Raw genomic sequence first — 50470 nt, 5'->3', positions numbered from 1 at the left:
CGTTAAGCCATTTGTCGTGACTGGTCCGAGGTTGGTAGTTAGTTTGTTTGGCCAAGGACGCCGGCGCTGGCGCTCTGCAGCGAGGCACATTCTTGGCCCTGTGCTCGTGGTGGGGAGGGGAAGGGGCAGGGAGCGGGGTGGGCAGGGAAGGTTTGTTGGCGGCTCTCACAGCTGAGGGACTGCCCACAGCACCGAGCAGGACACGTCTCCTGCCCAGCAGGTACCGGTGCCCGGCAGAGTCGCGCACAGATCCATCTGAAACATGGACCACCATGAGCGCAGCCTTTGAGAGGCAAGGGAGAAGCCTCCTGGGCTGCAGCTTGACCTCCAGGAGGTGGTGGGCAGCTGTGCTAAGCTGATCCCGGTGACATTTGCTCGGAGAGGAGATGTGAGGGCCTCCCGAGAATGGGCGCATCAGCGTTGAGCCAGGCGGATGGTGAGGAGATGCTGAGCATGTATTTTCTCTTCGTTTTCTAAGGAGCAATTTAGAAAGGAGCAAAGATGCTGAAACGTGGCAGGAAGGAGGTTTGCTGCTGCAAACCGGCACCATTAGTATTAAGTGTCTTACTGTGCCACAGTCGAAGACACTCAACATCTGTCAGGGCTCATGAAAACCATAAGTACGTCTAGCTCTTAATTCCCAAATGCTACCTGCTAAGCAGCCTGCCTTCTCTCCCCCTCCAAAAATAACCACTGAAATATTGGTGATAAGCCTGAGACCCAGCCAAGCAGAAAGACGGCAGGACTTCAGGGGACTTTGTCAAGTCTAAATAATTTATTTTCACTTTCTGCACAAAGAACCAGCATACAGCGCTGTATTCCTGAAGTCCCGCTCTCTCCTTTATTTCAAGTTCCAATTAGCTCTTACTCTGAACAGTTAAATAGGGTGTCAGATGGGTCTTGATGGGATGCTTGCTTAGTGATGAACATCAAAGAAATGATCTTTGCCTGGTTTGGGTTTTTTTTCAGCGAGAACCCAAAATATAAAGAAGTTTTAATAACCACATTTGCTTTTCTCCTAAATTTTGGGTTTTTTGAGGGAAGCAACTAGATTGGTCTGATTAGCCTGTTTAATTTTCTGCTTCTGTAGCCTACACTATTTGTCTCCTAATTAGCACTCAGTGCCAAAATGCAAGTAAGTCTGGGGTTCAGTGAGTGCAGCTTGGGTTTAATTTGTGGGAGAGCAAATAACACTACACAGCCAAGCCTCGGACACGTGCTGCAATGCTTTCCTGGCTGGGTTTCATCACCTTTGTGCCTCCTCCTACTGCTGTGTTTTTTAAGTTAAAAAATGTACAGTTTGGGGCTGAAATACTTGACATTGTCTCTTTAAAAACTGAGTGCTTCAAGTGGTAAAAGGAAAAACTCGCTTTCATGTTTTGGGACATAGAAGCTACTGTACCCGTAGGAGCCTCCGGCCTGCTAATTAGTGTCAGATGAAGATGCCTAAGATTAAGGTATAAGCAACATTATAGTGGATAAATGTGGGCTAATCTGCCACCGAGGGGATGTTTCTTTCCAACTCCAGAAAATTATTTCTTTTATGTATTTTTTTTTTTTAAAACCTGGCTTTTTTTTTTTTAATTTTTACTTGAGTTTAGTTGCACAATAAAGCTAAACCTGGCTGTGAACCTCAGCTTAAGCTGTTGGGGTTTCCTGAGATGGGAGGAGACAAAGAGTAAAACTGCAAGATGGAAGAAGTGTGCAATCCCAAGGAGCTTCCCGCGCTTCAGGAGTGGTTGTTAAAGCCGGGTAATCCCCTGGTTTGTCCCCAGCGTGGAGGAGGGACAGAGTAGGGATGAAGCCGCAGGGACTGCTAAAGCCAACTGTTGTATTGAGGGGCCTGGGCCACGGTACTGATTGCTGTTAGCAAACCTTCTTTTTAAATAAAAATAGAAGAAATGAAATAAATGTGCAGGGGTTTTATTTTTTATTTATTTTCATTGACTGGAAGGGTGAGAAGTGGGGCAAGACCGTAAAATGCCATGCCAATTAAATGGGGAGACCCTATAACCTTCTTTGCCAGTGAATGAGAGGGGAGGGCTGGGCTTATTTGCCCATCGGGGGTGGATGTCGGTGCTCTGCCGGGGGGACATCCAAAGCCACCAGGATGTCCTCGCTGTGTCTACAGAGATTACCGAGTTGAATCCACCAGCAGCACAACGGGGGTGTGCTGGTGAGGCTAAAAGGGGATGGGAGAAGGGATCTCTGGTGCCCTTGAAGCAGCTTCTGGGTCAAAGCACAGGCAAGTTATAGACAAAATTATTCAGGGGGGATGAAATTGCTAGTGATGTTTCTATTCCCAGAATGGGTCCTTGCTCACCCCAATTTTAAAAATACATTAAAGCAAGAGTAAGACCCTGCAGCTATTGAAATCAATGGCTGAGCTCCCATTTCACCTCGCTGCCATGCAGGTTGGTCCCTGCTGAGTTCTTATGCACAAAAAAGCATCTAGAAATTTCCCCTTGCTTTAGTGGGCTGTGAGCGGCTCCTCAGGTTGCAAATGCGCTTTATCATCTCTCTTCCCAGCAAATAGCTGGGACCTGGCTCCACCAAGCCCCAGCCCCTGCAACTCAGCAAGCGGTAAAGTCCATGTGCTGTTTAGGAGCAGTGGGAGCAGAGTTTCAGGTTCACCTTCTGCTCTGCACAGGGAGCAGCAGTGCTTGCAGTAGGTGGATGCTATTTGGGCTATTTTGGGGCAGCCGCCAGCCGTCGAGCAGCTGCAGGGCTGCAGCAAGGCAGCTGCCAGATGCTATGGGGACCCGACGGCTGCACCAGGCTGCTGCTTGATGAATTTCTTCATGCCCAATTAAGGTTCTCCTGTCGTCAAGAGTGAAACAAACAAAAAAAAGAGTATTGATGCTATTCAGGCAGGGATGCAGGCGCATGTGTTGCACCGTGAATGTACTTAACTGCCCTGAATGACAGCAGCAGCTCCCTTTGGTCTTTACTCCTCTGTCCCACTACTCCCTCCAGCAGCGAGGCCAGCCCAAACTGGTGATGCTGGTGGCTCTGGGATGGGGAGCTCCCTCTCATGGGTTAGGCACGTTTGTGCCAAAAGGCCTTTGGATGGTAACAAGTGACCTGAATTTGTAAAGCAGAAGTGAACTTGAGTCTCCACCCAGCTAAGCCCACAGTCTGGGGCTGTGTTTCTCAGCATGTCTTTTGGGGGCAATAGTTTAATGGGTGCTTCTGGCCAAACCCAACGTCCTTTTTCCTCGCCGTGTGGCTCTGCTGCATTTTACCCTTAAAACAGCTTGGGGATAAGGGACTGGTCTTGCCTGCTCAGCCAAGCCACGGCCAGCAACACAGCTGCCTGAACTGCTTTTCTTTTTAATAGTGGTTTGCTTGGTTACATCCCAGCCTTCAGATCTGCCACATGCTTCTTTGTGTCTCTGGGCTAGCAGCCAGCCCAGCCATGAAACCTCACCGCACCCTCCAATGCTGCCGAGCATCGCAGCAAGCGCACGCTCACTCCTGTTCTCCTCTCCCCTTGATTACTCCAGCGATTTTGGTCCCTGGTGAACAAAGCTCAAGGGTTGAACCTGTCATTACAGACCTGTCCAGGCTGAACAAGGATCTTCAGACAAGAAGTTTAATTTGGCTCCTGCCACGCTCGTTGCTCTGTGCGTGTGCTGCAGAGCCATGCAGAGGAGGAATGCACTAGCACAGCACTTTTGTTCTTCCTATAAAAGTATATATACATACATATGGATGTGGCTGTTGCTCTCCTGGGAGAGATCTTGCCCATATCTTACACTGGCACGGAGTGTGGCTCCTCTGGTCAAGCTGCAGAGCCTGCAGGCTCTGCGCTGCCACGCTCTTCTATAATTAACGCCTCCGCTGCCTTATTTAAAGCTGACTTGGGTGAGTTGCAGTGGCTCCTCTGAACTGCAGCGTGGGACCCCGGCTGCCTCCCGCACTCCGCAGCCGCTCACCCAGGCAGGGCTGGCAGAGGCATGACATCCCTATCAGCCATGACAACCCTAACAGCCCCGAACGAGAGGGATGGAAGAGGGACAATCACCTTCCCCTGAATGCTTCATCAGCCAGATCTTGGGGCAGCGTCAATAACCAATCCTCTGCTTCTGTCGCAGCCCAGATAATTAATGAACAAAGTGCAAATAGTCCTTGTGAATCAAATTACAATTTTTTTTTAATTCTTTTCAAGCTGCCTGAGGGGTTTTTTAGTGCTAAGAAACAAGTGAATTTTTTTTTTATATATACCAGTCTGCAAACCAGAAAGACACAATGTTTTGTTTTGGAGGTGTGATGAAAATTGTTTTCATTTTTACATTCTATTTTGGATACTGCTTGGGAATAACACTGAACATTGTGGACTTCAGTCAGTCTCGCTTCAATGACATAACTGGTTTCAGTCGATCTCAATACGAATTCATTTTTAATTTTGTGCAAAATATTCTCAAAAAGGTTGCACCATCTACAGATCTTTGATATATAGATGTTATTTTTTGACTACCAGTCCTTCTAAAAATTTAAATGATGCAATTTCATGCTAGAGAGGCTTGAAACTATGGAAATTAAAGCTTAAAGCTTTGAGAGACCCACAGGGGACAGCAGGGAAGTGGTTTGCTCCAGAGTGCCCCTCAATGTCAGGATGTAAAACCAGCCACATAACCGTGGTCTCCAGTGTAATGCTTTGTTAAACCACACATTTTTTTAGCTCTTTCAGTGTTTTGATTGCTTTCCTTTATGAATTTATTTTATTTACACATATTTTCATCTCTAAATGTTAATCTGTTGCCCTTGGCACCAGACAGCAGAATTTCACTTTGGGGTCCCCCTTTTGACCACATCAAATGCTTTCTAGGTTTCCTTTTCTTCACCTCTACTTAATTTTATTTTTCCCTATGAAAACAACTGAGTACCCACGAGCTGGCCAGTCTCCTCTGCGACTCCAGTACTGTCATGGGATGGCTTGTGTGCTAGCTTCACGTTGGGTCATCTCCTCACTGTGCATACTACAGCACTCCCAGCTTAAGCCCCAGGTTGGAGGGGCCACCACCAGTGGTGGATGGACTACATCTCTTATTTCTCCTCACCCCAGATGGCTGCATGTCATCCACGTATGCAAAGAAAGATCTTGGACAGAGGTCTGAATGATAACCAAAAAAATCATCACCCTCTCATGAGGATGGACTTCTCTCCCAGTATTAGCAACATCAAGGCATCCGGCAATAAGCTCCTTTTCCAGCTGGGGATAACTCCTCTTCAGCTCTATCAAACCTAGCCCCATGCACGAGCAAAGCTGTCACATGCCAATTACATTCACAATCCAGCTGAAGGCAGATGCATTTAGCTGCTTAACATCATCTCCAAGCAAATCTGCAAGCATCACAATCAGCACCCACCAACCCTTCCCACGAGGATGCTCTCACGACCTTGTGCATGAGCTGAGAATGAACACAAAGTAACAGCATAGATGGAAGTACCTCTGTCTTGGTTAGCGTAGGAATCCCCAGCACCCAGCAAGCAGCAGCTATCTCCAACCCCCTGAAAAAGACACAGGGCAGGAGGGTATTCACCCCGGCCCTGCGTACCCCAGGGATGGCTGGGGAGATGTCATCTCAAAGGAGATGCCAACCTCCTTTAAGATTGCACAGTGCAGGCACTGAATTTACTGCTCACGCGCTCAAAACAGGACCGAGCTGTATCTGTTGCATTGTATCGATGAGAAAAACACAGAGTTTGAGCAAGGATTAGGCACCAGGACAAATAGTGTCCCTGAACGCCAAAAAGCAGCTGGGGGTGTTGTGCCCCCACAAAGTGCCTGGCCAGAACAAGCCTGCCAGCGCTGCTGAAGGAGTGCAGCCAGCAAGAAAAGTTAAGTCCCTCTATGTTGAAATGGTGGCAGGCCATCTGATACTAATCCTGTGCCTCCAGCAAACAAAACCTCCCAGGCGTTGTGAAATATCCACAGCTATTTGCTGGTTTTGTTGCCTGGAGAAATTCCTCCAGCGAGGGCCAATGTAACACTCCATGTTCTTGCACGACCCAGGCAGCAAAGGTTAAAGCACATTATAGGAATGTAATGGGTTTTTTAACTAGCACTCTGGAAAACCTGACAGGCCGCTTTCTAGAAAATGTTGCAATTTAGGCTTCAGCAGGAACCACAGAGCAAGGAAAATATTATGCTTGGACCATCAGTCTCGTAGTGTCTTGCTGTACAGCTTCCAGATGAACTTGCTTAACTCGGTTTGTGTCTGAAAATGACTTTGGATTTGAGATTGCTAGAAAAGAGGAGAAGAGGCATGCTCTATTCCTGGACTGCATATTAGTGTTCCATATGGGTGCAGAGCCAAAGCATATGGACCTCCATCTGTTAGGCAGGCCTGGCCCGGCCCCATGGATGGTTTATAATGCGGGTAGATTCATCCAGATTTGGGATTCCTCCAAAGCAAGAGGCGAGCCAATGACTCAAATATTGTGTAAAGCCATTGAAACTAATGGCACTAAACAACAGTCATTTGTCTCCTGTTTGATTTTACTTGCCGTAAAATAATGAATTAGTTACGGGGGTGGGTGAATGTTGTGTTATGGATGGAAGCTTTGAAGGAAACATGGTTAAAAGAAAACAAAACAAAAATCATCCTAGTTATTCTGTATCAGCTTACTGCAATGTATTATTCCCCAGAAAGTAAGCTGTGTCCTTCAACTTCAATAACATGGCATTTACGCTCCATCTGTGATCAGATTTAAAGAGGTTTGCAAGCATAATTCACAAACTTTCAATGACAAATTCAAGAAAGCTGGAGAAAGGACTCTTGAAGTTCTTCCATAACTAAGACAACTCTATGAAAAATAAACTTTGCTCCTACAAGGTCTATATTAACCACGAGCCCTGGACTCAGATGTCTTCTTTTCTTTAAAACAAATGATGAGGTCTAAAAGACTCCATGTCTTAGCATGCAATGCTGTTCTTTGCATCGAGAAGCCAGCATGTGGTGGGACACATCCTGATCTCGCTGAAGTCAAGAGGCAGCTTCCACCAAGACCAGCGGCACCACGATTTCATCCACCGCTTCAGAAGGTCACATCTGTATTTCAAAGGATGGACTTCGGCAGCTCAATTTCAGGCACCATGCTGGAAAAATTTCTGCTGAATTTTTCTGCAGAATTGTGTGGGACACATGATTAAAGCCGTGGGATGACCACCGAGGAGATGGGCTATTGTGCTAGTCCCTGGGAGAGTTCATAGCAGAAAAAACCCTCTCTCCACTGAAAGAATTAATTACCATGCATGTTAGCTCTGTGGTCTGGGGAAATTACCGTGGCGTGATTTCCTTCAGCACTTTTATTCCTGGCTGGAGACCAAGGGAGTTGTTGAGGTGGCTGACTTAAGACACCATAACAAATGCCTAGAAATGACTGGGCAGGCGTTATGATTTGTAACCTGTGTGTCTCACCTGCCTTGAGTACGGGCTTCACGACATCTTTTCTTGGGATTTAATGGAAGGGGCTGATTTACAAGCATGCCAGCCTGCTCCCGGGCTTTCCAGGAGAGACCAGGAGGGCACAAATTTCTTGGCTGAAAACAGTCTGAGAAGCCATGCAGCTCTGAACATCCTGTGGTTTATTTTTGGAAGAAGTCATTTTGGTAATTGCATGTGTTAAATGAAATGCAATTAGGGATGGAGAGAAGGAGTTACATGTGTGTTGGAATAGGAGCCAGTTCCTAGCCAAAGGATCTGTTAAAAATGTGCATCCCTAAGTGTGCTGCAGGGCAAAGCGGGCAGAAAGGAGGTGCTGCAGGGGTGCACGGTTATTTATGAGTGTTTAATGTGAAAAGGGGTATGGAAACACTTGCATCTGTGATGTGTCTTTTATGGTCTTCCCAAGGTTTTAATTAAAAATGCAGTAAAAGCACAACTATAGGAAACCAGGAAGTTTGAAAAATCATCTGCTATAAATTGTTTTGTTGAGGGGGAGAGAAAATCAAAGAACAATTGTTTGTATAAAAGCGTTCAGGACACTGAGTTCACATGGAAAAATAAACCTTTGGGAAAGGTTTTCCTGTTAGGAAGCACGTGCTGCGCAAGACAATAAAGCGCAGGGGAGCTTCTGTGCCGCCACGGGGATCTGCCACGCGGCTGTTTCCCCATCAGACACACTGGCTGCCAGAAACGCAGTACACGCCAGAGGGTGGGGAGCAGGACCATGCGCCAGGAGGTGGGATGTGGAGGATGTTGGGATTTGGGCTGGGACGATCTTTGGATGGCTCAGAGGGGTTTCAGCTGTAATTGCTGAGACGATACAGCGCGGTGCATTTTGTTCTTGGTGACAGACGCCCTAAAGTCATTTTGTGCAGCACCTGTTGCCTCTGGCAGAGGCCATGGGAGTGAAACACCGGCACATGATGGAAGGGAGTTAATGAGGCCTGGAGAGGCTGCTGCAGGGCGTGCAGGCATCGTCTCAGGCTGTTTTAAAGGGGTTATAGGAGTTTGGGGTAGTTCATGGCCTTGGAACAGGTCAGGGGTTTGCTGCTTACTGCTGAGGGTGCCCAGTCCATCTGGAGATAAATGCAGCGGGCACCCCTGTGAGCTGGACCCCTTCCTCATGCCCCCGTGCATGCACAGCTCTCAGTGGAGAAGGGAGCCCCAGGCGCACCCCCGGTGCACACTGAGCCTGCTGACCACCCCAGCGCTCCCTGGCTCTTTCTCCATCACTCCCATGACCTTGGTGCCTTTCAATCTTAGTTTTTACTGTGCGTGCTACTTAGCTTTTTGCAAGAAAAGAACTGCCTATGCCCCAAGCGGTCCCTGTTGCTCTTGCAGAAGCATCCCAGATGCATTTTCTCTCTGCCTTCCAGGTGAATTCAGTGAAAGCCCACAACAGATGTGGCTCCAAGCAGCCCCCGAGGACCAAGGTTCACTGAGCTTGTAGTTTAAACGGAGATTAGCTTCTAAAATTTAACGAGGATCTCTGTGAAAACAAAGTCCCAAGGATAAAACAACAACGGAAAAAAGCAGCCCATTGAATACCCATCCAATTAGGGCTTCCAACTGATCCTCATTAAACAGCCGCTCCTGACATTTGACAGCGCAGTTTAGATTAGAGCAGTGAAAAATCCCCTTGAAAAGGCAGATTGACATTTTGCAGAGGAGTGTTTTCATAGTAATACTAATGGCTTTAAACCCCCAGCTTTTACCCTAACACGGGGGAAAAAAAAAAAAGCCTTGGGCTTGGGAAAGGGGTAAGAAACAGCCACGCTGGCTGGCAGGGAAACTCCTGGTGACCAAACTCCTCGCCACAGTGAACGCAGGCAACCCCTGGCCTTGGCTTTCCACGTGTAGGGTCCTCAAAAGGGAGCATTTAATAATATACAGAAGCTGGATTTTTTTGGCTGAGCTGAGTATGAAATCACCATGGCAACCTTTCGTCTGAGGTGATCAGAGTCAGGTAGCAACAGCAGAGATGAGTTAAAGGTCATCCCTGCAGAGGAAGATGGGCACTGATGAAGCACTTTAACAAGTCCCAGGGGAGGTGGCATTTAAAAGCCACCCGAAGGGCTCAGCCAGATCTGCAAAGGGAGAGAAATCCGAGCACAGCAGTCATTCGGGATGCTCCTGGCCCAGCAGCCAGCAGCGTTTACCACCCAGTCAGCAGTGCCCAGAGGTGACTCCCATCCGGGCACAAGGAGCCATGAGATGTGGGTCCAGCCCCAGGCCCCCAGGACCTGGAGAAGAGCTTGCTCACTGGCTGGGCAGGAGCTGGGGAAAACCTTTGCAGGCAAATGTTCCTGCTCCAGAGTGAAAGCAATAGCTAGGTGTAAAAAATGACACCTCGTGCTCCAGTAGGGAGATACAGGGCGGAAATAATTTTAGAATCATCTAAGACTAATTGCAAACTGATTTTCACCAGGACTTACACTTCCAAAATGACTGAGGTTCTTCGAGAAACATCCACTCCCGCCTCCGACGAAGGGCTCAATGCAATTTCTGATGATGAGCCAATGCTCACTCCGCAGATAAGGAAAACAGAGGCTTGGAGGGTTTCACTGTCATCTCCATAGCTAAAGCCAGGCACTTCAAAATATAGCTTGGTGTTCAGCGAAGGCAGGCACCCTGTATTTCTCCAAACCATTTAGCTAAGTGCTCACTCATGGTGTTTTGGGCATTACAGGGTCACGGTGGCTTGGTCTAAGTGACCCACGGCAGATCAGGCAGCAAGTTAGTGGCAGGGCCAGAGACAAAACCCCAGGTTTCCTGGCTCCTGGACCTCTCTGAGCTTCTCCTTCTATCACACCAAAATATCCTGTCCAGGTGGCAGCTGCTGGACAGAGGGTTGTGGCAGAGACAGCCCAGCCTCTGCCAGACCTGGGTGTGCAGCAGATTTGGGGACACTCACCTCCACCCCGTCTGGGTCATCGCGACCCAGGGTAGAGGTGGGAGGACAGAGCAAACACCCATGAAAGGCTCCTGCCATTCCAGAATGCTTCCCTCTCCTGGGAAGGAAGTACAAGCTCTGGACCTGATAACTCCAGAGTTCAATCTTCCTCCCAAATCACAACATTTTTTCAGAATAATACCTGTAGGACTCTTTCTGTATGCCATCTATTTTTAATTTTGTTATGCTTCTCTGGTTCTCAGGGTCTTTTCTCAAGCTTTTTTCCTGTAACCATGAGGGCTAGAAACTTGCAGCTTTTGTTGTATTAATGAAAGCTGAGCATCTCAAATAATCTCAAGTTCAAGAGCTGTGACTTCAAAAACCCCAGGTATCATATGACCAGTGAAAAAAGTTGTGTAAGCTCACAGCGCTCCTCTTCCCCATCCCTGCAGAGCTCAGCTTTTACCCAGAGCTGACATCACACTCTCAGCCATAACTTACTTTCATCTCCACCATGGCTGCAGCTCCTGGGTCAAGACCTTCACTGTTAGAAATCAGGTAGGAAAATCTCCTTGGGGTAGGCTCGACTGGGAGAGAAACCAGACGTTCAGGAGATCTTAAGAGCTTGGTCTCGCTGTTGTACTGCTGGGAGCAGAGACCTTGAGAGCCAGAGCCCCCGCCAGCAGTTTTAAGCAAGCCCCAAACAGAAATTCCTACCACCTCCAGCCCTGCTGCCCCTTTGCGTGCTGTGCACATTCCAAAGCCTGCCTGCTCACATTGCACAGGTGGATTTGTCCAGCCCAATGTGTATTTACTTCCAACAAAAATGTCTCCCTAGCTCTGTTTTGGAGGCAGGAGATCAAGAAAAGGTGGGTCTGAAATGAAGCCCAAAAAAAGGGCACTGGGGAGACTGTGGTCTGCAAAACACATGGAGGTTGCAACCTTCCCAGACCCCAGCAGTCTGCTGGTTCTTGCTGAGATTTCTGCTTCTCTAACCAAAGCCACGTGCTTGCTGCTGGCCTCAGACCTCCCGGCTGCAAACCCATCTGAACACAGTGTTATACAACTGCTTTGTGCCTGTTCCTCTTTTCAGAAATCGGGGCAAAATAAACCATTCTGCTCTGCTTGTGAGAAGGGTCAGCCTGCACCTTCCTCTCCCATTAGAAGCTGGAGTTGCCATTTAACTTGTCATCAGAGCTGCTCTAATTTGAACTAATGACTGGGAAACTCATTGCTGATTACAGGGCACTGCCAAGCTTCTAGATGCCAGTGTGCACTCACAACAAAAAACCAATCTCCCGCCCCAACCTGGTAGGATAATATTTCATACATTGCCAAAATGGACTTCAGCCGTTTATTTTGACAGCTGTAGTTTTAATTATTTATGATAAGATTTTACAATGTGCTGGTAAATGGGCTGCAAGGCATTTCATAAAATAAGAATGAAGTCTTGCAGTGGGCTTGTCTCAGGGCTGTAATAAACCCGGAGGGAGAAATGGGGAAAGGCTGTACCAAAGGACCCGCACTACCAATCTTCTACGGACCTCAAGGAAAAGCTGTTTCCTTTGGACACTTCAATAGTTATCATAAAGCTGAGCATGTGGACCGTTCAAAACTTTGAGGCAGGGCACAAATTTGCTCTTTTTTTAAGAGCACAGACTTGTTGCAGGAAGGAGGGGACCTGTCAGCAGGAAAATCAGTGTGCTCCATCCCTCTGCAGCTTTAATCCCACCCTACCCACCGGGCAGGAGAAGAGCATTCCCACCCTGCAGAGAACTCCAGAGTCTCAGCATTTGCTTTCTTGGGGAATGAAGGCAAAACCCACAATTTGCACAGAAGAGAAAGCTACACAAATGCACACACACACACGGGGATTTAGAAAGACTAAAAAGCTTTAGCTTTCAGCATGTCTGACATCCACCCGTGTTGCTGAAATGCCCCACTGGCATCACAGTTTGGATGTAACGTGCCCTGGTGCTCCTCCGCTAGCCGCAGCGCTTCACTGTGGGGCTGCGGGGTCCACGAGATGCCTCGTGGGTTAGATAAAAGTGCCTGAAATTTGCAGGTTGGATCATCTTGACGTGATTTGGTTTTTCTCAGTCATGAACATCTGTAAAAATCGTGTTGTTCGTATGGAAAACTTCAAGCACACAGAATTGAAAATTTCATCAGAAGTATATTTAATGGGAATTTTTCTCCTGGTGGTACTAGGCAGGCCTTAAAATGTGTGAACTTGAGGACATAATTTAGTATCTCTGCTGTAGCTCTTCATTTTCTAAAGGAGGAGAGAAACAGTAGCCCACCTTGTTAAAGCTCTTGGAGATAGATTGCTGGAGAACATTAAATAAAAGCTCACTGTTACCTTTACATGAGGAAGTATTCAAGGTCTTGCCATTCTCTTGCGGGGTTGAATTTGCACCATAACTGGTGCTTGATTAATCTGTGCCCATCGCAAAGGTTGTCCCAGAGATACTGCAATCACTACTTTAGTACTAGTCTGAGGGGACCCATCACTTCAGAGATGATTTTAAAGAGGAACATGAAATGAGCTAAGACTTAACACCTGCACATCAAGAGAAGATAGATGTGAAAAATAAATCGGTATCTCAGGCAGGGGGTCAGGCTAATCACCTGCAGGTTCTGTTTGCTTGGAAGTGTTTCTAACACAGCAACCAGACTAGATCTTGCCCATGTTAAAAATAAAAGCAAGTTAGCATGTCTGAATCTTTGAGACAGGATTCAGGAGAGAACCCTGCTCTGGCAAGTGCCTTCTTCCATGATTTTCCTCTCATGAGATATTCCTCTGCAGCGAGACACGGCTGTACCATACCCACGCTGAAGGACAACAGCTACGCTCCAACCCTGAGCTGACCAGACTTCAACAACTGGCTAAGCCATCCCTGAACAGTGTGTGCCCATCTCTGGTGGCCTCCATCTTCTGTGGTCATTTGCAGCAGTTTAAAAGTCCCACCAGGTCATTTCCGTGGTCGTACTGAATTGATATAAATGAATATGCAGAATATGCAGGGCAGAGGAGACAGACTGGCACTCGGCAGAGCATTTTGCAAGAGGATTAGCAGCTGTGGCGGGATGATTATTATCATTATCGATGTCAGAAGGGAGGCAAGCGGAGAGTTCAGTATTTAGTATTTTGACAAAAGCCACAGGGTCCAGAGTTGCAGTCAAATTCTGCAAAATGTTCTGCACTGAGGCTTGAAGAAAACAAGGTAAAATGTTTATTATACTAATAATTCTTCAGTTAATGTCAAGACAGGTGAACAGGGTATAGAATCATAGAATCATAGAATCGTCTAGGTTGGAAAAGACCTTTAAGATCATCCAGTCCAACCATTAACCTACACTACCAAGCCCGCCTAAACCAATCAAGGGCAGACTAGACTAAACCATATCGCGAAGTGCCACATCTACCCGTTTTTTGAACACTTCCAGGGATGGGGACTCCACCACCTCTCTGGGCAGCCTGTTCCAATGCTTGACCACCCTTTCCATAAAGAAATTTTTCCTAATTTCCAGCCTAAACCTCCCCTGGCACAGCTTGAGCCCATTTCTAAAACTTGATCCCCTGCTAAGGCTTTGGCAATTGCAAATGCTAAAAAAACAAATGAGACTATACAGGTTGCACAGAGGTAGCAGCACACAGGCTGCTGGGGATTCAAAAAGGGCTGCTAATTCCCCAAACCTGCCAAGAAACTGTTTGTGCCCTGGCTCTTGACCTCCACGCAGCCTGAAATCCAGCATGCTCCATCTCTCCGACACCAAACACCCTCCCAGAAGGATGCGTTTGGACCAGGCATGGCAGCTCTGGCTCTCGTGCGACACGTGAGCGTGCTGCACTGACTACCTGAGCGTGCCTCTGCAGAAGACTGTGATCCTCCTCTGAGCCTCATATTGCTTCAAAGGGTGTTTTTTTCTGAAGCTCCAGCTCCTGAATCTGAGCCTGTGCTCAGTTTTCATTGTCAAAACCCTAACTAGAAGACCTTGCAGGTGGCAGGGTGTGCAGAGAAGTATGCAAACAAGTGTCTACTGAGACACTCAAATTAATTAGGAGACAACCCTATATAAAACACAATAAAGTACCAATGAATAAACAAATAAGCTTAATCTTGGATCTTTTCAAATCCTTTCAAGCCAGTGTTTTGGCTTTTGGGTGCTTGAGAGCCTGAGGAGGGGCAGGAGCGGCAGTAGTGCAGAACATGGGTCCGGAGGCAGTAGGTGGAAGGGAAACTTAGAGCTGTGATTCAGAAAGGGGAGCAGGACTCATTGTTTCATGCTCCCTAGAGAGAGATCCTGGTTCACTTTGCTCTGCTTAAAAATGGCCTGCTTGACCGAGGGCAAGCCATTTCACTTTTTCCATAGTAGTGAGCCTTGATTGTTGATGAAAGGGCGAGATATACGTCTCCCACCAGCACCCCAGCATCCGTGATTCCTTACAGCGGTTCCAGGGTGCTCACAGCCCTTTCAGTACAAGCACAATATTGTCTTACAAACTGTATTTCCAAGCCATTCAAGTGTATCTCAATTTTCCTAATATAGGCCATGTGCTCCCCTATTCTGGACTTTTGAGGCTGTTTTCCCCCATCTCAGGGACAGCAGCAGGACGGTCGCTGAGCTCGACGACTGTTACTTTACTCTGCAATTTCAAACCTGGGAAATGTAGGTCACTGATCTTCAGCATGACCTACATTCACAGCTCTGAATAAGCCCCTTTTGCCAGTGTTGATGTTTTCTAGCTTCAGGTTGAATCTGGAATACATACGCGAATGCCCTGTTTCGCCTGGCTGTCCAAGGAGGGAAGTTACGACTGTGTGCAAGCAGAGGCTGCCTCGACCAGCCATGTCCTGCACACAGGGCTGCAGCGATGCCCTGCCCAAGCCAACAGCAAACTCAGGTCTCAGCGTAAAGGTATCGACTCACACAAGACTGTGGTTTTGCCTTATGGGAGAAGGGTGGATAACAAAAGGAATTTTGTCATCCCTGTTGTCATTCTAATGTGTTGAATGGCACTGGCAGGAGCGAACAAAGGCGCACACGCTGCATGGCAGCCCCTGGCAGAGGCATGGGCAGGCTGCAGCTGCGGCAGCTCCAGCAGCAATGTCCTGGCTTGGCTGCCATCAGCGGCACTCCTGCTGTTGGCTTCACTGCAGGCAGGTTTTTCACTTCAGGTTTCTTCTTCCTTCACATGGGGAAGGAAAAAAAACCTGGCAGGTGCTTTTTGTGACGCTTCTTTATGCTTCATCCATCTTTTATGAAAGTGCCAATTTCACTGATCCTTTCAGACCTCATCTTCACTCCATCCATCATGTCACTTCAACACCTAGAATATCTTTAGTCTTGAGAAAACATGAGTAATACTGACTGGATTTTGTGCAGAGGGAAAAAGGAAAAGCCCTCACATGCCTGCTACTTTCCCTGCATTTGGGAGGACATTTAAAATTGTGCTAGACTGTTATTAATAACTCCTTCCACAAGCTAAACATGAAAAAAAGACAAAATAATTTGAAGGAAGAGGAATGGGTGAGAAAAGGGAGAAAACAGAAAAAGGAGTATCCTTGTACACTCTGGGGACAAAGCATGGAAAAAAAAATCACTCCTGGTGCCCACATACCCTGGGGAAAGGATGTAATAGCTAACAGCAGCCACCCAGGTCACCTAGCTGTGCTTGGTGGCCTTTGAGTGACACAGTAACATCTGAAAGGACAACGATGTTCACCCAGCACATGTCTCCAAATCCAGGATAGCCTGGCATCAGGGACACAGTGTGGCTTGAAGAGCTGGGGGAACACAAATAGCCCAACCTCTCTCCTGAACTATTTATTTCAAGACTCAGGTGCATTGGACAAATCACCATCAATGATTCTCTTCTCTTCTTCCCACCAACAGCTTTCTGAGGCTGCCCAGAGAGAGATGTATTTGTCGCTGATTTCATCTTGTTATCAGCTGACGGGAAACAGGTCAGGCACCTCAGTTTGATTTAGGACCAGCACACTTAGTGCAGCACTGATGCCAGCACCAAGGGTCCGGCTCTGACCAGCGCAGCCTCCCAAAGCCTTCCCAGAAACAACACACCACTTCTGCCCTTCCCCAGATCTTTCATCATGTCTTGTTTATGTTTGGGTCCTATATATCATGTACGAATGTAGGTCATTGCAAAGACCGTGTCTCCGCAAACTGTGAAATCTCAGCTTAGCCTCTTGTCTTACGTGCAAGAGGATTTTCTCACTTCCTATCGCTCCGGGCTGCTGCTGTGTGTTCTTCCTTCTCAGTGAGTCCATGCTCCCCAGCGACTGTCAGGAAAACTCATAGCAGCAGTGATGGTAAATACGCTCTGACAATGTAAACATCGCAGGCTGCAGACCTCCTCGGGAAGAAAAGGAGGATGAGTTGTGACAAACTCCAGCATCTCACATGAATATCTTTCATGCAACCACCTATCCACCATCCCCAATGCCATTAAAACCTCTCTTTAGTATGTCTCCCTTCTGTGCACTGGGGTGAAAAGAAAATCAATCTGTCTTGTATACATGAGGCATCAATATTCTTGCAAGCAGTGGCATAGCTCCACATTTGTGTTGGTGGCAGCAGCAGCAGGATCTGTCCTCTGGTTCTTTGTTACTGGGGAGGCAAAGTCAAAAAAGCAAAACAATGCATCCACGTACTGAGAACGAAATAAAGGCTTGTCAGCTGGGAAGTGGCAGCACACAAAATCCACCTCTACCGTTGTCTCAGCAGCACCGCAGCTGAACTGGCTGCATTTTTGGCAGGAACCCTTCCTCCTTCTTTCACTCGCGGTCAGTACGCGCTTCACCGAAGCCTAATGCAGGCTGAATGACACCAAGCTGTGAAACCCCCTGGGCGCTCAGAGGTGCCACATCGCATTTCCAAACACCCCACTGACAAAAGCTGGCTGGCAGGACGTGATGAAGAGATAGATGGAGCCATCAAGCAAGATGATTTAATGTATTGGCCATTAAACACGTAGGGGCAGGGTCTGAGCTGACCTCCACAACAGCCAAGGCGGCAGGAACATATTCTTCCCCCAGCTCTTCAAGCCATGCACCTTCCTACCTCCATCCCAACAAGGCTTCTAAGCCAACAGGACATGTTTTGCTCTGTGCTAAATAAAGGTACCTCCTAACAAGGGCTCTTGGTATCTGACCTAGCAGCTCATGCATTTTTGGGAGGGTCAAAGATGTGGGGTGCAAAAGCTCAGCACTGTAGTACTGCAACTGCTGACTAACGCCCCACCTGCCAAAAACTCTGCTTGTATTCTGCATGCAGGTTTCCTCTGTTTGCATGCATCTGTATTAGGCCTTAATAGGCTTCACTGAAGTATTTTCAGGTTCTGCAGAAAAACAAAATGCCTAAGGAAGCCTAAAATGCTGGGTTCCTAATGCCCTTCCTCAGATTTCAGCTTTTTTAGACAGTACATCAAAAAAGGAACATAATGAAGCTGCTATTATTACTAATGCCTTCCACATTATTTGAGTTGCAGGGAACAATTAAATGGCATAAAAGACATGCTGCTACACTTGGGTACGCTGCCAAACTGTGGCTCAATTCACCTTCTCTCCTCTACTTCTCTTCTTCCCCACCTGCTCCCCGTCAGAAGGCAAGGCACAGCCAGTTCGCTCCACTTCCTCTGAAATTCAAATCAAAGAAAACTCCAAACGCTCCGAGTTCCTTTCAGAAAAATAAAATAAAATGAGTGCATAAAACATCACCTTCCAGAGGCTTTTGCCCCATAGCAGCAGCAGCCCCTTGATGCCTCCGGTGCAGGGCAAGTTGCAGAGCAGCTCTCCGTGATGGGAGCAGACCCATCTTGCACCCGGCTGCCTGCTCTGCTGCTGAAGAGCTCGGCAGGTCTCCTCAGTTCTCTGCCCAAGCTTTTATGAGCCAGACTCATTAATCACCTCTCCCTTACCAAGACAGACCTCGCTACACACTCCTGCTTGCCAGCTCTGGATCGAAAAGAGACGGATGCGGTTCCCAGGCTTTTGACCTGTGGTTTCTTGGAGCTTTAGGCTTTGCAGCCCTTTGTGCAGGATGGTTATGTCCTGTCCGACCTGTGAAGCCCTGGTTAAGAGATGGAGCTCTGTGAGGTCTTTCCCGTGGCTCAGGCTGCACAGGTTGGCACGAGCTGCAAGCTCAGCCTCGCAGAAAGGCAGCCGGCCGTGCAGCGGGTAGCGATGCCAAGCCCAGCCGCGCAGTTAAATGGCTGAATAATGCTGCCCTGGTACAGGGGTAGCAAGTGCCCTTCATTTTATGGCTGGAAGCATCCAGAAGGAAGCATCTTCTAGGGCTAGGAAATGCATGCAACACCACTGGGCTTCCAAAAATAACATGTTCCACCAGTGCCCCGGGGTAAGCACAGCCACGGTGCAAGCACAGGGATAGCCTCAGCATCCTTACACTTAAAAGGCTGTAATTTAGGGAATCCACATAACTCAGAAACCTTCAGCCCACAGCTGTGTCTTTACACAAACTGTTTTGAATCTGTAGCCTTGTATCTTCTTCATTGAGGTTCTTCCTCCACCTGGGTCTGGCAGATGAGGACTGGGGTGGGAGGAGTCTCTTTAGCAAGGAAGGCACCTGGCAGGCATTGGGTGTCTCAATGGGATACTGGTCAAGACCAGAAAATTATAAAGGGCACAAGTGGAGTAATCACTGCAAGTGGTACAAGGTGGTTGGAAGATTACTCATTAGCAGAGACCTTGTGGAGACCAGAGGAGCTTGGCACTCTCAACAAGGATGAATCTCCAAGGGCTTCCTATAAACAGGTAAGGTAGAAAAAGGTGCTCAGGTTTTCAGCAGGTTTTTTCTGTGTATCTAGAGGGTGTTTTGTTTTTATCTTTAAGTGAAACAATGATGGTATCAGAAAATGTATGTGTACATATGCTTGTTTGATGCTGGCACCCATCTCTGGGCGGTTTGGTAATGCTCTGGGATGGAGAGGAGATGCCTGAAACATTCAGCTTTGATACTGGCAATGGTCTGTGGTCCTGCGTGTGGTCTGTGACTTCCAGCGTTAGCAGGGTGGGATGTGGAGAGGTGATGGGACACCTGTATCTGGTCTTTAGGCTTGAATTCATCAAGGAGGGCATCAGCACTCTCTTCAGAACTCCTGAAGCTTAAAATATGTGGAGATGAAGTGGCTGAATACAGTAATGGCAACTTGGAGAGCGAGCACAGGGTGCATTGGACCGGTACTCTTACATGGCTGTAGGGCTGCACCATGTTCTTGTGGGTTTATAGGATGCAGAGCAGGGAATTGATACATCTTGAATGCTGTGTTCCGTATTTGACATCTAATACGGGTTTTTTGAGCCATCTTGTGTGTGTGTATTCATTCTTGCAAAAGGCTTTTGCCTGTTTGCTTTCACACTAATGAGATATTCTCACTCATTTCTTTGTTACGCCAGCTCTAATTTCCAACTCTTTGACATGAGAAACCATTTTTCTTTGAAAGGCTGAGATCACATGGCAGGATTATAAATTTACTCCTGAAATGATCCATTAATAAATAATAAAGTGTTTATAAATATGCAAAATAGATTATTAGTCAATTCTACAAAATCTCAGCTACAGGAGCATAAAAGTGTGCCCTGCAGCTTGTATATCTGTTATAAAAGAGAGGAAGAAACTGAAGAGAAATTCAGATTCTCTTTTTAACTTCCAAGCAGCAAACGCTGAATAATTTACTTCTGATAGTGATTATGTTAAAAGCAAATCATTTGTTTCCTTGAACTGTAGCAAACAATGCGCTGCAAATATGTGATTTTAAAAATATTACATTATACGCAGAGGGACAAGAGTAAGTTGTTCGTTTGAACAGCTCATTAAATAGCAGCTCTTCAGCAAAAACCTCTCCCTGCCTGTAAGCATCCTGAGTGGTACTATTGTTTTATTTAAGCTTAGCAAGCTTCAGGAATGCTAATACTGCTTAAATAGACCTGACTCTTAACTACAGGAGCTCAGACGGGAACCTTGAATTAAGTCACATGGAAGTTTGCTCCTTACCAAGCAGTACCACCAAAGGGTGATCCTTGGCCGTGCAAGAGGAGAAGTGAGCGTGCCTGGGTGACTTGGGGCCACGCTCGTTGCTGTGCACAGACCGTGGTGAACGTCACCTCTGAGTGTTTTCATGTACAGTGTAGCACAGCCCCCGCATCCCACACCTGCAAACTCCATACGCAAGCATGTGGTGGTTTTAGGGACAAGGTTAGAGCCTGGAGCGTCAAACGGTTGACCTGTGCTGGGGGATGGATATTCACTGCTGCTGTACAGGTTGGGCATGCAGATTTTATTAGCTGGTGGGTTTGTGTCATTGAGTCAGCCTTGGCAATTGGTGGGTCCCGAGGATCTCAGGAGAGCTCTGGCCAACGTCTGCTTTCCTAGCAAGACCCATCCTTGTCAGTAGGCTGTTGCAACAATATTTTGTCTTGTTACTCCAAAGAAACAGCCTTATTTCTCCTTCACCATAGCTTTATCCACAAGGGCATTGCTAATCTGTAACTGTAGGTAACCCACAACAGGTGGGGATGGGAGTAAGGTAACTGGGAAGTTGGTGGCAGAAATATCAGAGGAAGCTGGGTGGCATTCACTTCTGAGCTTTGATAGCATTGCTTCACCAGCAACAAGAGGAATTGGTCACACCCAGAAAAAAAATTTATCGGATCAAGGAAAGAAAACAGGAGAAATTGCCGAAATAGACTGTCTTTTCTCTTTACCTGCGAACCTTCTTGATGCCACTGGGATCTGTACCATAGGAGTCTTTATGCAAGGAGAGGGAGAGAGCTGGGTAATTTCAGACACTGTCCAAAAGGCGCTGCCGAGACAACTCTGCTGACAGCCAGGCAGAAATGAAGTGTGGAAATGTCAAATGTTCTTGACCTGAGTTTACACCTTTATGAATTGAAGGCAGGAGAAGAGAAAAGTGTCTGTAAAGAAGAGCTGCTCTTCAGCTAAATATGTTTGCATCAGGGCAGAGGCAGTCTGGAAACTCATGGAGTGGAGGGAAGAACAGCCAAGGGGGGAGGCAAAGGTTTTGGAAGTGACGCCTTAAGGAACAGATGATGGTTTGAAGAATTTTATTTTTGCTCAGCAGCAGCGCAGTAATTATTCTGGGCTGGCATCAGAGCTGATGAGGACCAGCCACATCAACCCAGGCCCCCTTGTATCCCTTTAACAGCCTTGTTACCTGGCAAGAAATGCACATCTGAAACTCGCAGCTAAGGATTTACTGTGAGCAGGGCCAGCAAGTCTGGAGGAGAGAGTTTGGCTTCTGTGATCCTATAGCCTGGAGCGAGTTGCTCTCCTGCCCGTGTGTAAGTGGGGGTGCTGCCACAGTTATTTCACTGGCTTTTAGCCTTGGTGGAGGAGTCCCCAAGGATGCTCTGTGTTGCCTAATGCAGGTCAGAGAAGGTGGCCAAACTGGCTCACTTGGTTTTTGGAATGGGTAAAGGTCCTGAGCAGGTATCTGTTGCTAAACTATTGCGAAGCCAGAATAACAATATGTACATCGGATTAAATTATTTAGAAAGAGACAGAGTCGTCAGGAAGAGTATGTCATTAAGTAAATGATATGCGTTACCCTTCATATAAAAGCCTTAAAATAAATTGACCTGGCTGAAATGGTGACGTAGGTCATCTAATTTTTATCCCTCCTCATCTTTCAAACCAACAGTCCCGCTTCTGCACAGTACAGAGCTGAAACCCTGTCCAGGGAGTCCTAGACCTTGCTTCGTGTGCAGATCAGTGCGTGCCCTCCATCAGTGGGAGGGATGCAATGGCCAGCAACAGGCAACGACTAGGAGTGTATTCTCAAGCCAGGGCTGGCAGCCTTTGAAGGCTGGCGTTTCAGATTGTAACTTCTTCCAAAATAGATTGAACATGCTGGTTGAAGCTGCGAAGGCGCTGTTCAAGCCTCTCAGTACCTGCCTCCCCCCGCCTCGTCCACCCGCAGCCTAAGCAGGTTCTGCCCTGGAGCTGGGGGGTGCTGGGCTCCCCTGTGCTGCTGGTCCCCCAACATGGAGGGAAGCAAGTGAAGAAGATGGCTTATGAGAAACCAGCAGGAGGGGAGCGAAAAGCCTAGACATGAGCTTTATGCCTCATAAGCCAAAAAGAACTGCATCTGGATTTTTAACACCCTTTGCTGCTTAGCTTTAAAAGCAACGGCCACCCCTTCCCTACTGCCTTCTTGAACTGAAGCGTCTTTTTTCGTGAGATAGAAGTGCTGGTTTTAATTATATTCAGCTCATTTAACATGCCATGAGCAAGCGGTCAGTAGAGAAGCGAGCCAACTGGGAGCTTAGTTGGCTGAGCTCAGACGAGTAGATGTCTGTTAGAAACCAGAGCTGGAAGAGTTTCTGGTCTCTTAGAAATTGGTAATTGCCAGCTGATAGGGAGATGAACTGTCTTCAATGATGTTTTTGTGCAGCCTACTTACAGACTACTCGGTCTTAAGCAATTAGAGCTATTCCTGTTTCATACTCTTAATAGAGCTCGTTGTCAGGCATAATTCAAATCATCTCAGTGTTAAGCTAACGTCTCTCTGGTAGCACTTGCCAAACATTGCTGACAATTTTGCAGTTATCAGTATCAAGGCATCCAAAGATCACTGACGCTGAGACACAAGAAAGGCTCCCCCTCCCTTTCCCAGGGTTATAAATGTGTATTTGACAGCTCTGTCCAGTTAACCTCACTTGCGCACAGACTTGCTAATAAGAGCAGCAGCTTGTACGAAGGTGGCAACAGCCACGTACAGGAGAGAGGGAAGTCATGTCTACTCTGGCCCATGCAGAACTCTTCCAGATATTGCAGAAATAACTCTTTAATAGGATGCATTCAAGAAAAAAAAAAAATCCGAAGACTTGTCTTAGAAAATCTTTGCTGTGCAAGAACTTAGTTGTAGCTTCAGGCTTCCCCCCATGTCAAAATTCAGAAAGGGCTAAACTGAGCCTTGGCCTTTCTGCTCAGAGCCCCAGCTGCAATTGTCTTCATCAAGCTCTAGCTTTTCAGCTCTTATTTAGCTAATAATTTACACCAGATTTATTGGTCATTTGGTCATCTTCCACTTGAGATCTCATCAGAAAGGTAAGTACACCTGGAGATTGTAGCTGCTGCCTTTCCATTACATGGCACCTTCACTTCTGCAGCCTGTGCTTAGGGGAGCCTGTCCTATTTAGGTTGGGGCTAACCTGGATAGGTCTTGAACTTCCTACACAAACCAGCTTTGCCTGAGAGCATTTTGTTGTGTTTTGAATTATATCGAGCTTTACTTTATTGGCAGGACATAATTTAAAAGGCACTGGCTGGACAGAAGCTGCCTCTTCTCTGCAGCACTGAATTACTTAGACTATTACTGAAGAGATGAAGACACCAAGGCAGGAGCAATCACATGGTACGTGGGAGAGGAGAGCAGCAGAGCCACTTCATATATGGGGTACTGGCTCAGCCTGTCCCACAGCTGCTCCAGGGTCTAGGAGCATCTGCACTTCATGTAAAAATAGCGCAAGAGGGCAACAGTCTTCAGAGTACTGCTAAAATGTGCACAACAACAAACAAGCAAGGCTCAGATTGCCCTGGACCTTATCTCTAGCACTTCAGCATCTCACCATGCCCTGAAAGCCACAAGGCAAAATTGCTTCAGAGACAGGGAACTTGATCAAGAAAGACTGAAGTGGAAAGAAGTCTGCTTAACATCTGTGGTAGGGCCTGGCCACCCCAGGGAGGGGATGTGGCTTGGTTCACTCAACTGGGCTTGGAGTCTGGGACAAGAGGTCTGTAGTTTGTGGGCTCCAAGGTACCGAACATGGTTGCAGTTGAAGGTACTGAGATAGCTTCCCTATTGCAGAGTGTTTTGCCTTTTGAATCCAGGTGTAAGCCTAGCTTCTTGATGGGGACTTTGATTAAACATATTCCTCTTCCATGCTGCTAAAACCCATTTCTCCCCTTGTCACGCTCTGGTTCAAGATCACAGGGCAAAGGGATTTGCATTGCAGGAACTCGCAGCCCTTTAACGAGGGATCACGCAAGGCTCTTGAATTCACCAAACTTCAACAAGCAACAGCCCCTTTCACGTTCCCTCCCTAAACATAACACACAACACAAAGGGAATTTCAAGAACATGTTTAATGATGGCAGTTTCTGCTGAAACATCAGAAGTCCATTCAAACTAGTCTTACCAATTTTTTCTTAAAAAGAAGCTTTGGTCACAATGACAAATTCTCTTAAACATTTTTAAACAAACTTAAAGCAATCGCACAAAACAACATGCACGGTCCTGATAACTCTTCACACACAGACTGCAGCAGCAGAAACTCATCTAACAGAAGCAAAAATCCTTAATGAAAACCATAGCCCGCCACCCTGCAGAGATTATACCACATACAGTGAACTGGACAGAACAGTTATGAACAAAAGGTTCAAATGCATTAGTGCTTCTAGACTTCTATAACTCAGTTTGGGCTTAGGATAAGCATTAGGATAGCACAAGTTAGTGTACTGAAGTGTTTGTAGTCATCTCCACATTTTCCAGGGAGAAAAAAAAAAACGACAAAAAAACCCAACAAAAAAAACACTCCACCCAAATACATTTGTGTACTTCTGACTTAATTCTGCAGGCAAGCATGGCACACCAACTTCTGGCTTCTCAAATGTAATCTCCAGTGACGGGGCTGTGGTTGGAGTAAAGAAGCTGCAACTCTATGCAGCGTTCTTCCTCCACAGTACAGCCAGCACAAATAGGAAAGCCTCTAATTTGCTTGCTCTGTTTGACTCTGCTACCAGTCGGTGGATTTTGTAAGCAGTGAGTGAGCTACAGGCAGACATCTGTAATAACATTTCTCTTTCCGTTTTCTGTAACAAAAAAAATATGCCTTTAAAAATGCTCCTGAACAAAGCAAGTTTGACTATGCAACACAAAATAGCAGCAGATACTAAGACACATTAGTCACAATGAGATTAAATCTGCAGTGTAAGATACACAGAACATTAAGGTAAAACATTCATGTAGTGGTTAATGGCTGTTTCTTCTCCAATGAACTCTTAGAACTACCTGAACCAAACAGTCCAAATTATTAAAACTATGTTTTAAACTAATTCCTACCATTAAAAAAATATTCATATATATACTATTAGATGAGCCACATCAAGTGCTCTTAAAATCTTAACTAAATATAGCTATAGAATATTTAACTGGACACTTTAAATCACATACAGCAACTTTTGTAGAGGTAAACATTGCCTCACATTTGCAACAGCAATTGAGTATCAAACAAAGCATTTTCATGACCACGAGCAACTGGTGAGGTTGGCCTTTTACTTCCACCAAGCAGCTGCTGCTTCCCTATAAGTACTTTTTAGCTTATAGCACACGGTCTGGGACCTCCTCGAGGAGCCAGAACATCCCAGCGGCAGTTGGCCACCTCCATCTTCAACATCTTAAATACCTGGTCCCTGTCCACCACTGAGATTTGGCCACACTATGGAAATGGTGGGATCTTTTAGCCACAAGCAAGGAAAGTGGATGGCCTTTGCCAGCCTAACTCAGCAAGAGACCTGAAGCTGGTGGAAAAACTCCTGATTTCAAGAACTGGCTCATCCTCGGAAAGGAGAAGTGTCCTTTATGCACCTTTTCCTCTCATCTCTCTCCTACATAACTTGGTCTCGCCTTTTGTGCACAGAGAAGGTTTCATAACCTCTCCACCACTCTTCCAGCATGCCTGATGCTCAGCTTAATGAGTCTGGCAGAAGAGTGGACATGAACATGTTGCCATGGTGTCTGCTCAGACAGGGCAGCCACCTCACTCCACCATCTCCTGCAAATGCAAACAGAAGCTTTAAACCTCTCTCTCCTCTCAGCATCACCACTTCTCTGACTTCAAAAGGATTTGGTCTGCCTAAGAAGTTCAATTCCCTGTCTTCAAAGTACTTTAGTCCTGAAGAAACACAGTATTTCCTTAAGAATCATCCAGCCTAAGTATGAAACCTGTTTTATCTAGGCGGGAAAAAAGCCCCAGATATTATCTCAACCCACAGCATCATTCAACTTGCTGGTCCCTGTGATTCCTACCAGCCAGAACACTACCCGCTTGGCCGCAGCCTCGCCTCGCAGCTGACAGGTTAAATATTGCTTAGTAACGGTAATACGGAATGACTCAAATTCATTCCATGAATGAAAATAACATAACATTTTTTATATTGCCTCAATGACTAATATTAACATAACAGTCTGCTGTGGGATTTTTCCATCCAGGCTGAGTGGGCTGTTTGCAAAGCCTTTGCTGAGTCACGGCTAGGGAAAGCAAGCTGTGTTACAGGAGCTTCTTTGATGAAAGTACAAGGCTGCTGGAAAGGGGGGGGAAAAAAAAAATTTCCCCTTCACCTCCTTTTACTGATTGCAGGGCCCAAGGGAACCACACAGAACTGGTCATGGTATCATGAAAAAGCAGTTCAGTGTTCTCAGCAAGCCTCCAATCCCAATCAGCCTTCAAAAAAAAAAAAAAACCAAAAACCTCAAAACTGGCAGCTTGCTGCAAGGATGGTGCTTTGCCAGATACTCTGCAGCCTCCTTGAGGGGTTGTAACTGCAGGAGGCTAGTAGAGGGTCAAGCAAACAGTGGGACAATCCTAAAACAATTGGAAAACATGCATTCCCCAAGAAAAGCAAGGTTCCAGACAGCCTAAAAACCCAAAATAAAAGGTGTTAAGGGGTGCAGTAAACAGAGAATAAACATGTCAAAGAGAAGTCTGAACTGTGTCTGTGGTTACTTTAAAGGAAAACCACAAAGTAAATAAACTAAACCAGTTAGGTTTGCCCTTTCTAATGATGGCCTGGAAAGCGTACATGCTTGTGGTCTCCTAAACCCAATCCATCCAGATGCAGCAATCTAATTCTCATAGTGTCATCCCACAGCTCTGACCTCTGCAGCAAAAAGCACAGCAGGGAGCGATGGTTAAAAAATGCATCCTTGAGTTAAATGGGATTTGTCAAGCAGGTGGTAGGGGAAAACTTCCAGTTTGATACAGCTTAAGATCACTTACATGAAGCTTCCATGAAAAATAAGAGGTGTTCTTTCTGCAATCTAATCATTCCACATGAGGACTTATTTTGCTTAGAAAAAAGGTAATATAGATGAATTGTAGACAAGTTACAGTAAGCACAGGACAGTACAAAACACTGTTCTTACTCCCTGTGGAAGGGCAGAAAATTACAAAAATATATCTTCTTTACTCCAAGATTGTTGTAGCTTAGGGCATGCCTGATTCTTCCTACTTCCCTGTGGTCTCATTTATTCAAGTTGGTCTGATCAGAGCTCCTTGGGACAATGAGAATGTCATCATGAAAGCTTAGTGCAATTGTTGGTTTGGAAAAAAAAAAAAATCAGTAGCAAGTCAAGAAAATTTTTTACATGAGTCAACATCTCACACCCTCCCCCCCAAAAATCCTACCCTAAACATACAGTGTGGCATTACATTTTTACCACCTAAAGTTTTAAGTCACCTCTGTAAAGCCCAAAAAATACACTTGATTTTTTTCTTTAAACACATGATCTGTTTAACAACGACCAAAGTTTAACAGTGACTGAAGTACTGAATTAGGATTTTAGAAAATAAGTCCTTGGGGCAGCTTGGTTCAATCTTCCTTGTCTTCTTCCTTCTGCAAAACTTATTTAGACCATAATGAGCTGCAAGTCGGTACACAGGGCTGCATCTTGTCATGCTTTAGTATTACCGCAGCCCTCCTAAAGCAAGAGGAAGATGAGTTTGCAAGGAGGAACTCTGGTCATTCCAACACAGCAGTTTGGAAACTGAATGGTGACGTTTTGGTCAGAAGATCCATAGCCTGCTGTACAAACAGCACCTCGAGGAGGTGAGGCTTGGTTTGGTTGTAACACTGCAGAGATGAAAGCCTCCCCTTTCACAGTTACGGCTTCAGCAGGTCCCTTGACAGCAGAATGACATCTTGCAGGGCACCAACGCTCCATGGAACTGCTTTACCTGGAAAGCAGGAAGAATTAGTACAGCTGTAGATTTACAATTAAATAGCTCACAGGCAGAGATGAGAACCCATGTGCAAAGCAGAAAAAAACCCCAAAAAGCCACAAAGGAAAAGGCAGCATTATTCACTGTGATTACCATCAGTTCCCTCCAGTGGTTGAGTTTTATGGTGACACTGGGCACTGATGTGATGTTAACACCACGCCAGGAGAAGCCAGACCAAGTAAAGAAAAAGGCAGAGTTACAGCAGACAAAACCCAGATGCTGAAAGATCCTGTGACCAGCCACTTTGCAGACCAGAGAAGGGAGTGTGCACAGCAGGGCTGCTATTTCACTGCACATGAAACAGCATCTTGGACCTCACAGCTTTTTTCACACCAGTGCAGCCCCTTACAAACCAACACACGTGGACTAACCTCCTTGCTATGGGTTCTCCTCCTGACACCCTACTGCTTTAACTGCTTCAGAGTTTAAAAAAAAAAAAAAAAAAAGGAAAAAAGTCTTAATAGGAACTTGTTACACTCCATGAAGGAGGTAAGAGCCCTTCCATAGGACTGTACCACCAGCATATAATCAACTGAACAAGCCAGCAGAATGGGGCGTGCTCTGTAACAACTGTTACAGCCAAGCAACGAAAGAACCTGGCCTTCAAAAACCAAACAAAAAATTGCTTTTTGACCATCTCTTTCTTCCCCTGATGTGGACCCATGGGAAACCCTTAACAGCAGCACCAAAGCTTTGGCAATTTGTTGTATTTCTAGTAAGCAGACGACTGTGTTAGTGATTTGTACCCCCTTCAGATGAGGGCGATACCCCTCCATTTATACAGAACTTGTCACTGCTGCCTGCTGGAAAAAAGAAAAAAAAAAAGCAAGCTGCTACAAACCCCAGCGCAATTCACCTAGCATCATCCAGAATGGCCTGCAGCTTTTGCTGGCCAAAAAATCCATTAGAGCTGCTCCCTTGAGAGTCAACACCTTGCTGTAACAAGCAGACAACACCACGCTCCATTCAGAGCTGCACACGCAGTCAGGATCTGGAAAGGACCTATTCAAAGAGAAGACACTAATAGTGTAATTCTCGTATTTTACAGAGACTCCCAAAAGACTCAAGCACATCAAAGGCTGAGCCCTGCGACTGTGCTGAAGATGTTTCCACACAGTTCAATGCTATCAGTGCCTGAAAAAGGGATGAATCCAGAATCCAGCCTTTACATGTGGTATATCTTTCCTCTAAAAACATCCTGCAAGCTCTCAAAAGCCCTTTAGTCCTATGGTGGTTGAAAAATATGTTACTGTCCTCTTCCCTCTGCCAGCCACTACTCTTTACACATAAATCTTTCTGCTTTCAAGAGCACTTTGGAAGATGCATTCCTAAAAGGCTTCTGCATTTTGCTAGCGCTGCTGCTGTTAGAGGGAAAAATGACAATCCATGTGGAAAACAAACCGAGGAATTTCACTTAGCCGACAGGAAGGATGGAGGCTTCAATCCGCCACAAGACAAACGTTTTTTCAGTACTTATTTAGGAGCCTGACGTCGGGGCTGGGACAATTCCAGCTCTGGCATTTAAATTCCAAGTTCTTCCCCGACTCTGGCCTGCATCACTCCTGACTCGAAATGCTCTGCAGGGATGGTTGTGAAATTCACCCAGCTGGGCTCAGCAACCATAGCAAGAGCAGAACGCACTGCCTCCAACAGCTGCAAGTCAGCAGGGAGAGGGGACACTGCTGATATCCCACATTACTGAAGTGCTTTCAAAGCCTTTCATGTGCAAGGCACCACAGAATTTACTCAGTACTTGTTTTCAGTTTTCTATTGAAGCTGACAAGAGATCCCCCAATGAGCTACGCTAGAGTTAATAAGCTTAATAAGCTAACAATTTTATTTACCTTTTCAGAAACTGGTTCTTTTTGCAGCTGTTTTAATCTCTTTTCTCTTACCACACAAAACAAGCAGAACGCTCTGTGATGGGGGATGGACGCTGACACCAGTTTGCCAGGGACATTTGCCTGTAACCTACTTTACTTCGCTCCTCTTTTCTTGAGTATCACACAGTGCCAACTGCCTGATGAATCAATGGCTTAGCCCCATCAAGATGATGATCATGAAACCTGTGCAACATTCCCTTGCCTTCTTGAAAGAAACCTCTGAAGTAGCAAAGAGGAGAGGGAAATCTTAAAATCAAGATCTATTGGTGGGATAAGAAAGAGCACACTTGGAAGATGGGATTTAGCTTTCCACTAACTCATTTTCCAAGATGCGCAGCAAGTGTAATACCATCATAAAACATGAAAAAATATCTGACATCTGGAAAATCACGACCAATACAGTTCAGATGGTCCAAAAATCAATTGGACAGGGATACTTCAGCAGCACACATTGAACTGGTGATCAAGAAACAAACACCCTTTCCATGTTCAGTTTGCTTTCTTTGTGTAGCTCTATAATAATTTCAGAAAAATTTCTGAACTTTTTATCCAAATGCCTCTTTCAATATCGGAGCAAATACACACAGAAAACAATGCTCCATATTAAAAAATGGTTTCCATGAAGCTTTTCAAGGAGGTGTTAATGTCTAAGCGATTTGGCATCTTTGCTCTGTGACAATCTTCGATTTACACTTTCAGCCTCCTGTCACACAGAAATTGTGCTTGCAGGATTAGAGCAGCCATTGACAGAACTGCTTCCCTGCTACTGCAATGAGATCGCAAAGGGGGTATCTAATCTGGTGCACGCACTCTCCTGCATTTGTCAGAGGCAGGCAGTGGGTGGCTTTTGCATCCACAGAAAGGACTGTGTTTGGTTAAGATTTTGAAGTGGTCTCATTAGCCTGCTTTACAAGACAAATGTGGTTATTTCTTATTGCTCCACAGCCCAAGGGAAGTGGGGGGTGTGATCTACTGGGAGCCCAAAACCTTAAAGTCTCCTGAACACCCCCCCCCCCCCCCCCCAAAAAAAAAAACCAAACCAAAAAAGTAACAACCTTCATCCAACAGCCCAATTTACACTGTCTGCTGTTCTTTGATGCCTCATGTAAGACTGGAAACAAATACACACAAGGACAAAGGATTAAAGGAAAGAAAATTAACTGCATGAGAACAATTGGAGAAGTATACGTCGCTTCTCCCCTGTTGCTGCTAGACACCAACTGCCTTTTAATTAGAGTGCTCTTTGCATTACGTGGGGGAGACAGCACAGAATCTCAATTACTCCCCCAAACACAGATGCAAGTGCCAGTACAGAGCTTTCAGTGATGGGAGGGGACCTCAAACAAACCAGCCCAGAGCCTACCCACATCATCCTCAGCAAAAGACTTATGCTACAAATGCAAAACAAGACTCTATTTATGACCTGCATATCAGTCAGAGTAGGTTAATACTGGGATAATGTACTTAGTATTATGCACAGGAGGTACCTAATATCATGGCACTCCAGGCTAGCTCTTCAGATTTTTCCCTACTGACATGCTGGTGGTAACCCTCGAGATGTGAAAGCATAGGATTGTCTTACAGTACACATAAGTAACACTTGAATTGAATAATGCTTATAGTTCATGACAGCCAACGTGTCCCTACTGCGTTGCTCTTTGGAAAAGTGGTTCCCTTTCCACTCTGTTCCCATGTTTTCTCCTAAGCCTGTATTTTAAAAATACTTTTGGTGCCTTTCTAGCGGAAAGCATCAAGCAAACACTATTGCAAATCATGACTTTATGGAGAATGGACCATTTTCCCCATAGTTTCACAGCCTTTAAATCAAAAATGAACAGTACAAAAGATTGCAGCTAATTTCATGTGATATTCAGGAGCCAGGGAGACTGAAAATTCTACATTTAAATGGCTACAGAAAGTTGGTTTCTGATGTAGATATGGCAGCACGTATGTTGCAACACTGAACAAAATATGGCAGTCCCGCCCATAGGCCTATCTTTCAGTACCAGCATGTCGCAAAGAAATAAAGAATTAAGGAAATCAGAATAATAATCAGCCATGGCACTGCACCAGTGGATCCTGCTGTAGCACAGGGCTGCATGAGGTTTAGCCTCTCTGAAAGCAATCCCAGTAATGGTACAGTCACCAAAGCAGCACCTGGCCAAAATCCCCTTGCCAAGACTTGGTAGCACAGACAGGCCAGAAGTCTGTCGTGCCATAAGCCAAGTAAGTGCCACTGCTAGGAGGCTGCTTGAATAAACCCAAACAGCCACCACAACTGATACCAACTGCTGGCAAGGATGCACCTTCATTTGAATTAAATAAATACATAGCGTGTGCGGAATATTCTAGCCCATGGGTACTTGTCAGGAGACACCTGTCACTCCTCTGTCCCCATCACAACTGCTTCCAGGTTGCTGCAACTCATGATATTTTAGCTTCAGTTGGCCAACAAGCTGAAACAGCAGCATCACCCCATTCCTTATCCATCAGCCCTAGCGACATAGCGACATCTCTGCAAGTTCACCTGATGCATCTGCACTTTTTTTTTTTTTGAGGTAACTAAGAGGAGAAGTAGTTTTCCTGACTTAGCAACTAACAGAGACTCTTTTAAAACTGTAGGCATTTGCTGAATATCCAAAACAAACCTATCACTCCAGCTGTGTAGCTATCTGCATGTAACTCCCATTAACCACAGAGAGGGATAAAGTTAACCCTCCTTACCCTGTCTTCCTGGAATCTGCACACAGTTGCAAAAAACAAAGGAAGCTTTAGATGGAGCAAGGCAACTATTTCCTGAACATCGTTTTTTTTTTGGAGGGAGGCTGAGGAAGGAACCCCAACAGAAGACCTGGTAGAAGTTAGTTCACTGACTTAGTGCGGGCATGTCTGAGATGCCCCTTCTGCAGCTCCAGCCCTCTCTTCCTTATGAAGAACCTCCTGACTAGTTTAATGGGGATGTCAATGGTCAAAATCAGCAATTCAAATTTGCAAAGAAGTGTCTTTACTGGTGACAGGAGATAGGAACTGTTTGGGGATGTAGTCTTCGAGCCGCACAAAGGAACCAGAGAGCTTGATACCTTTTACAGCAAATGTACCCTCAAAGCAGCTTTCTCAAAATCAGTTCTGCTAAGGGGTTGTCTATAAGATGATCTCTCCCTCTAAACTGAGGTAGTTCTGTTTGAGCTAAAAAAAAAACATATGTCTGAACCTGCAAGGATTTCAGAAAATGTGGAATTTAATAGCGGTTGCACTATGGCAGAAAGGAGGAATTCCCACAGCTGAAGAGAGGACTGGTTGGCTAAGAACCAAAAATCCCTACGGTCTCCGAACAAGCATCACACAAAGTGAAGAGCCATTTGTATGGCTAAGAAACCCACAAAGACCAAATAACTTTTGTGAAAGCATCAGCACAGCATGTGCTCCAGGGAAGCCATGTCAGATAACATGACCAGAGCTCCCATGAGTCAGATGGTTTCCAGCAAGCTCTCTTCTTTGTTCATCTAGTATTTTACTATTAGACATCTTATCCTGAAGCACTGCCACAATTGAGAATCTTCTGCTCTCGGTTTTTGGAAAATCCCTCTGAGCTCACTACCAAAAATTCACAGAGAAGGTACTCAGTTAAGAGGAAAAGGGGCAGGACACACGGGCTGTTAAAGTAGGCCAGGGTGAGACAGATCTCTGCACTCTGGGTTTAAAAAAGCTTGATCCCAAAGTAAAAACTGCACAAGCTGAAATGATTAGTGCAAACACAGGGCAGCTACAGAGAACAGCAACAGTCAGGCAAGGACCGATATCTTTTAATTCAAGAACGAATTATTTACGCATAAAGGCACAATTCACACCCTTCATTGTTTCATGGCTTCCAACTATTGCCTGACTTTTATAGAGGAATAACGCAGTTATTTTGAAAATGACCCGCAGAGCATGCAGTGGTAGGTGTTTTAGATGCTGACACACATGTGCTTAGAGTTCCTCCTTTCTAAAGTTAGGAGATGGGCAACATGAGTAAAGTCTGTAAAATCCCCAGTTAGGAGTTGTCAAGATCTGGGTTTTTATAATTAGGAGAGCTTATTTCAGCCAAAGTGAGACAGATTTTAGAGTAGGCCTTATTTGGATGAGAATGCAACTCGAATGATGTGGATGGCTTGATGCAAATCAAAATAAGAGATGCAGATACCCTGATGCCATAAATCAATGTGAAGCATCTTTATGTGCTGAGTGGTTGCTATAAATCTCAGACCCAGAATAGGCACCAAAAGTTTCGGGTTGTCACACCGTTTCTATCTCAAAAAGACAAACACATTTAAGGAAAGTTTGTTGCTAAGGGATAACTGCTAACAACATCAGCAAGGGATCACAGTTCTCTCTTTGCCACAGAACAACGTGAGAGCACTCTGGTACAAACACAGAGGTTGGTGGACATCTGTCATCATCTCCCTCCCAGGCTCACAGCAACGGCAGCGCCTGGGAGAGCAGCCCCCTGCCCACAGCTCTCCATCCAGTGCATGCGTAGACACCGAGAGCGCGCAGGAACGACTGCCAACAGCTGCCCAAGAGGGGAAGTTCAGTCTGTTAAACCTTGTTAGCTATTTGGGGCACGTGTATCCCGTTGTGCTGCTCTGCAGAGGAAAGAGGAGGGCAGACAGTCTAGAGGTAGTGATGTGGTTATTACAAGAGCAGGAGAGTACAGAGCAATGTGTGCTGAGAAACCAGGCAGAGGGACTGCAAAGAAGAGCGATAATGCTTGGGCAAAGTGAAAGAGAGGTTGTGACTGCCTCATCTCTGCCAAGCTGGCCCAGCAGAGGAAAAAGGAGCTGTCTTCACTAATAAGAGCTCAGTGAGCAAGCCTAACCAGATGGGCTCGCAGCAGTACCTGTATTTCACATCAAACACTGTTGAGTCTTCGTCCTCATCGTCTTCTTCATTCAGAGGAGCCATTTCTACGCGCTCAGCTGGAGTGGTGATTATGTCGTACTTCCTGGTCTTCTTAATCCTCTTGCCAGATCTGAAACACAGAGGTGGGGAGGGGAGCATCGTCTTTATACAGTATTCCTTGGAAAGGCTGAATCTGTTCCCACCAACACTGAATCACCACCCTGTTTGATTCAGACCTCCCCAGACACGCAGGCTGCAGAGCCAGCCTGCATCCCCTCCCGCTGCCTTCCCAAGGCCACCGTTTGTGCCCGTCAGCGTAGAGCACAGTTTCTTGTCAACTGCAATCCAGATCAACGTCAGCCTTTCAGACGGTGACAAACCAGAGATCTTCTGGCATCCAGGGCAGGCATATGAGCACAGCAGCCCACCACGTCCTCCTGCTGCCACGCTCAATAAGTGAGATGTGGGCTTAATCAGCTGAAGCAGTCAATGGTTTAGTGAACATGTTTAGAAGCCCAGGTTAAGCCCGGCTGAGACAGGGGAGTGCTACAGGCAGGATTATAAGGAGCAAAAGAGGTGGTGACATTTGGGTACAACCAGCCTGCTCTCTTTTCTTGCTGTCAGGCCAAGCTCAGGACTCCCAAAGCAACAACCTTAAGCCTTGTCTGAAAAGTTTCATGCTCTACGCTGTTTCAGTGCTATGAAAAATAATCAACTACCATTCGAAGCTAACTGTACCTACCAACTCTCCTCCTATAGACACCAGCCTTACTCTCCTTTTGAGATGGAGATGCTCAAGTGCCTGCATGTCCCATGGTTTTGAGAGATCTATTTTCTAATACTTACTTTCAACTAACAAACATTTGGTGCGCGGCTTTTCAACTAATTCTCTCCCTCTAGCCTGAATTGTGCAGCTCCTTTTTACTTCACCTACTCCTTTCACGCATATTAGGAGGGTCACACTGCTCATGCATGAATCCAGTTTTGTGATTATACATTAAAGAAGGTGCTGATGTGTTCAGCTAGCCTTCAGGGAGAAAAGTGGATGTTTTTGGTTAACAAACTGCAGAAGTTTCCCCTTCACCTTTTATAAAACAAAACTGGCAACTGCCAAGCATGAGAAAGGGAGCTGGTGCAGGCACAAGCAAGCAGTCCCTAGTTTTTGGTAATCACAGCTAGCGCTCCGAGCAGACAGCACATCGCTAGTACACTTTCACTGTCAAGAAGTCTTGCCCTGGCATGTCATGCAAGGTGTGCCGGATTCAACGCTGCCATTTTTGCATCAAGAACAGATGCCTTTTTAAAGAGTTACACAGTGGCCAGAACCAAGGAGCGAGCATTACAGAGAGACTGGGACTCAAGCCCTGCGTTTGCATCTCCACGACAACAGTCCCTTCCAGGTTTAAGTAAGGGAAATTTAAATCAGTGAACAGCTCAGACGTGGAAGTCTCAGTGCCTCTGCCTAGCACTCCTTTTGGGCAGTAGTTCAAGGCTGAACAAAGAAGTCCCAGCCCTTGGGATGGAGCAGTTTGCATTTCCTCCCTGTTCTGAAGGCTAAGGTTGCATCAGAAGTGAGACAAAAGTCATCTCCTGTTGTCTAATCTTTATCGCAATCTGTGCTGCTGTGTCACGTAGAGCACAGGGTGGTTTGTTCTATTACTGCTGTTGTTGAAACAAGCAATTTTATATCCAATAGAGTAGGACTCTTAACCCCAACACTTGAAAATCCTTTTGAAAACGCTTCTCTCTATTATTCTGCTTCTCAGCCAAGACCTAGCAGCAAAGTGATGCAGGGAGGTCTCATCTTACAAGTAATGCATTGCTTTTACAAGAAACATTTACTCGCGCTGTGAAGCCTAAACATAGACTAAAACTAACCTGTGTCTACTTGTCAGAACAAACCAAGCACAGTCTTACCACTTTGCCTTACACGTACAGTCCGCAGGCGGTTTCCATAGGTTCACCCATTTAAGACCCTACCTGCCGATCAGGCCCGCTTTATTGAGAGACATCCTTCTTCATTCCCTCCATTAGAAAACGTAACTTATTCTAAGGAGTTCATCTTACGACAGTTAATATTTGGTGTTTGAAGCAATTACTGCAGAATAGGTATTTTTAGAAATGGAAAACTAGAACCTGTTAGCCTCCAGCCATTAATTAGTCTATTTGGGCTACGCTTTAAAGAGGACTTGGAGCAGAACTCGCTGCACAGTGATCTATTAATCCTCCACAACCCTCACTTAACCACAGTGCTCATTTAGAAAAGGGAGGAAGCTCATTTTGCTGATGTTTTTTGGCTAAGCCACTACAATCAGTCTTGCCATTGGCAGGGCGAAAGAAAGGGTCTTTCCTTGCCTCTTCTTCCTCAATTAATTCTACACCAGATTACCTAGCTAATTTGTCACTAATCTGTACTTTTCAGTGGTCTGTTTTCTCACGCTTGCTCATTTGAACGACTCCCCTAGGCTTCATAAATACTGGAAGACTTACCTGAACTGACTTTAAAGGAAAGCCTTGGGAGTGTCCCTACATGCACACAAAGCAAGCCTGCCTGTCAGGAAACGGTTGCACATTAAAACTCCCGAACCTCAGCAGGATCCCTGTAATCATCAGTGATGACAACGCAAAAGGAAAAGCACTTGATCCAGCAGGTGGGACCAGGCAGTGGTCTTTGTTTGCAGACAGACAGCAGATTCATCGGAATAGCACAGGCAGGAACTACAGAATACAAATGTTTTGTGAACTTTGGAGACCTCTTGGATAGGATCAGGACACATTAGCCCTCATGAGCAAAGAGCGGATCTCCTTTCCAGCCACATTCGTTTTGTGTGGTTTTTTTTTAAAGCAAACAAGAAGCATGCTGGAAGCTGTGGTCAGTGTGCCCCCTGCACAACAACAAGCTGAAATGCTCCCCGAGTGGTTTAGCCAGGGTAGAAGTGGTAGTGGGTATTTCAGGGCAGAAAACTGTCTTCCACTTAAAATAAAAAAATTAAAATTAAAAAAAAAAAAATCACATTGCTTCTGCTGTCCGACTTCAGTCGCTCCCCATAATTAGAAGGGGACGCTACAGGTCTTGCACTGAATCACCATGAGGAGGAAAAAAAAAAAACATTAACTGCAGCCAGGGATATTAACCTTTCACCTTAGACCCAGTGCTGCTCCCACCAAAACCAACTCGCTGGTGTTAACACAAGGCAGGCGTAGCGAGCACAGCGCTTAACTGAGAGATAGAGAACAACTTATTGGACGTGGGAGCCTGTTCCCAGTTCTTCCTGCGCTGTTCAGCCGCAGTGGTGTTTGCACACTGGCACTGCCCTTGGGCTCGAACACCTGCGGCACCGCACACCACGCCGGGCTCAGGTCCGTCAGAAATCAGGTTTACTCCCTGCACTGCACGGGCAGGGACAGCATACAGAGATGGGCTGGAGCAGAACGCTGACTTTGTGTCTCTGTATTTTGACCCGGGGCTACTTTGATCAAGCACCAGTCATACGCAGCACTTCATCCTCCTTTCTGAGGCATCATGTGGTGGAGTAAATGCTCAAGTCAGCTCACTAGTTCATTATATTATTTACGCCTCTAATCTATTTTAGTCAACAACCCTGATATTCAAAGATAATGCTTTTCTTGACCCAGAGAGAGGCCTCTGCATTTCTAATCTAGCACTAACACTTCCTGCCAAGAGATGCCGAAGGAGGGGACCATCCCCTGCAAAAAAAAAAAAAACCCAAAAAAACCCCTATCTCTTCTTAACAGAGTGCTTACTGGAAGTCTAATTAAGTCAGCTACAACCTTCCTCCTAGAACTGCAGCAATGTTCTATCAGAAATGGAACTGGAACTAGTTTATTTGCTGTTAATGGGCTACCTTAGCAGTTAGAAAAAAATTATGGAAATGTAAACCTCAGGAAACTCCAGGCTTATTGCCAGCTGATGAATTAGATCAGTGATATTTCATTACTGTTGATCTATCTGGGTATCTCTGCTCTCTGGATGGTGCTGTATACAATGAAGTTAAACTACGAAGCTAAGTCCTCACATGTTTTCTGGATATACATTTTGCTGTAGCAAACTGAAGGTGCTGTGTTTTCAAACAACCAAGTCCTTAAGATGGAATATACACGGCCACAAGGAGCAGAAGCATCCCCTTGTTTAACTGCACTGCTAACAGGAGGGATAGATCAGAGACTGCTACTGGGAATAACTTCAAAAACACCCAAATGGGATATTGTTGTGGTTCAGTGAAGCAGTGATGTCTGTAAATAATTAAAATGCAGCCACTCACATCTGGTGGTCAGTACCAGTGCCAGCATGCACTTCCAAACATCACAGCGCGGTCAGACCAGTGTCGTCTGAGATGTGCTCGAGAAGTATCCTTGGTTTATAGGGTAGAGCTATAGAAACTTTCATGATCTACCCAAACTCTTCAAGGCAGTGAATCCTAAACAAGAAACAGAATTCATCCTCTGTTGTGACTGTTCACATCAGAGCTGTAAAGGGCCCAAGACAGTATTAGACAGCGATCCCCTCTCCCTTCTTTCTGCCAATTGTTCTCACACTCACACCAAGAGAAACCAGTCTTCCCAAAGACAGGATCTCTGAGATCCAGGACAAGTGTCCCATTTGTCATTCTCTGTGGCCCTGACTAAACTACATGCAGCCTAAATGAAGCTTTCAATGTGAGTCACAAATATATGTTTTGGGGTTGGTTGTTTTGTTGTTTGGGTTTTTTTTTTTTCCCTTCTCCATTTAAGGTCATTTTAATGGTGAGTTTTTCTTTCCTGTTCCTGGCAGAAGTCTTGTCTTTGCTGGAGTACTCTAACAGGTTATAATACAATTAATTTTGAATCAGTCAAACTCTTTGGGGTTAAGCCTTGGGTGGCCCGGAGCAATTGCCCATCTTGTAGAACAATGGGTCTTGTATCCTATAATCATATGCTTGAACCTCTCTCCTCAATCTCAGTAATTTATACCAGTTTTGCAATTACTGGAAAACTAAAGTGGTATTTGAGCAAGAAATCAAAACTGAACAACAAGCAACGTAACAAAGCAATGAGTTAAAAAATAAGCAGGTAACTTCTCTCTCAAAATCTAGATAAATAGCAGCCACTTCTAGCCTGGGTTCTGTTCATTTAAGGACAGGTCAAGACATGTAGCAAACACTTAAAGCACAGTTTTCTGCAATTGAAGCTTTGGGTTGCTTTCATCTGTTCCATTTGAGCAGAAGTAACTTACCAAGTTTCCCCAGAAGGCATATGGTCTACCAGCACAGATAGCCACATCTGAAAAATTATGTTTCCTGGGAGCTGATCCCAAGAATTGCATTGCAATGAAATGAACTGAGCTGTACCAGGAGAGAGAACTGGGGCACAATATGGGGGTAGAAAGGCAGTATCAAAAACACAGATCAAAGAGTGAATTTAGCCACATGAACTGTTCATAAGCTGTCGCAAGACACTGTGTTTCTTGTTAACTTACCCAACTATTTGATTGAGAACAACAAGAAATTTTGGTCTGCTGTGGAAATGATTTTGGTTTGGGAGCATGCAGTGCCCAGGGGTGTAGGAAAGAAAGCCCAGAACTGAGCTTGCCAAAAAAAAAACCCAACAAAAAAAACACTATAGCAAATTAGGCCTTGACACTTGTAGACAAGTAGCAAAGTCCTTGCTGGCCTTCATAGACCCTGGTAGCCACAGAGAGAAAGGAAATTCAGACCACTCTGGCTGATACCACATTCTGAATCACAGGACCATCAGATGGATTCACAGCATAACATTCCTAAAAGGAATGAAGAGGAATCTCTGTTTCATTGTCTTAGAAACAGAACTGGAAAGCTGGAGAAATACATCTATCCCTGCTCAAACAAAAAAAAAAAAAAGAAAATAATATATACATAAAAAACATATAAAAATGAGATGTATAAAAAAATAAAATGTATTAAAAAAAAATCCAATGCCTGTGACAAGAATATCTGGCCACTCACTAGTTCATTTCATCTCTACAACCCATATCTAGAAGAATAATTTACTTCCAGCAACCCAGAGCAATTTCACAGTGAAGGTTTAATCAAAGATTGGATTTCAGCAAAATCTCTTTAATAGGAATCCATGACACTTCAGAAAAAAAAATCACAATGTTTTTGACTAAGTATGAACAAAGCTATTATTCTGATGGAGAAAAGCTTTACATTTATTGAGGGTAAATCCCTTATCTCTTCTGCAACAGAATCTCCTCCGATCTATGTTGTCAGCTACAAGTGCGACACTGTACAAACACACCTGTTGGTATTCTTGTGTCATTTGTAGCTGGGATAACTGTTTACAAACAACTGCTCTGTCAGATAAAGAAACATACTCAGAAGCTGAAAGCTTCGTTTTCCATTTTCCTTGCAGGTTCCATTAAAGATATAGGAGATATCTCAGAGGGTGGAATTTTTTTCATATATCTTTAATGCTGCATTAAGTCTGATCAGTTGCATAATGACGACTTTGGCATGGAAGAATTAATCCACCGTTCCCGAGGTGACTTTAACCTGGACCTGGTTTTGCTGATTATGGTATAGGGAAAGGTCTTTAAAGGCTATCCGTTTGCTTTCTTTGGCTGGAAATGTTCAGCCTTATGCCAGGTCTCCTTGACACAAGTTCTCGCTTTATACCCAGAAGAAACTGAGGCAGAGGAAATAAACTCTGCAGATCAGAGAGAACTAGGAGTAGAAACTTAAGCTTTTCATTCTGCACTTAGTTATAGGCTTCCTAATTCTAGCTCATATACCTACTACCAATTCTGCTGTGTTTGTCCATGACAACTTTATACAGCTGCAAAGTGGTTATATTGATTAAAAAAATTCTCTACAATGTTTTGCTGGGTTCTCCTGAATGACCTCATTTTAATGAGCAAATTTATTTGCATTCTCTTTTGCCAGCTGTTGCAACACATACGAATAATTTAGTTAAATGTCAATTCCTTTAGAAAGTATCAGTTCTTATCATTTCGGTCTTTAAGACCACACTTTATAATACTGCTGTTGTGAACATTGCCCTTCCCACATGGAATTAATTCAGAAGCAGGAGAAGCAGAGCATTCAGCTGCAGCCAAAAGGTAAATACAAAGGAACTGCTTGAAGGCTGAACAAGGAAGAATTCGCCAACTCCACCTGTTCAACTACTTCTGTCACCTGAGACGTGGCGTTCACCTCCTCCCTGCCACCGAGAGCCTGCTGCTCCACTCTCCCGGCTCTTTCCTGCTGCCCCTACCTGGAAGTCAGATGAGGCAACTACTGAAAGCCAGTTACCTGGCAAAGCTGGGCACAAACAGGCAACAACTTCTCGTTTCCAGACTGCGCGAGACAGGGACAGCCTCTAGTGCACCATGGGCACTATCACCACTACCCCGAGATAAATAATAATTACCACTAACAGTGCCAAATGGGGCTTTAATATTTGCTTTTCTTCTGCTCCAGCAACAAGCCGAGAGGAAGACTGGCTTTGTAAAGGGACTGAGTTTAATTCGCTTATGTCCCTTGCAGTGGGAGACGATATGCGAGCTTCACGGGCTGCCTGGATAACTCAGGCACGCTCCAGCACCAGCTGACTTCAGCAGCAGGAAGGGCAGTGAATGAACTGGCCCGGCTATGCCACGCTAAATGGATGAGATACAAGCACCAAGCAGATGCAAACCTCTGCCCAGCTGCTCACCAGCACTTCTCCCGGCTCTGCGAGCAACCGGGAGCGTCTTCCCTCCTGCGCTGGGAGCCGGAGCGTGCATCCATCAGCAATCTACCCGACTGAAACATCGGGGAGTTTGGTTACACATCGCAGTTCCAGTCAAATCAGGGCTGCGGTCTAAACCAACATCTACTTTTGGCCATGCTGGACCTCCTCAAGCCTATCTGCTTAAGCTTCATTAAAAGGAAAAAGAAAGATTTGTCCTTTTTACCCAGCAGGAGTTACCACAGCGGTGGCACCTGCGTTATCCCATGGGTGCACACAACGCACACGGGGCTAGAGGACTTCTGGGGATCAAGCAGGGCGACCCGGAGCCGGCTGTCCAGCGGGGCTCTGAGCATCCCCACAGACGGAGACCCCGCAACCCCCCTGGGCCACCTATCCCAGCGACCCACCACCCTCACAGCAAAAAAGCCACCCACGTATTTTTGTACACTCAGACGGAGTTCCACGCGTTTCGGTTCGTGCCCGCTCCAGCCCCCAGCCGTCACCACGGCCCCACACGCGGAGCTGGGACCCGTGTACCCCAGGCCTGAAAAAAAGCCCCTCGAAACGCACCCCCTGCCCCATTTCCCTGCGCAAGCGGAGGAAGAGGCAGATTTTGGAGGCCGGTGACTCCCTTATGCCTCCCCGGGAGCTTCGTGAGGCATTCACACGCGCTGCGCCCGAAGTCAGCCTTTAAAGATATTATTCAGAGGCGAGCTCAGCACCGCCCGGGCTTCCCGCCTGCCCGGGCAGTCGCGGCGCCGCCGGGGCTTGAGGCCGGCGGGCGGGCAGGCCTCGGCCGGGGCCCCCCGGGCTGCCCCCGCTCCCCGGCCGCGGAAGGGGGGCCGCGGGCGGAGGCCCCGGCCGCCAGCCGGCACCTGCCGGGCGAGGGCGAGGGCGCGGGCGCGGCCGGGCCCTACCTGAAGACGCGGAGCAGGAGGCAGGCGATGAGCACGGCCGTGAGGGCGCAGGCCCCGATGACGGCGGCCTTCAGCGCCGAGAGGTCGCGGAGCAGCGCGGGCACGGGGCTGAGCTGGGCGCCGCTGTGGTTGCCGGGCGCGCCGGCCGGCTGGGCGGGCAGGCGGCTGCCGTTCGCCGCCGGCTCCTGGCTGCCGCGGGCGCCGGGCGCGGCCGGCAGCAGCAGCGGCAGCAGCAGGCAGGCCGAGAGCAGCAGCAGCGGCGCGGCGGAGCGCATCCTGCCCGGCTCCGGCCGCCGCTGCCGCGCCGAGCCCCGGAAGGCGAAGGCAGCGCCGGCCGGCCCGGCCCGCCCCCCCCCCCAGAGGCGCCGCCTCCCGCCGCCGGGGCCCCGCTGCCGGGGCCGGGGCTCGGCGGCTGGCGGGGGCGGGGGGCCGGTGCCGCGGCCTCCAGCGCCTCCGCCCCGCCGCCCCCCCGGCCCGGTTCCTCCCAGCCCCGCCGCCCCCGCTGCCAGCGCCGTGTGCTCGCCGGCGGCGACGGCTTTGGACTGCAGCCGGCGACATCTGCCCTGGTGTAGCGCGAAGCCATCGCGGGGCTCGGACCGCGATCAGAGGCGGTACAGACCTCCCTGTGCGGCTGGTTCCTAGATCAGAGCATCATGGAATCCTTCAGGTTGGAAAAGACCTGTAAGATCATCCAGTCCAACCATTAACCTACACTGCCAAGTCCATCACTAAACCAGTTACGGGTAGAGCAGCAATTTCATATTTCCTGGCTTGGTGGCTGGATCATTTATAATGAAAGCAAAAACTAGGATAGATCAGATTTACTTTCTTCTTGGCTAAGAATTTCTAGATCAGATTTACTTTCTTCTTGGCTAAGAATTTCTAGATCAGATTTACTTTCTTCTTGGCTAAGAATTTCTAGATCAGATTTACTTTCTTCTTGCCTTTCCACTGGTCACCCAGGCTTTGCTTCCAGGTTAATTTATTTACCGATGTTTCACATCTTTACGATCTGAAAAACCTTAAGATGCGTGGGAATCATGACCACAGTTCTGCAAACAGGCCTGGCTGCGCTGGGCATGTGAACAGTGCCATCGGCTAAGCCAGACAGGGAGAATAAACGGGAGCCCACACGAGAATACTGCTAAGCTATGACTTTGTTTTGCTCTCCCCGTTTTGTATTAGCATGCGCTTCAGCACTGCAAAATAATTGTGTCTGGGGAGAAGGGCGTGTTGCCGCCAAAATGAAGTGAATCAGAGAAAGGAGGGAAAGAAGAGCGAGCTGATTTCCTTCCTATTAAACTCTATACTTAAGGGTTGGCGTGGCAGGGTATAATCTATACGAACGTGTGACTAAACTGTGAAGGAGATTACAGAGATGTATTCCTGCCGGCAATGTCCCCTTGGAAAGGTGGCAGTGAAATAATGCGTGGTTCATCGACTTTTCCAGCCAATTGGGATGCTGTATCAAATGCCACCCACTCAGTAATAAAAGCATCCTGTGTTTTTTGCAGGAAATTCTTTGGGATGAGGAAATTTTGACGTGGACGATGTGCAGAAGGCCCCCTAGACTGTCTGAATTGGTCATTGTTCCGGCTTTATTTCATTGCTTACTTTTGTGTAGCTTCCCAGTTTCAAACATGGGGCCCCAGTTTATTTCTCTTCAGGGAAAAAAAAAAAAAAAATCCATCTGGCCAGCAGGTCTAATTGGTGATGCAGGCTCTTTCCCAAACATTGGTGTGAGCGCTGCTCACATGATTTATTATTTGTAAACACTGACCCTGATGTTGGCCCTGCCTGTTCTGAGATGTTTGCCAGCTGCTGCTCGGCCTCTATCAGATTTCACTTGGTCATACCCTGCCATTCCTCTTGCAGTGCAGTGCTTTTCCATAGGATGAAGGAAGAGGGGGAAGGGGCTTCCAAAGCAAGAACCACCTCCGGCTGGTCACAGAGCTTAGAGTCCAAATCTGCATCAACTGTTTGCCATTACCTGTATATTGAAATCAGAGCTCCACAGTGCCGTGTAGTGGGTGTGTACCTAGTCAAAGACACTCTTCACCCTCAAAAACTAATATTCACAATCGCTGTATGGGAATCCTGGGTGTGAATCCACTCGGGATTCTACCTTAAGTGCTCAGCCATTAGGCAGGGGTGATGGGTAAACACTAGATGATGTCCCACACTGATCCTTACATCCCTTCCCTTGGTGTTCCTTGGGCAAGGAGAGACGAATGGTAAAGACTCCTACTAAGCTTGCTCAGAGCTGAGTACTGCCAGCTTTGCTGTGGGGTGACGCAGGATGGGTGGGCAGCACAAAATCCTTCTTGAGCATGAAAAATGGACATTAGTGGACCTACAATTTTCCTGTGATCTTCTTTGATCTTATCTCGGCATTGCTGCTGTGGTGCTGAACTGGCAAAGGGGCACTGTAGGCTTTGTAAGCCAAGTAATTTTGTTTCACATCCATTTTTTAATAGAGCAAGACTTATTCCTGAAATAAATATTCTGCAAATTTGCAACAGGATTTGCTGTATTGTATGAGCGTATCAGTGTAATTTCCTCTGAAATGCACAGCCTGAAACATCTGTTACTCAACTAGCATAAGCCGGGCAGTGGTGGATGCTGGATCTGGCACTTTTGTTTGACTTTTATTCCTGCTTTGGCTTTTTTTGATGTTCCTGTGGCAGATATTTCAATCTACTAAGATTTAGGCTGAAAGCCAGCACAGGGAATTAATATTTATTGTCACTACAGAGTTCCTCTATTTGACAAGGTGCAATTGTACCAGTATGTGTGGTGTCAAACATATTCCAAACAGTCTAGAAATGATAAAGCTCAGGATTCTTCTGGCTTGTTTCTGATCCCCCTAAGAAGCAGGCTTATGCTGTTGGGATTTTTGGTGCTCAGGTGAGAAGCTGCACTGCAGAAGGAAGAAAAAGGCAGCATTATCCATGTGCAAAGTGCAATTAATTCTATTTGTATCCTTGCTCTGTCCCCTGCCTTCTAAAGATCTTATTCATGCCCTCTTCTGCCTGGGTCTGAACATAATTAGGTTTAACCAGCCTCTCTGACATGGTGGTTAATGATTTGGATGCTTTTTATTGCATTGCTTGCATTCAGTTAGTTTGTGATCACCAGTGTCTAGGCATATGTGGGGGTAGAGGCTTGACTGTTTTGAAATGGAACCTGTGGAGTGTGGGGGGGTGTCCCATAATTTGTACCTCTGTGTACCTCTTGCATGAACCCTGTGTGTCTTTTCCACTGGAAGATGTCTGGAAGATGAGAAATGCAGACATAGAATCATAGAATCATAGAATCGTTTAGGTTGGAAAAGACCTTTAAGATCATCCAGTCCAACCATTAACCTACACTACCAAGTCCACACTAAACCAATCAAGGGTAGACTAGACTAAACCATGTCCCGAAGTGCCACATGACCAAATGCAGAGCATTTCAGGAGGCTGGTGCTAAGATTATACGTCAGCGGTGCTTGGAACCACATCTGAAGCTCTCTGAAAGAAAGAGTAGTCTTCCTCTTGGCTCAGGTGACCCTTCCATCAAACTCTGCATTGCTTTGAGGGGTTGAGCATGTGCCTGGAGGTGTCTGTGACGTTCTGCGAGGAGACAGAGCAGAGCTGCTGGCTGGCACTCTGCAGCATTACTCCTGTGGCTCACCAAGTGAACCGCAGAGAATGTCCCCTTCACATGGACAATGTGGGGTTGGTGGGTGGGTGTGTAGCACCCAGCAATTCTGCTGCTCCTTTTGGCAAAGGATTGCCTCCTTCTGTGGCTGTCCTTAAACGTTGTACTTGGAGCCTGGAAGACCTAGATTTATTTCATGGTGTCTCCATTCTGCAGTGCAATGGGACATTATATTCTACCATGTTGTGCAGGGTGCTGAGGAACTGCTCAGTTACAATTTCGTTTGGTTTTGTTCTTTAATTAGGCCAGATTGGGCTTTGTTCCCATCTGCTCAACAGAAATCTCAAGTGACCGATTCTTAAGAAAATAATATCTAAGCTCTGATCCATTTTTTTCTGAGCTATACAAGGTATTTAGCATAGTCTCTTCCCCTTCAGATGTTAAAAAGGCTGAACCAGTGAAAAATGGCTCAACTTGCTTGAGAACAAGGCATAAAGCTCCGGGAGGTAGTGTATCTCCTGAGAACTTCCCAGCATCTCAGTTAGCTTTAGACAACATAAACTGATCCAGCTGTCCTTGCTGTCTCAACTTCCTTTGGAGCCAAAAGAGGGAAATTTTACCCCAGAAGTAAAAATGCTAAACCAGCCTCAAGAAATGCTAAACTGGAAAGAAATCCCAAAACTGTAACAGAGGGGAAAAAGGGCCCTCATCTCAACAATGGTCATGGAGTAGGATCTTCCAGGTTTTCAACCCTGCAATAATCTTCAGCCATTCAAAGACTTAGCATTCAGAGTAACATTATACTTGCTCTTCACATTAACATTCAAACAAGTAAATAGGCTGTTGGGGCAGAGGAAGCTTGGAAGCTTTTTTACAGTCCCAACCCTAAAAATGCCATTAAAGTGGGAAGGAAGACTTCCAAAATCTCTGTCAAATGGCAGTATCTGAAGGAAATATTTGCAGATTGTTACTATATAAATAACCTGTAAATATTGCCTCTGAATTTTAAATTAACTTGCAATCCTAGCTCCATACTTTTAAGATACTGAAGACTTTTTGAATAAATGTATTTGAGGTGAAGAGTCATTAATTAACATGACAGTTTTGGAGAACGTAATTTGTTTCATGTGGCTTCAGGGTTTTTTTGGTTTGGTTTGGTTTTTTGTGGGCTTATTTTTTTTCCTCGTGGTTGCTTTACTGATATTTCACATGTCATTTGCCTAATTTGGGAATCATTCCTGGTTCCTGGTCTGGAATGTGGGATTTCGCAACTCTGTTCTTCAATGACATCATGTGGTTTGTTCTGAACAGAGCAGTAATAAATAAGAGCAAGGGGAGTTTAGCAGCCCTTCTGTAATAAACATTTTATCTGAATAGTCATCTTTTGGGGATCTGAACTAATTTGTGGGGTTTAGATTTTACCTAGTAAGTTACATTTTCCATGTATCTAGGACAAAGAGTCCCACTTGGATAACAAGGAAACTACATCTTGGTTTCATCTCCCCTTTAGCAGTGGTTGATGTGAAAGCCTGCACTCCCAAGAGCTTTGGTGGAAGAACAGGACTTTGAGAAGTCAAGAGGAAATTCACAGTCAGTGAAAAATGCAGAAAGTATTTTGTTTCAGTTCTGATGAGAGCTTGCTTTTCTTTCCCGGACAAACATGAACCTCGAGGAGAAGGCTTTGCTGATTGCAGGAGTGGGAGTGGTGTAGCTTTTCTTCCTGCTGAGCTGTTCTTCCAGTTCACACCTGTTCAGTATCATTACAAGTTTGAGCTCTCACTAGCAATTGCACTTTCTGCAGAAGAGTCTGGTGCTGGCTAAATAGAACGAGCAAGAGTGTTTCTATATGCAATTGCTTCTGGGAATGGCAGATTTCTGTATTTATGGATGCCTATTACAAGAGCATCCCCATTTGTGCATATGAAGCTCAGGCTGCCCTTTCTGTTGTGCTCTCTGATGGCCTGCAGGCAGCACCCAGATGTATTTTTAGCTCTCGGAATAGGGGAGAATTTGCAAGAAATTGTGCAGAAAAGAAATAAACAAAGGAGTTGAAGCTGCCTCAATCACTGGATTTAGGCAAACTGGATTTGCGGGAATGAATACATGTTTCTGTGCGAGAAATTAAATGTATACAAAATGAGGCAAACTACCTTCCCAAGGATTTTCTGCAGAAGTAATGCACCTTCTGGACAAAGACGGGAGTTCCAGTAAGGAAGGAAATAAAAGTGTAACATGTAAGGGATCAGTGCTACATGAGCACACCTCTGACGTCTCAAAACTAAAAACCCAGGCTACTAGCAGAGATGTAAATTCAAGGAGCGACCAGGTCTCGATCAGAGAGTCTTTGAGCTTGGATGTCAGACAAGAGAGCACATGGTAATTGCAAGGATTAATCATTCATCCAGTGACTATTGAGAGATAACCTCAACCAGCAGTGCAGTAAAACTGCAATGGCTCATCTATCACGAGTGGTCTGAGGGCTGCTGTGAAGTCCTATTGCTAATTAAAGGCCAGTGATCTAGAGCAAGCAGTCGCTTCAGATATACTTGGACAAGTCTGACTCCTTTGCACATTCCTAGTTAGCGCATTATATTAACCTGTTATTCTTATAACCCCGTAAAGCATTTATGGCTTTTTACAGACACTTAAAAGCCAGTGTTATTGCTGCAAAAGGCTTGCAATTTAAGTCTCTGATAAGCAGCAGATTTCTTTTAAACAAAGGTTGGTGCAATCATTAAGCTGGGGTGCAGAGATTCTCTCTTGAGCACGTTCCTACAATATTGCTAATATACACAATGTCGCAGTGTAGCAGTTAATCTGAAAAAAAAACAGGGAAAGGAAGGACACCAGTAAACCACAAATCTTTGTTTAGTTTGGATAACAATAATCAAAGAACACAAAAGCTGATTATGACTTTGCCTCCCACTGCTTCGCTGCCTATTCATGCTGTACGTCCTGGCTGGCCTGCTGAAGAGCAACCTGAAGGAAGCCAACAAATCATTCGAGTCTTGGGGTTTTTTTTAAG

At 46.0% G+C, this 50470-nt stretch overlaps 1 protein-coding gene across 1 annotated transcript; it reads right to left on the bottom strand.

Moving 5' to 3' along the window:
• Nucleotides 1-28350: 28350 nt before the first annotated feature.
• On the bottom strand, nt 28351-44078 carry FAM174B (family with sequence similarity 174 member B). The gene is made up of 3 exons (XM_075714631.1): nt 43804-44078; nt 35175-35306; nt 28351-28367 (listed from the first exon to the last, which is right to left on the bottom strand). Exons 1-3 carry the CDS (start codon nt 44076-44078, stop codon nt 28364-28366), a joined length of 411 nt encoding a protein of 136 aa, XP_075570746.1. The 3' UTR covers nt 28351-28363.
• Nucleotides 44079-50470: the final 6392 nt, after the last annotated feature.

This window comes from Pelecanus crispus, chromosome 7 (genome assembly GCF_030463565.1).
Source record: "Pelecanus crispus isolate bPelCri1 chromosome 7, bPelCri1.pri, whole genome shotgun sequence".
NCBI lineage: Eukaryota > Metazoa > Chordata > Aves > Pelecaniformes > Pelecanidae > Pelecanus > Pelecanus crispus.
Note: the sequence above shows the minus strand (reverse complement) of the source record. Positions and strands in the feature narration are given on the sequence as shown.

Bases quoted from the DNA above. Each gene is read 5' to 3' on its own strand.
- FAM174B (XM_075714631.1), bottom strand. From the start codon at position 44,078: ATGCGCTCCGCCGCGCCGCTGCTGCTGCTCTCGGCCTGCCTGCTGCTG. The intron at 35,307-43,803 runs GTAGGGCCCGGC...TCTGTGTTTCAG, and splicing joins CTCCTGCTCCGCGTCTTCAG to ATCTGGCAAGAGGATTAAGA.